This window comes from Microcebus murinus, chromosome 2, assembly GCF_040939455.1.
Source record: "Microcebus murinus isolate Inina chromosome 2, M.murinus_Inina_mat1.0, whole genome shotgun sequence".
NCBI classification, from domain to species: Eukaryota; Metazoa; Chordata; class Mammalia; order Primates; family Cheirogaleidae; genus Microcebus; species Microcebus murinus.
Window position 1 is genome coordinate 72396835 of NC_134105.1, and position 72089 is coordinate 72468923.

A 72089-nucleotide genomic window follows, 5' to 3' on the forward strand; every position below is an offset into this window, starting at 1 on the left:
GCCATGACACAGATTTGAAGAGAGCAGAACTCTTGCTGGGCTGGTGGTAAGAGTCCACAGAGAAGGAGTTTTCGGGGCCACGACCAATGCCCACCTGTTACAGTAACCATAGGCTTTTGTTTCACTCTCTACATAGTTGTAACTTGTTGGAGATATACAGAAACACAAGAATTAATACCCTAATGATTCATATTATGATGTGGTGCTAATATATGTGAAGTTAGTCCTGTCTTCAGACAGTTCACATTTCAGTTTTCTGGACAGAACAGATAGATTCCATCAAGTTTCTTCTTAGTTGTTAAGGACTTCATAAATTCCTCTCGTAATTGACTTGCTTTCAGACAATAATTGTTAACTGATAAATAGGAGAATTGTCAGGTGTGGAATCAGTGGTGAGAGAAAGATAGTTTCTCTGTTGCACTTACAAAGAATTGCCGATGAGACCTCTGATCCCATTAAGGATATAAACTCCTCAGATGGAGTTGATGACAGCCCTATGGGCTGCCGCAGCCCTCCCCAGCTTGGCTGTTCTCAGTGCATGTTCAGCCAAAGGGGGATGAAATCAATGCAAGAATTTCATGGCCTCCAAGAAAATTACTGTTGAGAGATGACCTAGTTCTTTGATTGGTGTCACCAGAATACAGGCCTCCTTGAGATATGAATGTAATGACATCCACCAGCTGCTTAAATTCTTTCTATTATATGCATTTACTTTCAAATGGCTTTCGCATTTTAGCATAAACTACCACTTGCTTTCCTCCCAGGTGTGGGCTATGGGCATTTTTAAAGCAGCAGGCAGAGGCAGTCCTGGCACAGCAATATGTATATACTCTGCATCTCCCAGGCTGGCTGAAAGCAGTTTTGCTTGGATCCCTTACTGATTAAGGTGAGAAAAATGGCGTGAGTAGATTAATGATTCCCAGTGAAATTCCTCCCTCTCCTTTGTTGCATTCTCATTCACAAAGATCTCAGTGGTGTGAGATTAAATCCTGGGGCCCTGAGCACTATATTGCCACATTCTCTTCCGTGACCCACGCTGGTTCTTGCATTGATATGCTCTGGTTTTATACATTCTCATGTCTGCACTGACTTCTGAAAACTCCTGAAAGGTTCTCATTTTGTTCTTATTAAAGATCTAGATGTATATGAACAGAGAAAGTGAGCTATGGGAGCTGAAAAAGTAAAATAAAGACTATAGCAGAGGCTACAGCAATCTTCACAAATGAACCAAACTCCTGGGTTCTGTTGCTCTACCACCACTGTGGCCTCCTCCCATTTGTTCACCAGTATCTTTCCCCCTTTCCCCTCCCCTACCACTGGCCAGAGAAAGATGGTGCATGAGGTGTTGCAAAGATCTAGTAACAATAACAATAAGAACAACGGCAGTCTTTTATACTGAACTTGTTACTGAGTACTTGCCATGTACCAGGCACTGTGCTAATTATTTTCATATATTAACTCATTAAATCTTCACAACCCTATGTGTACATGCTATGATTCTTCCATTTTGGGTGAGGGGCCGAGGCACAGAGGGCTAAAGTAACTTGCTTAAGGTTATATAATTGGGTCCCTTTCTTAGTTACCTCTCTCCTCTGCTTGTGGTAACTTTAAAGGATCAAATAAGGAATCTATATAAAAAGTTAATGCCTATTATTTCTATGCCTATTATTTCTTTGCCAAATGTAAAAGTAGGTAGGGGGAAGTGTTGAAGGGAGGATATTCTATGTCCCTTCCAAAGCAAAAGAATTGAGAACTTCAGTCTTTCTAGCCCAATAATGTCCTTTTGGAAAGTGTGAGCCATCCCCAAAGAGTCCCATGTTCAGGACAGGTCACACTAAATACTTTGCCATCCCAACCTGAATGCATGGCTACATCAATACTTAAACAGCATCTTTAAGACAGTTGGGGACTGTAAGCTCCCAACACACACCTGCTTCCCAGGACGCCCATGGCCACACCCATCCACATGTACAATGTGTCACTCGCAGGAAGGTCAGATAAGGCATAATTTCTAACCAGTCACGAGCTTTCATTCCAAACCAAGGCATTTGGGACAGAGTAAATTTGTGGAATAGGTGGCTTCCAGCATGTCTTTTGCTCAGAGGAAAACTTTGTTAATCTAGCTACACTAGGACTTTATCGTCCCACATTCGCACCTGGAGATGTGCTCTTTATGGGAGCCTGCGAAATCTGGAAGAGCTTCCTAGAAGGAGCTCCTGGGCCTCTATCTAAATTCTTGATACGCACCCCTACAGACTGGTGTGCGAGTGTGAGCAGAGACAGAAGATTTCCTTTCCTTAGTCTGACTCTGACCACGGGTACAGGATGGGTTTGCCGAATGGCTTACTTGTTGTATAGTGGACAACGGGTGAGTGTAATATGGTATACCATTCGGTGACCTATCTCAGAGGCACCCAACAGCTAGTCCCCTCAAGTTCCACTGGGGAGCTCCACAGAGGGAGTGACCAAGCTTAGCTGGTTTGCACTGGGTGCTTGACAACGAGGATTGGGCCAAGGTGCCCACCTGCTGACCAGCGGCATGAAGAGGGAAAGGTGTGAGTCCATGTTCTGGGCCTGTGCGCCTCACGTGTGTGCTTCATGCATTTGGGAAGAGGCAGCTCCACGCTATAAAACCTCCCTGAAAGCCACTGAGGTACGTCTCTAAAAACTATAATGGACTGTACTGAAAGCCTAGCTTTGACTGATGTGAGGTCTGGGACTCTACCCAGGTAAGAATCCAGGCAGCAAGGAGACGGGAGAAGGCAGATGACCCAGAGTAGGGCCAAACTGTTTACCAGCAGGTGTGTTTTTGAAAATCTTCCTTAACTGGTCATGGCAGCGGAAAATACCCTGCTGTTAAACACATCTACAATCCGCTGCTCTCCCAGTCCACCTACAAAAATTTTGACCTTTAAAGAAATGATGGAGAAGCTGGTGATTTTTCCGATGGCATTGAAGCTCAGTCTATTTTAGGCTCTAAGGCAATTGCAGCCCTCTTTGCTCCTTATTTCGCATCACTTTTAAGTCTTGTTCTGGCCACTATGAACCCTTCAGCACTTTTCCCTCTGCAATCACTCGAGTTAAGATCTGTGATCTGTGATTTGCAGATGACATGCACATTTGTTGGCTGATGGTTGCTGAAGCAGTTTGCAAACCTAAGGCAGTTATGGGGGGAGGGGGTGGAAAAGCAGATTACAATTGAAATACTGTAATGCCATCCTAAATTTCTATTTTCATGCAAATGTATAACTGCTTTCTCATTATTTTGATTGAAGGGACAGTAGCTCAGTATTCCTGTTGGTGTGAATTACCATATTCATCTTTTGATGACCAAACAATTGGCTGATTTCTATTGTTTGTCACTCCTATGAAAGTGCAGTACTTTAGAAACCCAGGTGGGGGGAAGGTGTTATTAAAAATACTCCTTCCCTCCCCAAAATGTCCAAACACAAAGAGGAAATCTTAGGATCCTCTCATTATGACAATCTGTTACAAGGATGCATCACAAAAACACTCAGCTTTCTGAGCTTTACAACAATTGATGGGTGCATTTTAGACCATCTTTCATTTGAATATCTACAAAATATGCAAATTACCAAATCTTTGAGAAAAGTTCTTTCATTGTCATTTATTGAAATATTCATTTATTTAAAAAAGATCATCTTAATGAAAAGCTAGCCTTATTTGATTTTTAAGCAGACGTAATACGTGTATAAATGTAATGTGATCTGAAAGACACATTAATGAGATTGCTGTCAGAAGGATTACGAAGATTCTGTGTTCAGACACCGAGAGAAGCCAAATGGGTGTATCAAGCACCCATTTCTAATCTTCAAAAGCAAATTTATTGAAGGGTCTCAATTTTGCCACACACCCTAACATCTGCATATGGGCCCAGATTCCTAATCCTGTCACACTGTGATGCTGCAGATTAAGAGAATGTATAATCAATGCCTCTGTCGCTACACATAAATATAGACTGCTAAATCAAGTGTGAGCTTTATAACAGAGACCTCCTCTTAAGGAGATTTTGCATTAAACATTGCTGAAATCTGGAAAAAAAATGTTAATAAAACACTGATTATTAACAATAATATAGTGACTGACAGCCCCTGGTCTTTTCTCCATTTATGTAATTTAAAGGAATTTGTCTGCAAGGGAAAGCTACAGTAGAGATGTTTCAATAGCAAACATGAAGCAAAGAAAAAGTAATTAAGACATAAAGAACATCCCCCCATGTGTCAGACACTGTGTTAAATGCTTCATATACATTATTCTATTTAATAATAAATCAATATGAATAAGTATTCATTGAGCTTTCTCAACCTGTGTTCTATGCTGAAGTTATACTTCAAAAACATCTATGTATTTGTACACTTCGCCTTTTGACTATTGTCTTTAATGAGGTTGCTAACACTATATTAAATATAAGAATGTTTGTGAAGGAATCTCTGAGAATTTTGTAAATCCCCAAATCCATAAAACTCCCATAAGGAAACAGTAGAGAATAAAGTCGTGGTATCTAGTTAAACAACTTACTCCTGCCTCCCAGTGCAGGCAATGGAGATTCGTGCCTCAGCAAAATTACAAATTACTATGTGTTATGGACTTCCAGGGTCATTTAAGAATATTCAGAATGATGAATGTTAAACCCCAAATTGCCAAGGGCTTATTGTACTATGCATGCCAGCATGGTACTCAATTGTTACTTTCAGTGACAATCAAAATAGCTTCCATTTGAATTATCTGCCATAAGCCTTTATAAGATTTCAAATTTCTGACTAATATATATTTTATTTTGCCTTTTGAGTTCCATTTGCTAGGTAAAGCCTAGATATTATCATAACCCCTCAGAGAAATTGGAGAAAAATCATTAGAGAAAACAATATTCACAAAGCACTGGAAAAGGTTGGGGTATGTCCCCTTGAAACTTTCCCAAATAAGGAAAAAGTATAACTATGAGAAATATGATTAGATTTTCAAAGTGTGTAAAGTCAGCCATTTAAATTGTGAAATGTAAGTCACAGTTCTGTTGATTTTGTTACTGAATGAAAAATCACAAACTTTCTATCAATACAGAGAATAAAAACAAAGGAAATTATGATCACTTTGGGATGCCTTTGGTGACATCGATGTTCTGTTTACCTGACTTACTTCATGTTTGCTTTCGTGTAAGAACTAGTGTGGTCCTATCATTATTTGTTGAGTTTAGAATTGCTCGCAACGTACATTTTAAAAATTCTAATTCAATTCTCTCAGTCTATGATTGATTGAATTCCATTTTCAGTAACAGCAATAATTCAAAAGTATGTCAAAATAAAAAGCCTTTCTTTTTCTATCCTTGGAGATTAATCTCTCAGAGATTTTTCTCCTCAATAGCCTTGCCTATATTTTCTCCTCTGTCTGCTTTCTCTCTTTTCCCTCACCATCACTTTTTGCTTCATGTGGTTCTGAATTCCTAGGGGAGGTCTAAAAGGAGTCCTAAGTATTTCAGAGCTAGGAAAACCAACCAAGTTTTATGCTTCAGGACCAACGGCAGCGCCTCATAGACCCTCACGAAAGCCCAATATTTCTCTTGCTACATCTATGCCTAGTATCTTTTATTCCAAGACTTAACCTATACCCAGAGTACATGGCAAAAAGAGCACACACTTCCTGGTTTTAAGGCCCAGTGTGATGAGTCTCTCATATACTAGCCCCAGTTGCTTCATCTGCTACTGGGACGGTCATCCTCTGCCTTCCGTGTTTAGTGGGATAGTGGTTCAGATGATCTGGAATGGTAGGATTAGCAGGTGGAATTGTCCCACGGCAGAAATGCCTGTGGGACAGAGACACCAGCACTAGCACAGAGCACAAATCTGATCCTAGTAAGATCTCTTGGGTGGAAGTTATACCAATACAGCAATTTACTTGTTGTCTATAAGAGTTAACATAAACTGCTTCCAGTGGTGTTCAAAGTGCTCAACAGAGTGGCTTGGGCTTTGGGGAATTGGAGAGTTCTCCTCTTCATGTGTTTTTACATATGTATCATTTGCTATAAAAGTCAGAGATCAATAAGGTCACTATTATATAAGTTAGTTCATGTACCTAATTCCTAAATCCCACACAGTCTTCTTCTTCTTCTCGCCTCCCCACCCCCACAAGAGAGTATACAGAAGCTCAGAGAAATAAAGGACCTAACCCTGAGTGCAAGAGAGTTGTAAGACTGCAAGTTTCATGTACACTGGTTTCCTAGGCCAGAGAAATAAGCATAGTCTTGGAGACAGTATATCTTTAGTCTTGGGTGAAATGTTCCTAGCAGGCAAACATGTAATATCCTCCTCTGTGTAAATCAGTATCTACCTTGTGTTCCAGTCATGGGCATTTTGATCTGTTGGTATCAAAACCTGTGTTAAAAGAATGTATTTCACAAAAATTTCCATCAAGTCTAGAAAATGGACTTTTAAGCAAGGAGGACTAATTAATTGCTATCTGGATGTATCTTCGGTTGCCTTTCTAAGTTCCTTTGAACATCAAGCTTGTGAGAAGGGACTCATTTGCATGACCGACTTATCTGGTTTTAAGGTCTACCTTTACAGAAAATTAGTTCAGAAGTGTTCCTGGCTTCAAGTTCCATTTTCCTCTGAAAATAACGAATCACTGAAGAGTTTACACAAGTCAAATAAATGTAACCAAATACACTCGTACTTCTTGAAACTGTGAATTATCTGGTGATACTGAGGAAGCAATTACAATCTTAATTGGCATCAAATGATAGGAAATTAGTTTCATGGTAAATATTCATTCTCTCTGTTATCAAATCTATTATTTGCATTAGAGATGTGACATTTAGCCTGCTAGAAGAAACCCAATTTCATTTGTTTTTATAAAGCATTTTAATTGAGGATTAAAGACCAATCATTTGTGAAGACTGCAGAAGAATTTTTCTGTTTTGTTCAGATACCACCAAAACAAATGCCAAGCATCACCTATCTTTAATGTTAAAGTCTCCTGAGTAAGAATTAGTTTTAGTTGTTCAAATGCCATTTGCATGAGATCAAGAAAACAACAAGCATATAAGCTCAGTGAAAAATCCAATAGAGTCTAATAAAGGGAGTGTTTGGTTATCCATTGCTGCATTACTAACCCCCCAAATGTAGTCACTTGAAATTACTATTTATTATTATTATTTCTCATGGGTCTGTGGGTTGACTGGGCTCAGCTGGGTGGTTTTAACTTGGAATTTCTCACAGGTTTCTAGATGAGGGTGGAGTCATTTGAAGAACTGACTGAGCTGGACATCTAAGATGGATTCTTCACTCTCATGAGTGATGCCTCAGCTGGGTTGGCTAGAACAGCTAGGGGCTGGTGAGCCGTCTCATTCCCCACATGGCTAGCTTGGGTTTCCCCACACCATGGAGCTTTCAAGACAATGTGATTTTTACAAAGGGATTGGTCTCTCCCTGAGCAAACATTCCAAGAGAGCCAAGCAGAAGTTATAAGACAGCTTATGATCCAAGCTTGGAGTCCATGCAGCATCACTTCTGCTGTATTCTACCAGTCAGAGCAGTCATGGGCTAGCCCAGATTCAACAGGGTGAAGGAGCAAACTTCACCTCTGATGGAGGAAACGTGTGTATACATGGGGAGAGCAGGAATTGACAGCAGTCATCTTGAAGACAAACTATCACTGGGAGAATAAACAATATTCATATTTATAATGTGTCTATCAGATTACTTTGGAAGATATTCCCACTTAGATTTTTCATATAAAACATATGGATATAAAAACATACATATATATCAGTCAGTGCCAAGTGTTAGGGGAAACTTGTAGTCTGTAATTTCCCACAGGGAGGATGGCATTTCCACTCCTCTTTAATGAGGGAAAAATAGGGGAGAAAAGCTTCCAACCTCTCACCATAAACTCATCCAATCCTCCCCTTGGGAAGAGAAATGACTTATGTGAGGAGTATGTTTGGAAGAAGTAGTTGAGCTGGTAATATTCAGCCTCTGTTGGTTTCTCTACTTTGGAGTGAACTCTCTTCAGCTATGGTCCCCAACCCCCAGGCTGTGGCCTGTTAGGGACTGAGTCACAAAGTTCCACTGCATCCCCCATCTGTGAAAAAATAGTCTTCCATGAAACTTAGGAACCGGGCCACACAGCAGAAGGTGAGTGCTGGCAAGCAAGTGAAGCTTCATTTGTATTTACAGCTGCTCCCCATCACTTGCATCACTGCCTGACTTCTGCCTCCACCCCTCCACCCTACAGTCCATGGAAAAACTGTCTTCCATGAAACTGGTCGCTGGTGCCAAAATGGTTGGAGACTGCTGCACAGGATGCACAAGTTCATGTCTTTCTTTAGAGGAGGTCTGCAGTCCAGATCAGCCAAGGACTGGAGTGGAAGTCTGCCTAATTCAGGACCGGGGTGTTGGGAAGTCTATTTGGGCTCCACATCTATGACATGTTCTTCAGTCCAGAGACAGGCTGACTTTAATTTCTGATTTCTCAATTATAGCACATCTTCGGGGGATATGTGTAATCCACAATTCCAACAGTAACACTCCCAAACACTCAGTCCTTCCTAACCAATTTCTAAAAATAAAATTCTGGTTGAAGAACACGCTTTTCTTCCTACTGCCATTTATTGAGTGTTTATTCTGTATCAGGTACTGTCAATGTTTTACATTTCTTAGCAGGCTCAATCCTCACAGTAACTGTGTATGACAGATATTGTTTCCTCATTTTGCAGGTTAGAAATCTGAGGCCCAGTGTCCTACAGTGGCCATATGGTGACACTAGGTTGTAAGCACAGGTGGTTGACCTCCAAAACCTGTATTCTTAACCATTATGCTACTCTGCATTGTAAGCCAGCCCCGAGCATACTTTCATTCATGTATACTTTTTAACTGATCATGGTCTGGTGCGATTTTGTTTTGGAAAGGCATTAACAGCAAATAAGGATATGATAATAATAATTAACATGTATTAATAATTTAGTATGTGTCAGGTCCTGCTCTACAGCTTTCCATGAATGAACCATTTAATCTTCAAAACAGTCCTACGAAGTAGGTATTATTATTATTATTCTGTTTTCACAAGTAAGAAAACAGCAAATTCCTGGTCATGCTATAGGTTGTTGTATAGAATAGTTTCTGGAACACTGGGCAAGTTCTTTTATACCTCAGTGTCTTCTCTACTTGTTCATTGATATCTGATATTCCTGCATTAGTAAACACAGCATAGAGAGAAAGCTTAATATTTATAGATACACGCTGAGAAGTAGGACATTGACTTAACGAATCATTATAGGCATTAGGAATGCAGTCTCAAAAACAAGTTATGGGCCGGGCGCGGTGGCTCATGCCTGTAATCCTAGCTCTCTGGGAGGCCGAGGCGGGTGGATTGCTCGAGGTCGGGAGTTTGAAACCAGCCTGAGCAAGAGCGAGACCCCGTCTCTACTATAAATAGAAAGAAACTAATTGGCCAACTAATATATATAGAAAAAAATTAGCCGGGCATGGTGGCTCATGCCTGTAGTCCCAGCTACTTGGGAGGCTGAGACAGAAGGATCGCTTGAGCCCAGGAGTTTGAGGTTGCTGTGAGCTAGGCTGACGCCACAGCACTCACTCTAGCCTAGGCAACAAAGTGAGACTCTGTCTCAAAAAAAAAAAAAACAAAAAAAAACAAGTTATGATGGGGTGAATAGCAAGGTACTCTGGGGGAGAGAACACCCCAAGAAAGGTAGCATCCCAAAGGAAAGGAGAAAGAAAGACATAAATTTCTTTCCATTGCAAATTTTCCCAGGGCTGGCCCCTTTCCTATGACTCTTACTCAGTAATTCATACTTTCCCTAGAGTTCTTGAAGCAGAAACTATTGAGAAAGTAGCCCATCTGAAAGTATATTTCCTGCTGTTTATCTGCTTCCAGAATTGGCTGAAGTTTACTTTTTGGTACTCCAGAGACCTAGCTTCTTCTTGCCTTCTTCCAATGTGGTCTATTTAATCTCCTGTCGTGTGGGAAATTATGTTCAAAATCTCCGTGATCCTCTGTCCATAGTAAGTTATGCATGTAGTGACAAGTACATGCCACAAGGTCTTGAGATTATATCTGCAATGTGTTGCTGCCGGCTGTTGATCAAGATAGGCTGGAAGAAAAACATTATTTTCAGGTGTGAAAAACCGTCACCTTTATCAAATAATTTTTCTTGCATTTTTCCCAAGACGTTGTAGCCTATTTAAACTTGGAAGGTTAAGTTTGTAGCATTCATTATGACTGAAAATTTAGTTCACACAATCATGATGCTCTCTTTATTAGGTGTTACTGTTAAACAATATTAAAATAAACACAATGTGGCTGGCCTTTTGTAGGCTACATGGCATGCTTACTTTGTCTGGTTTCTTAATTGCATTTATTCATCTTTCCAAATACCGATGTCCCTGTCACCCACAATATTTGCTATTATTGAGTATGTGGTTTATATTTTGTTTTGTCCAATGACGGCATTTGCTGGGGGGCATCTTATTTGAGTGGTTTGTGGTATGTTGTAGTATGGACTCTTGGCTAGTGGTTTCCCACAGTCCCAGCTCCTGCCTCTGCATTCTACCTTTGCAAATAGAGGATAATGGCTCTAAATAAAAAAAAAATAAATACATCAAACCCACCTAAGAATCCCATGACAGTAGAGAAGAAGGACCATGGAAATACCAGGGCATACTACTCAGCTTTTGTAAATCATGCAGAGGATCATGAGAATTATAGAAAGCAACATATTTAAAACAAAGAAGCCAACTATGTGATTAAAGACTTATGTCTGGCCGTTAAAAAAAAAACAATAAAAAGGATAACCTTACTTTTCATCTTGATAAAAAAAACTAGAGCAAATTGAATCATTTAGACCCAGTTTCAGGAGAAATGCCAAATACTGAGAGAGTACCTTTAAGAGATCCAGTACCCTGAAGATATTTTTTGTGGTGGTGGTGGGGAGGGGGGTATATAAAAAAGCAGTATTCAGGACAAATTTGAATGCAGAAAAAATACACACAAACCATTACTCCAGCACTTATTTTCACGTATTTGTCATCTTTGTCTCTATATAGATGTATGTTTCCTTTCATAGTTGCAATCAGAGAATATATTTTATTGTCTAAGCTTTTATTCTTTAGCGTTGGGGAATGTTGGTCTGTGTTTCTACATAGCTGTTTGTATCAAAATTTGTTTAATAAGTTCTATATTGTTTTCATAGGAAGAAACATACATATGTACACTATTTTTTTTTCTGTTGAATACTAATACTTTTAGAAGGAATTTTCAAAAATGAGGTTATTGGTTCCAAAAAGTACGAACATTTTGGTGGTCTTTAATAACTTCTGTGTTATTTTCCAAAAAAGTGATAGAGAAATTATACAAGCCACTCCAAGAATGTAAGAGTAGTAATTTAATTTCAGTCTAACAGAGGGTGCTACCATCGTTATTATATTTTCTCTTATAATGAAAACCTTTAAAGATTTAAGCCAAACTAGATTGTCTTTTAGGAGCTGCTGCTAAATCAACACCTTGATATCTTTGTTCTCGGAGAGAAATGAGCTAAGGAGGAAGACTAGCTAAAAAGACCACTAGACAATTTGTGCTCACTGGAGTGGTCTCCACCGGGTGAGAGGTTTCGCACAGTGGCTCATGGCATTTTCTGGCAAGGGGCAAGCCATACAAGCGCTACTTCAGGCCAGGAAGACAGGTACAGCCTTGTCGGTGTCAAGGAAGAACATGGGTAACAGGAGAGCTAAGAGTGAATGAAAATTGAATTATCTTTATTTCTAGGACTTGTCTATTGAGAAACAGCAGTGCTGGCAACCATTTACTACCAACAAGAGGCAGTTCCAAGAGAAGAATATAAAATATGCTCTGCTCAACCCCACGAAACTCAGAGTGTCTCACAACGGCCAATTTATTATTTTTACCCTGTCCAGTGACATGGAAGGGTGCATCAGGGAGCTGCTAGCCTCTACGATGAATAACTTAAGTCAGGCTGCAACATGTGAAATAATTCAGCTGACCAGGATTTATAACACTAGCTGGATTTTTTGCTTTCTTTTGGGTTCATGAGCATGGTGCTGTGAGATACCACTGGAGTCCCGTGATAAAGTTACATATCTATTTCTCTTCCTTATTTTTATTTTTTGGTATTTTCATATTATTTTATTGCCTAGTCCAAATGTCTTTCTCTAAGCAGGGTCCAGTCTCCTAGGGGATGCGTCTCTTCTGACTTTGAAAATTAGAACCACAGACAGATCAGACTCCTAAATACTCGGCTTTTATATTCCCCTCTTCATATACCTAGTCCCAGCTGATTTTGACTGCCTGGTGCTGTGTGGACCGTGTTGGACTGCAATTTATTTTGCTCAATTATTTATGTGCAGTTGCTCAAATAAGAGGGGTGGCAATGCAGCAATGCAGTGGCATCCTTACAGTCCAGCCCATCTCATTCCCAGATTCACATGTCTGTTTGCAGGATGGCTGGCTTGATTTGCAAGCTGGGAGGGGGCAGGTTTGCATCTGCTGTTGTTGGAAAACACATCTTTCAGGAGCTACCTGTGGCAGGGCTCTTCTCTTTCCCGCTGAGGTCCCGGCACAATTCCACGGCTCTGAGTGGAGTCGGGATCTTTGTTCTCCAGGTGACTCACAGTACCGGGACAAGGGGCAATCACAAATCCTAATCTTTGTACACTACGTAGATCTTAGAGGGGAAAGGGACCTCAAAAGATAATATGGTCAAATTCCCCACCTTCTTAGAATCCTCATTTTTCAGAGAGCCAGTGATTTGCAATGTCCTTGTTTCATGTTGCTATTTGGAAACTGTGTTAAAAACCATCCTTTCTCAAGTTACTCTGTGGCCCTTCCAATTCCTATTTTAACTGGGAAATTTTAATGAGATTCTTCAAGCAATTAAAAAAGGAAAAGAAAAAACACCCTCAGAAGCAGGATTTGGAGGGTAGCTATGGTTTTTCTCTGTTGACAAACCCCCTTTTGACTTCTTGGCATCACTGAATCAAGTCCTAGTGTCTTGAAAGGTTACTGCCTGACTACAGGTTAAATATTTTAATATTCACTGATTGGGGGAAAGTACCATGAGCAAATCTAATGCAAGGTCCTGGAATGCTGAGGGCATTCTGGCTCCATAAAATGTAAATGCATTCTTAATTATCTCAAGTCACTGCACGCCCAAGTAGCTCCTTTACAAGAAAAACACAGCTTACTGATAATGAGCACGAAAATTACTAAGAGATTGGTGGGGTAAATCTCTTAAACCTCTTTTTCTTTTTTTCCTTCTTCAAATTTTGATGTGACTTTGCTAATTTGAGTGTGTGTCCTTTCTACATTCTACAGATAACCCTAGATACCACTGAGGGATTTGGGGGGTTGAAATGACAGCAATTTCTACGTTGGGGGCTACCGCTAAAGATTACTGTTCTCATCATGACTTATTTTATTGGATCCATGAAGCTTATGAGGTCTTAAGAAACTCAGGTTATACCCATTAGTTGCAGAGCGATTTTATTTTTAAAGGTATGATTTATCTGTTACCTCATTTTCCGGCCACAATGTCCCTATTGTTCAGTGGGAAAACAGAAACACAGCTGGACAAATGGTTTATCTTTGGTCATCCAACCTGTAAGTGGGAATTGAGGGCTGGACCCCAGGTCCTCCGATCTTCAGCCCCGTGCGCTCTCTCGGCTAAGCCTCCCCGGTTTCTTTCAGCCCAGTAAGGGAAGCGATTTGAAAGCTGCATCCCCCAGAGGTTTCTTCACCACTCTTATTCTTTCATGTCACCTGACACCGAAGACCTCATTATGGGAAACACTGAATGTGGATTTGACTAGTCTGCTGACAACCATCAGAAAATTACCCAGGCTGATCCCTCTGATAAGAAGCACTTGGATAGTGGCAGGTGGGGCCTTAATGGAGGTTCCTTCTCCCCCTGCCCGCCCCTTACCCCATTCTCTGAGGTCTGGCTGCCCAATGGTCCTCATTGACATTTGGGGATTGAGTATAGAATTAAAAGCATACACTGTGAATGCTGAGACCTGGACACGATGCACTAAGGCAGAAGTGTGGTGCTTTGGTGCCAGGGACAATGCAGCCACTGCCTTCATGCTGACCCCACGTGGCTGCAATCTCAGCAGGAGCTGAGTAGTAGTCACCTACCTCCATCTTGACCATCTTCAGCAGGGTTGTCTGCTGGGCTTCTTAATGCAGCTGTTTATTCTGAGAGAAAGAGACAAAAGAACAAGGTTGCATGTAACCTGCTACCCAGACTTTGCCCAGGTTTCAAAGCAGAGTTAACATCTTTGAAGGCTCCAAAATCTAGAGCAGTCCTTACCATGACTGAGATCTGGAGAGGAGACCTGGGCAGAGTAGCAGTTTTGTGTTGTGGCCCTAGATGACCCTCCTTTCTTCCTCATGACACTTTGTGCTGTGCCTGGGCCCTTGTTATGTCCTCTTGGTGTTGTCTCCAGCTGTGACTGGCCCAACATGTGCTCCCTGCCTGCTTTCAGCCTGGAAGCTCCAACTCCTGAGTCCATAAGTGGCAGACCAGCCTCATAATGGGAAGGCGATACCTGGGCTGGCTTCAACTGTGACCTGTGCAGTTGCAGAGAGCCCTGCGCTCAGAAGTGTTCTGCTCTTGCTTTAATGCTCTGCTGTTGCCATCTTGAAATTCTTAATTTTTGAAATCCTTAATTTTTGAACATCTTCATTTTGCACTAGACCCCACAAATTATGTAGTTTGTCCTGCCAACACCATTGGCATCGCTGAGTATGAGAACTCAGAGGAAATTTGGAGGCCATTGTCTGGTTCAATCCTTGCAGTTTATAAGAAGAACATAGAGGGCAGTCATTGGGTGACCAGCCTGAGGTTACTCAGGAAGTTAGAGGTAGATCTGCAGTCAGGGCCACCTCTCTTCACTGCTAGCTGTGTGCTCTTTCTACTCACCTTCATCTTTTGACACCTCCCAACCAGAGAAACAAGGTCTACCTTATAGGTGAGTATAGCGGCTGCAGTATCTTTCTCAGTCACTTTTGTTCTGCCTTTGATTTGGCCATAGAGACAGGAAGGCACCTCTTGCCCTACTAGTGCTCCTGAATTGCATACATAAGGCACCTCTCAAAAACTTGGCAACAGCCGGGCGCGGTGGCTCACGTCTGTAATCCTAGCACTTTGGGAGGCCGAGGCGGGCAGATAGCTCAAGGTCAGGAGTTTGAAACCAGCCTGAGCGAGACCCCGTCTCTACCAAAAATAGAAAGAAATTAACTGGCCAACTAAAAATATATATACAAAAAATTGGCCGGGCATGGTGGCGCATGCCTGTAGTCCCAGCTACTCGGGAGGCTGAGGCAGGAGGATCGCTTGAGCCCAGGAGATTGAGGTTGCTGTGAGCGAGGCTGACGCCATGGCACTCACTCTAGCCTGGGCAACAAAGTGAGACTCTGTCTCAAAAAAAAAAAAAACAAAAAAAACCAAAACTTGGCAACAACAGCAGACAATGGTGACCTTTGCCCTATGACCAATGTTTTAATCATGGTGTCCAAACAATATTTTGTCTTGATAAAGGAATGGTATGTCCCAAGTGGATTATTACTAATAATCAAATTAGTGATGCTTGTGAATGATTGGTTACTTATATTTGCACAACTGTGTGTGCAGGTATGATTAACCTTATGAGGACATCATTCTCAGTAAGACAGTGATGTGCTTTCTTGTGCAGGAACTGTACACAGTATTGAGTGTACCCTTGGCAGGGTGTCCCGCATGTCATGCCGTCTGTCATGTGAAGAAGAGTGGTTGAGAACTGAGGATATATTAAACATTTACTCCTCCAGATTTTCCAAGATTTATGTTAAGCCAGATCAGAAGAAAGCCATCTATTTGGATTGCATCACTCTAACCCCTTAAATTGAATTGTCTAAACAGAATTGTAATTTCACAGTATGTCCAGATTACTTACTGAGAACTGATTTGAGACACCTACAGGACTAGTAAAACATCTTTGCACTTTGGGTAGCATTGCTATCAAAGACCTGATACATTATGTCATTCAAGGACTTCGATGTTAAGATTCTTATGGTAAATTCTTTCCAAAGTTGAGCCCTATGCCAATGTTGCTTTCCTGGTGAAATGGTAGGCATTGGGAACTGTTTAACCCACTGCATTTCTTTCATTGATTGTTTTGGCTGCTAGGAAGTGTAGATGCTCGAGAATTAATTTTTCTTTTTCTTTTTTGAGATAGAGTCTCATTTTGTCGCCTGGGCTAGTACAATGGAATCGTCGTACACTACATCACTCACTACAATCTCAAACTCCTGGGCTTGAGTGATCCTCTTGCCCTCCAAATAGCTGTGACTACAGGCATGTGCCATCATGCCTGGCTAATTTTTCTACTTTTTGTAGAGATAGGGTCTCGCTCTTGCTCAGGCTGGTCTTGAACTCTTGGCCTCAAGCCATCGTCTTGCCTCAGACTCCCATAATGCTAGGATCACAAACGTGAAATACTGCACCAGGCCAGTATTAGGTTTTCTTGTTTTCAGCTGCTCACTCTTTCATTTGTATTTTAATGAATGTTTCGCTTTACTTTTCTGGTTTTACTTTTAAGAAATTTAAAAGATATAGAAACATATAAAGAAGAATATAACAAGCACTTATATTCCCAACTCCCACAATTAACATCAGTTAATATTTTATTGTATTGGTTTTCAGTAATTACTTTTTAAGAAATAAAGCACGATCGCTTAACTAACGTCCTATCCCCACCCACCCCAGTCCTGCTCTCCTTCTGTGTCCCCAGGGTCAATTGCTAAATGAATTTGCTGTATATTTTGGAGTCCATTTTCTCTACTTTTGCACATAAATATGTACATTTATATAAAAGCATTTTTGTGCTGAGAAGGTAGAGTAAGCCCTTCAGAATTGTTGATGTTCAGATTCTAGCTGGCAAAATTCTTACACACATGGCACTAAATATTTTCAATATTAAATATTCAGTTTTCACAAGTTTAGTAATTCTGTAATATATATCCTGAGTCTGCCTTGAGGGATTCTTACAATTTTGGTATAAACTCTTACTCACTCTTTTTAGAGAATAAACCTTACACCTATCTAATGATCAGCCCAGTTACAAGGGTGTGCTCTGTGAAAATGCATTCATTCATTCATACATTCTTGCACTCAACAAATATTCATTGGACACCTACACATTTCATGCCAGGGAGGTGGCCCGTGTTCTCCCTGCACAACAGGAGAAAGGGTGGTGGCACTGGCAGGACAGCGTATGGAAAGGAGGAGCTGACTTTGACAGGGAAATGAACAATATTACTCTGGATTTATTAACTTTGAGGTGACATCTGATAAAAATGCCATATTCAAACGATGTCACAAATTCTCAAAGTACCAAAGTTGAATAAAAATTGAGTGTCTCAAATAGGTAATAATATAGAAAGTCCTGAGGCTCGCATATGGAGTCAAATGAGGTGTATCCAAAGGAAAGGATCTCAGTATATTGAAGAGGCATCTGCACCCCCGCATGTTTATTGTAGAACTATTCTCAATAGCCAAGCTATGGAATCAGTCTAAGTGTCCATCAGCGAATGAATAGATAAAGAAAATGTGATGTATATGCACACTGGAGTACTATTCAGTCATGAAAAAGAATGGAATCCTATCATTTGCTGCAACGTGGATAAGCCTGAAGGACATCATCTTTAGTGAAATAGACACAGAAAGACAAATACCCCATGATCTCACTCATATGTGGGAGCCGGAAAAAGTTAAGCTTATAGAAGTAAGGAGTGAGTAGAATTGTGAATATTACAGGCTGGGATGAGTAGGGGCGAGGGAAGGAGAGGGAGAGGTTGGTTAATGGATGCAAAACTACAGCTAGATAGGAGGAATGAGTTCTAGCATTCTATATATAACACTGCAGGGTGAATATAGTTAACAATAATTTATTATATATTTTCAAAAAATTTTTATTATATATATTATATTATATCTATATTTTCAAAAAAACCTAAAAGAAAGGATTTTGAATGTTCACAGCACAAAGAAATATACATGTATGAGGGATTGATATGTTAATTACCCTGATTTGATCATTACACATTTTATACATGTATAAAATACCACCCTGTAGTCCATAAATATGTACTACAATTATTATGTGTCAACTAAAAATAAAATGAAAAAAAGAGTAAGATTGGAAAGAAAAGATTGGTAGCAATTTATAAATGAGTCTTGATTTGAAAAAAAAAATAGATGGGAGTAAAAGCTTTATGTCTGTGCAAGAATAACCCCCTGAAAGAAAAATAAAATAAAATTTAAAAAAAGAAAGAAAGAAAAAGCTTTATGTCTGAGTGTGAAAGAGAACGTTTTAACTTTTATAATTTTGTGAGTAGAGCCCATTGAATTTCCTAGTTGAAAAGAATAACAAGGACAGGACAGTATAGTGTGAGCAAATAGCTGGAGTGACAAAAATGGTCAGCTCTGTGACTCCAGCACCAGATTGTTCTTTCACTAAGAGTCAAAACTCAGAGTCAGATGCTCACTGCAGTAGTACCAACATCTTCAACACTGCCACCACCATGTGTCTGTAAACCCTCACAACCACGGCAGGAATTCACACCATGAATGCCTAGCTAATGTTCCTTAGAGACGTCGCAGAATGGCAAGGTAGATGAAGGAGTGTCCAAAATAAGCACGGATAAAGTCACATTGCAAGTTGTTTTCATCAAGTTGAAAAGTCTAAGAGAAGAAACAAGGCAGCTGTTCCCAAAGCTTTGTGACTTCAAATACATCCCAGGATCCCCACTGCCATGTTAATGCTTTACCCAAGTTCTTTTTCCTGAACATAGCCGAGTTTCTAAGCCATTTTTGAAAGTGACTGTAGCTATATAAAACCATAGTTATAGGAAAATGCAATCTGTTGATCTCTTCATGGTGAAGTCTATATATCATTTACACTTCACTTCTCTGTGGGTGGAAAAGCTTTTTTCATGGTTTATTTAGTGGGAAGTCATTTTGATCAGCAAGATGAGTAATACTTTACAGCTGTTTGCAATTACTGCTTCTGCTCTGCCAGGAGTTTTAACTATTACACAAACTGAAATACCATATGAGTTGATGCAAGATGGGGAGAAGAGAAATACATATTTCATAGGTCCATTCATGTCATCAGAAATTATCCAACATTTTCATCCAATTCTATGTTTCTTTATTTTATTTTTTTTTATTTCAGCATATTACGATAGTACAAATGTTTAGGATACATATATTGCCTTTGCCCCACCCGAGTCAGAGCTTCAAGCCTGTCCATTCCTCAGACAGTGTTTACTGCACACATTAGGTGTGAATATACCCATCCCCATTCTCCACTCCCCAATTCTATGTTTCTAAACTCAAAGTCACATCTCAAGGTAATTTCTAATTACCTGTCCAATTCTGAAGGATTTTATCAATGAATGGAAGTGCAAACCCATAACACTTGGTTTCCTCTGACCACTGGGAGAGCACTATTGCCTAAATTCCACATAGGTATGAAGCCAGTTTGGCTAGGAAAAAGAATACAGGCCTTAATCTGCACATGTGTCTTTTCAAAACACCCATTGTACAAGTACAATGATCAAAATATTTCCATTACCAGGAGAATACAATGAAAACAATTTTTTCCCACCTCATCTAACATAAATTTGATTTAACAAATCTACATCATGGGGAATTTAGGAGCCCTTTGCAAACTGTCAGTTAGACAGGTGAGTAACCAATTTATCAAGAGTAAGAGCTGGGAGCTGGGGAAGGACAGGCCTAGGTTCAAACTCTCTCACTTCCTAGCTTGTGACTTTGGGCAAGCTGCTTATCATGGAAAATGTGGATAATAATAGTGTAATCTACCCCATGTAGTTGTGAGAATTTAATGAGATGGTTTATATAAAAGTGCTTAGCATGCTGCCTAGCACAAATTAAAGTGCTTCATAAATGGTAGCAAAGATCTTTCTAGAAGTAATTCTTCATGATTTTAAGGTAAGGCTCATGCTCCTTATTTGCCTGCCTCTCAAGCCTGCTAACATGGGCCCACATAAATTGTGTCCCGCCCCCACCAACAGGCCTTCACACTGTCACACACACACACACACACACACACACACACACACACACACACACACACTCAGATGAGGAAACAAGCTCAGAGAGAAAAGTCTTGGGATTCATTCTGATTAGTTCTGAGTCACAGGCCCAAAGCTGAACCAGAGGAATGCCGCATGCCAACTGGCAAGTTCTGGGTCATGTGCCCACCTTTGAGGACAGAGGAAGAATCAGCTTGCTTAATTGATCCACATGGGCTGAGCCAGGTAGAACTTCCAGAAAATATGGGTGCTGTTTTCAGAGAAAAAGATGGAATAGAATTGGAATGAACAAAAAGCATCAAATCTCCACTACGGGCATTTCTCTTCCCTGGGCAATTGACCAGAGGGTACATGGGGTAAACTGATCCGGATTACAATGACTTACTGAAAAATGCCACGCCTATTCAAATTGACAACAATTTATAAAACTTGACTATATCCAAAAGCCTGCCTTCCAGTGAAAAGGTAATTCAATGTATTATTAATATACATTAATAATTAATGCCTACTCTTAGGGATACCCTGCTCTTCACTTATCAGAAGATGTCAGATGATAGGTGGGCAATTGATCAAAAGGTCAGAGGATCACAGGCATTCTGGCGATGTAGCAAGCACTGGAGAACAGCTCTGAACACCTCAGGAATTTTCTGTATGTGTCAATGAAGCAAGATTTTCATTCCCAGACACTGACCCAAGTTCTAGTTGGGCAAACTTTGTAGTTTTTATTCACATTTAGCTTCTAGTATTTTCAAATGGAGGTTAATGCAAGGAGAAGACTCAAAGGATAAGGATGGGAAAGATAAATTTTTCACCACACACCTTGATATGCATGTAATACAAACACAGGGGTGAAAAGAATGCTCATAAATGTAAAGTTTTATTCTTTCTTTTTTTTTTTTTTTTTTTTTTTTTTTGAGACAGAGTCTCGCTTTGTTGCCCAGGCTAGAGTGAGTGCCGTGGCGTCAGGCTAGCTCACAGCAACCTCAAACTCCTGGGCTTGAGCGATCCTTCTGCCTCAGCCTCCCGAGTAGCTGGGACTACAGGCATGCGCCACCATGCCCGGCTAATTTTTTATATACATATCAGTTGGCCAATTAATTTCTTTCTATTTATAGTAGAGACGGGGTCTCGCTCTTGCTCAGGCTGGTTTTGAACTCCTGACCTCGAGCAATCCGCCCGCCTCCGCCTCCCAGAGAGCTAGGATTACAGGCGTGAGCCACCACGCCCGGCCGTAAAGTTTTATTAACTTATGAGGCTTAAGGAAGAACATGTAAAGAGATTAGGATCTGATTTCAGATTTAACTTGCTCTTACATAGATATCTAAGGGAATTCAGATAAATTAAGACTCAGACGTGACCCATGAGCATTGGTGGGTATCATGCCAGGCAGTGTGCCTAGTGGCTGTCCCAGTATGGTCACCTTTAGTCCTCATGAGGATTCTGGGAGAGAGATAATATCCCCCCTTCTAAAGATAAGGAAATTGAGGTCAGAAAGATCAAGACCACAAAACTGCTCAGTGCTAGAGTTGGGAAATGGATACAAGTCTTCCACTCCATCTCTCTCCACTGTATTCCTCTCTTTCCAAGACGGAAATGTGCCTTCAATCTAGCTGGATTTTTTCAACTATTATAGATTTTTTTTTTTGGTTAAATTTCTAAACAACACAAACATGGCTTTATTTAACTAGAGCAAAAATTCTGAGAACTAACCTTTCCCCTTCCCAGGAAGCAGACCACAAAGGCACAAAGACTTTAGAATCTCGAAGAGGTCAACTTCTCTAAGAATCAGGGTTAATGACCAATACTTGCCACTCAGAACCCAAGTGTGTTGACTACTGCCCAGTGCTCTGGGAGAATAAATTAGAAGTTAAGCTAGGAGGAACTAGTAAACAACACGGTCTTTGAGTAGTAAGGGCCTAGATTGGCATAAAAAATTATAACTGGAATAAGTTTATGTAAGTTATTCAAACTTATTGAGCTTCATTTGTGGAATGAAAATAATAAAAATAATACCTACCACATAGGCTTATTGTGAGAATTAACTAAGATAATACACACAAAGCACTTAGCACAAGGCCCTGCCACAGTAAGTATGCCACAAATGATAGTAATTTTATTAGTAACACTAATAGTGTTAAGATTATTAAGGTTTCTTAAGATTGACCAGAATTAAATACCTTCTGTTGTAGGAGGAAAATACATTGATTTAGTTCATAGAAACATGATTTGCTAAGTCGGTGAATTTATGGGAGGCAGTGGGTGCACCGGACAAAGCAAGGGGAGGAGACAGAAGTGTGTTTGCATCATTGGGACCCAAAGGTGAGGTGAGCCGAGGGCAGAGCTGATATCCAAAATGAGGCTGCCCCAGACACATGGACTGGTGGTGATGCTGAATCTCCTCATGTTAATGACGTTATAAGGAGAAAAGCCTTTTGTAAATGCAGTAAGTAGAATTTAAGGATGGAGAAACACATGGATTTTGAATGTCCAATTTATGGAAAGGTTAGGTCCAATTAAGGGAGGATGTGGAAAAGAGCTTGGTTTATGTAGTAAATGAAGGATAAAATTATAGGAGTGACAGTCTTGGATTATTTAAATAAAGGAATTTGTTTATTAATTTACTGAGCCTATAACCTCAGGAATTTCTGGGACCATAGTAAAAGCAAACCAGGTATTTGTGGATGCACATGGCTTCACGTGTGTGGCCACTGCTCATGGTCACTCCCTATTCTTATGATTTGAGATGGCACTTATACATCAACCACCTCAACTGCCTTCTTGCTTCCTGTTGATCCCAAGAAGTGCCAAACTCACCTAGAAATCAAGTGGGCACAAGGGGAGCCTCCACCCGTTCCTATCACTGCCTAGACTCCTTGCCAGTTTCGACCCATGCCATAGCAATCTTTTGGAGAAGGAACCCACATCCCTGATGTGTGGGGAAGAAAGATCCCCAGGGTTGGGCAGAAGTTTTGCTGTCTTATCTGAGAATAGAGTCATGTTGCCTTTGGATCATGATATCACAGGGAAATGGGCAATTCCAAGTCCTGAGAAAGAGGAATGGTGCCTGGAACATGGAGAACATATTAAAGGGCATGAAGGAGGAAGAGAGAAAGAGAGAGGGGCCGGGTACGGTGGCTCACACCTGTAATCCTAGCACTCTGGGAGGCCGAAGTGGGTGGATCGCTCAAGCTCAGGAGTTCGAAACCAGCCTGAGCCAGAGTGAGACCCCATCTCTACTAAAAATAGAGAGATTAGCTGGACAACTAAAATTAGCCAGGCATGGTGGCCCATGCCTGTAGTCCCAGCTACTTGGGAGGCTGAGGCAGAAGGATTGCTTGAGCCCAGGAGTTTGAGGTTGCTGTGAGATAGGCTGACACCACAGCACTCTAGCCCAGGCAAGAGAGTGAGACTTCTGTCTCAAAAGAAAAAAGAAAAAAAAAAAACAACTTTCAATTCTCAAATGTTAAAAAAAATATTAAAAAAAAAAGCCGGGCGCGGTGGCTCTCTCCTGTAATCCTAGCACTCTGGGAGGCTGAGGCGGGTGGATTGCTCGAGGTCAGGAGTTCGAAACCAGCCTGAGCAAGAGTGAGACCTCGTCTCAACTATAAACAGAAAGAAATTAATTGGCCAACTAATATATATATAGAAAAACTTAGCCGGGCATGGTGGCGCATGCCTGTAGTCCCAGCTACTTGGGAGGCTCAGGCAGGAGGATTGCTTGAGCCCAGGAGTTTGAGGTTGCTGTGAGCTAGGCTGATGCCACGGCACTCACTCTAGCCTGGGAAAACAAAGCGAGACTCTGTCTCAAAAAAATATATATATATATATTAAAAAAAAAAAAGAAAGAGAGAAGAAGGAAAGAAAGAAACAAAGTTGTTGGGTCTTTGGCCTTAGGCTTGATTATTTCAGCTTTAGAAAGAGCTGATTTCATTGACTACTGGAGGTGGGGGTGGGACATGGCTAGGAGGGGCGCTGGGCCAGGGGAAACCACCAGAAAGAGGACAGTCCCCCAGTGCAGAAGGGCGAAGTAACCTTTTCTTGCTCAGTGTGGGCAAGGTCCTGCTGGAGGCACCTTTGTCACTGAGTCTACCCCTGCCTGTGGGTGCTGAGGAGCTGTGGAGTCGCTCGGGTTTTGCCTTACTGGGCTTCTTGCCCAGCTGCAAACACTCCTTCATAATTCCTTCATGTGATTCCTTTGTAATTATCAGGTCTGGAAGTCAAAAGACTTAGTTTGGATGTGATGTTGCTGTGGCTTTTAGGAAAGTTACTTAACCTCCCTGAGCTTCTGGTTCCTCACTTATAAAAGAAAGATAAGGCAGTTTTTCTTAGAGCCCTTTTTAGGATTCAATGAGAATTTGCATATGACAGCACTTACTATAGTGCTGTACCTGTTCAGATATTACTTCCTTATTAGAAGACAGAGCTTTGGACACGAAAGGGGTTTAGATTTTGGAGTCCATGATGCTTGAGTTTGAATCTTAAATATTCTATCACTAGTTTGTTACTTTGCACAAGTTACCTAAAAAAATCTCTGATCCTGCATTCTATCTTTAAAATGAAAGCAATAATGCCTATTTTTCAGTGTTGCAGTGTAAATAATTGAGATACTCCAAGTAGTAGTTATTGTTATAATTCATTCAACACTTATTTGACTTCTGATATATGCCAGAACATTTGAAGTTCAACATAAAATATAGTTTCTGATATCAAGAAATCCACCGTCTATGGGAAGAGGCAAGATTACATACATATAAATACATGGAATGGGATTTGGAAGTGCCAGTAGAGGTAGGTACAGAGTGTTAGAGAACATAGAAAAGGTTCTATTTCAGCGCCACTTTGGGGGACAAGTGAGAGTCCCCCAGGTACATGACATGGGGAGATTGCTCCAAGCAGAAGGAAGATCAGTGAAACGACACAAAGTGGTGCAGCAACTTGGCAAACTGGAGGGCCAGGATGGGGCCAGAGAAGTGACAAGAAATGGATTTCAGGGCCTGATCACATTCATTTACTAAGAAATTTGAATTTTTATTGCAGTTTTTCTCTTTATATGATCTCTCTGTCTCTGATACACTATGATCAATGGGTTTGCAAAATAAGAACTTTGTGTCACCAGCTGAATTTTCCTAGTGGAAAGATTTTCCAGATTTCTAAAGAATGGAAGTTTTCAGTATAAGGTAACTGATATCCCCTACATTGTCATCAACCCTGACACAGAAATACACAGGGGATAACGGCATCTAGAATTTTCTGTGCAAGCTATTTATAGAACAAAGCCAGAGGGTCACAGATGCCCTGTTAGCCAACCATGATGACATCCCAATTCATTCATTCACTTGTCCTGCAAAGGTTGCCTGGCCTTGCTGGGGCTGCAGGGTGGGGCTGACATACCCTCCACCGCCCCCCCCAGATGTCAGGCTGCTTCATAATCACTAGGCAGTGGCACCTCACACTGTCCCATTAGAGAGGCGTGCGCAGCCCGCTTGTTGGGCATGTTGATGCAGGCTTGGAAAGGAAAACATAATTCACTTTTGCCAGTGACAGAAATGTTAACACTTACTTGAAATAGCTGATAATCTGACACAGGAGAGTTAAAGGATTACTGTATTTCATTTGGCTAATAAGAAAAGCTGTTTAAAAGCTATATTTAAAAGACTTAATGTATGGTGACTGAGCATTGCTTTAATGTATTCTGTGTCATCAACTATTAGAATGATTTCCCCATCTTATTATGTTATCAGAGATTTCTGCCTCTTCTCTCTGGGAAGAAATAATAGAAAGCAAAATCCACTCACAGAGATTTTTCAAAGAAACATTCATCCTATGACTGTTTCTTGAGTACCTACTGTGTGCCAGGCACTCACACTATGCAGTTAAGAATTCAAGGACAAAAGAGACGTGGTCCCTGACTTCTGAACAGCAGCATGCTTTTAAAAAGAATTGACAGGAAGAGAAAGGAGACAAAAGACACAGAAAAAATCGTGTTTGGGACTGATACATGAAATAGTCTTATCCAAATCTCTTACTAGATGAGGAAACTGAGGTCTAGAAAGCTACGACTTGCTGAAGGCACATAGGCTAATTAGTGGGAAACCCTGCCCTGGATCTTTTTTTTTTTTATTTTTTTATTTTTTTTTTTTATTTTGGCATATTATGGGGGTACAGATTTTAAGGTTTCAATAAATGCCCATTTCCCCCCCTCCCCCCAAAAGTCTGAGTCTCCATCATGACCATCCCCCAGATGGTGCACATCTCACTCATTATGTATGTATATACCCACCCCCCTCCCCCCTCCCCCCTCCCACCTGCCCAATACCCTATTACTGTAGTACCTATGTGTCCACTTAGGTGCTACTCAGTTAATACCAGTTTTCTGGAGAATATATCTGGTGCTTGTTTTTCCATTCTTGGGATACTTCACTTAGTAGTATGGGTTCCAGCTCTAACCAGGAAAATATGTGTGGATCTTTGATCTTTTGCTTCTCACTTTGATGCTGGAGCAAGATTTCCTGTAGTTCCGTTTTCCCTGGGGGCAAGAATGAGTGCTCTGCATTTGCAGCCGTCTCCCGTCTCCCGTGATGGCAGGCTCATCCCGCCCTAAGAACTGTGCTTACCTCAATGGGAGAAAGCTTCACAGTGATTTCTAAGGATTGTGACCACAGACCAGACTGGTCTTGGTTAGCCATATTAAGAGAGTTGGTGCATGTGATTGGGCTTTGTAATCATCCAATGCAGTTTAGACTGGAGGGATGGCTACTGAACCTGCTGACCGCATCGGCCTGTGTCCTCCCAGGGGAGCCTCTGAGTTTTGGAAGAATGGCCAGAGCATGGCTCCAGACAACCATTCCCCCTGGTGCTGCTGGATAACCTGCCCCGGCCGGGATCTCTCTGCCGATCTCCACCGTTCGTTGATACCCGCAGGTCTGTGGACCACACTGCAGTCTCTTTGGAAGTCAGCTCTTGGTATCCTTGTGAGACACAACAAATGCTGACACAGACTCTGCTTGCTACAGCTGGGCAGCTCTTTAATGGTTACAACATTGCTGTAACCAGCACACTGCCATTTTTCAGATAGGGACAGAGGAACAGACAAAGATAAAGCACAGATTTAGCCAGAGGTAGAATTGCGATGCAATCCAGGCACCTGGACTCCTCCCCTGCACTTTTTTACTGGGTTCTCATCCGGGATTCGCATAGCCTGTGTGGCTGCAGGTTTACCATGAGTGACGAAATTGCGCTGGCATGTGAGTTGAGACATATTAATAAGAAGGCTTCCTCACTACAATTAGCAGGAAACTAAACTTCACTAATTTAGACCCAAAAGGAAAAATCTCATCTGAATTAGAGAGCACTAAAATATAAAGCATAGATGTATTCAAGTAAGAAAGCTAGTCTATGTGGCGCACTGGGGTAGAGACCATGCTTAGTTTGTTCATTATATGTTCTCTAGCGCATTCTGATGCATAATGAACGCTGAATCCATACTTGCCAAGTGAGTGGAACAACAAATCAGTGAAAAGTCATAAGGCAATTATTTTTACTCTCAAATGTACATAGTCAGAGAGCTGGCTGCTTAAATTATAGGGTTCAGTGCAAAATTAAAATATGGGGCCCCTGTTCAAAAAGTGGGAAAAAAGTGCTGTTCAAGGCACCAAAATGTAAGGCCTTTTTCTTTCATCTGAAGTCATTCTCTCCATTTGCTCCATTTATTTGCTATTTAATGTCATTCTGAGTAAAGAAAAACTTAAAAATTTATATTATTAGCATGAATTTTACCATTCATCATTAAATTGTGCAATGCTTATTTTAAACTCAAATATAAGAGCATGTAACATGTTTGCAGAATCACTGAAATTACACAATTTGTATTTGTTAGTTCGTACATACACATGTATTTTGTTCTTACCAGAACAGTGGAAACCCAGCACTAAATTAACTCAACTGTTTATTTTTCTTCACTTCTTTATATTAGCACATTCTGTTAATGCTTTTATCTTTGGCTCACTGATGAGTAAGGGAGGAATACAAGGGAAAGGAGCTATGGGCTGTGTCCACTTTCCTTTTCCTTCTATGTCATCATTTTCAGCACAAGTGGCTGTCTAATCCAGAGAGGTAAGAAAGCATTTGGCAAACCCTTGTGAGAGAATTCACTTGAAATGGAGAACTTAAGGGAGAAGATAGAACTCTTAAGATAAGAGTCAGAAATATTCACATGAAAGCTCTCATATTTTTCTGTTAAAGAAATTAAACCATAAAAATAAACATTAAATATAGTCAATCAATGACTTTTTCTCCCCAAATCCATAATAATGCATGGGACATTAATTTCCCATTGCCATGTTTAGCTGGATTGAAAGTTTTCAGGATCTCTCTTCCCCATCACTTCAATAGGATGGGTGCCAATTTGTTTTGCTCCAAAGTGAAGGCTAAGAAGCATTTTTAAAGGTAAAGATCAATATTAATTAATGGTAATATTCATGCTAACAGACATTTTTATGTGTCTTACTCATCCTCCTATCAGATGTTCTGTGCCTTTTTGGTTTTCCGGCTGGGAGTCCTCTTCTCTGATGCCACACCTCCAGTCCCTGCCGTGGAGTCACTGCCTGAGATGGAGAAGGCATTGGAGACCCCCAGTCGCACTCTGCTGAGGAAGGATTCTGGGCTCTTCTCTCTCTGTGTGGCCTTGGGGTTAGATTGCTTAGGTCTGCGCATGTCAACATCTCGCCTAGGCACCTGTTCCAGTCTGTCCCTCCTAAACATGTTGCTGCTCCCTCGTCAGAGACAGGTACAGGTACCGTTCTGAGGCTGGAGCGATTTCCCTTCATCTTCCCTATATTTCCCAAGGCTGCAGTGCAGAATCTTCTCATTTTTCCTTGCCATCTGTTTTACTTCCCCTTCCTAGTCCCAAACCCCAATTCTCTCTTTTTAAAATTGCTCCCAACAGAACTGGCTTGCCATTCGTATGTACTGGAAACAAGTTGTCAAAAAAGGTTTATAGAAATAAATTTGTGTACAATTGAATTTTTCTTAAGGGAAATTTGCAATTACTGTATGTTTTTTCTTTCTGTAGAAAGAGCATGGGTTTGGTTTAGATAGATTAAAATTCAAATTTTAGCTCTGTTCCCTTGATAGCGAAATGACTAATCTTAGGAGAATGTACACAACCTCTCTGAGCCTCAAATTTCCCAACTCCTCCAAATGGAAATAATAACATCCACCTTGCAGATACCAGGGCATGTTGTTGAATTCAAGTGGCAGATTTCAAAATGCATCAGTGGTATGATACCCCTTATGTAAACTTGTATATGTGTGGGTGTGTTGGGGGATATATGTGTAAAAGAGAAGAGTGTAAAACAATTTTCAACGAACTATTGATGGTGGCTGGCTTTGGAAGACATTTGCCTTTTCCCTTTTCCCTTTCCACAATGTTTGTCTTTTTGCTAATTACTATATTAACTGAGGAAATGGTAAAAGTGTTTCAATGTTAAATAGAAAAGTTGTTACCTTAAAAAAGAAAAACAAATACACACATACACATATTATCTGATATAAATGGGAATAATTTATAAAATTCCTGCTAAATGCTAGCATTTTGCTATGTTCTTTATACTGTTTAATTTAATCCTCACAACATCTTAAGAGGTTGGAGTTACTCTACCACATCCCATTTGTAGTATGTGCCTAGGAAATACTGGCTACCTTTTCTTCCATGCTACATGATTGCTTGGGTTTTTTCTTATTATAGTCATATCACTAGACACAGAAGCAAGAGCTGATCAATTTTCAGTGTTTGGGGGCACTGAATATTAAATTAAACATTTAAGGGGGCTGATGAAGAGTTCCACGCAAATATTTCATATGTAATTTTTGAGAAAAGGGGCTTCTCTACCTTAATGTACATCTTTAACTCTGATTTCTCTCTAAAGATTTAGTTAGCTTTCTATGTTTCTAGTGACTGCTCTAGCTAGCTTTGTAACAAGGACAAAATAAGAGATTTGCTTAAAACTGATGCTCATTACCAATTGTTGTCTTTGCTATATAAATATTAAATAGATTGTTTTTTCTTTAAAAGAAATTTACAGTGGCAAGTACTTAAAATGTGGCCACATAGCAGACACAGAAATAATCTACTTTCTTCTAAAATGTGTCTTTTGCACCCTTCCCAGCATTAACTGCCCAACTTCTAGACCATGCAGATCAATGATTATTCATGACTGGTATCCATTAGGAGCTAGTAAGTGCTTTGTGCAATTTTCAGGTCACTTTTGTAGTTCGAGATTTTCCGTTCTGTCACATGGAAACCCTTTTCTACAGAGCACAAGCGAACACTTCTCAGCTGTGCTGCATCGTGTATAGGCAGTTCCACGAAGGGCAGAGAGAGATGGAAAAGGGGAGCTTCAGCCTTTACAGATGAGAATGTGTATCTAGTCTTTCAAAAAAGTAAACCTTTGAAAAAACATTTACAAATAAGGAGAGTGTGTACGATGTCTTCCAACAGCTGAGGGCGGGTGAAGACTCTTCCGTGGCCAGGGCAGACGTAATGGGAGGTAAGATTCCCATCTCTGCTGAAGGGCAGAGAGGACCTAAAATGCCAGTGCAACATTTGCATTTCTCTGACATGCCTATTTCCAACAATTTAAGCACAGAATTGCTCTAAACTTAATGTGGCTGACTTTAGAAGACAAAGTGGAGAGCCCATGGGCTGTTGTGGCAATTCTTACTGCTGTTGAATTGCTCTGTATTGATTACGCATAAAAGCTATTTGGTGGCTCTTCTCTTTCCTCGGTGCATACCCACCCTTCAGCCCCTCACATCCTCAGATGACCCAGGGACAAACATGACAGAAACTAGCTAGGCATCTTAATCAAACTTCACTGGAATGTCTCAACCTTCAGTCGGGGCTGCCACTGAAAGCATTCCTGGCAGAGTAGGAAGATGAGCCAACGACCTCTAATGCAAAGGACCCTTCCAACTCTATGGCCTCTGATTTTTTGTTAGTTCAATGTTAAAGATAAAGACCCATCCTTTCATACTATGGTCTAATTGGTAAATTCTGAGAATACACACATTTAGGGAAGGCTTCTTCCAAAGCACAAAAGAAGGTCAGTTTGTGCATCTGCATGCACAGAAAGGAACATATATACACACACACGTACTGCATTTAAGACCTTGCAATTGAATTTTCACTTATGTTTTGTAAATATAAAATCTAATCTACAAATAAATTCTGAATTAGAAGGTTGGCAGTGTTTTTGAATCCAAGAGACTGGATAAACATCTTCTGTGGCAGGGCCCACAGTAAGGTTTTCATCTCAAATTGAGTGTTTTGCATCGGGCTCTTTCTCTGTTGTGTCAGGAGGAGCCCAGCTCAATATCGGGGTGCGGTGGGGTTGAGGAAATGGAGAGAAGTCTGCTGAGTTAGATTATGAACACAAAGTATGATTTTTAAAAATTGTTTTTTATTGAGGTATGACATAAATACAGGGAAGTGCCTAATGTTAAGTATCCATCTTGGTAAACTTTCATGTGTGCATGTGTTCATGACCCCTGCCCAATTCAAGACATGGACTATTTCAAGCACCCCAGAAGGCTCCCTCCTACCCCTTCTCACTCAATACCACTTCCCCAGAGGCAGGCAGTATTCTGACTTTTGTCCCCATAGATTAGTTTGGTTTAGTGTTGAGCTTCATATAAATAAAATCATAAAGTATATACTCTCATTTTTCTGTCTTCTCTCATTGAACATGTCTGTGTTAGTCATCTGTTTTATTGCATATGAGGTGTGATTTAAACAAAAAAAAGACTCCCAGAAATTACATATTCAAATGCATATTTGCTTTTGAAAGGGTCACCTTGGGAGGCTGTAGACTTATCTGGAGGCAGTGGCAATGACCCAGGGTGTCTGGAAACCCACTCGGCTAGTAGCCAAGCAGCCAAGCACACCTGTCAGAGTCTTTTGAAGCCACATTTAATTTTTGACTCCACACTAAACTGGATCATCCTTGCTACAATTTGAATGTCCCTAATTCAACAGTGTTAGGAAGTGTGGTCTTTAGGCTACAGGGTTCTGCCCTCATGCATGGGATTAAGTGCCCCTATAAAAGGGCTTGACAGAGGGAGTTTGCCTCTTTTTGCCCCTGAAGTCCCTTCTGCTGTGTGAGGGCACAGTGATCCTCAACTCTGGAGGATGCAGCAACCGAGCACCATGTTGGAAGCAGAGCCTGGGCTCTCACCAGACACTGAACCTGCCGATACCTTGATGCTGGCCTTCCAGCCTCTAGAACTATGAGAAATAAATTTCTATGGTTTTGAATGACCCAGTTGCTTAGCAGCACAAATGGACTAAGACACTTCTATTTCTTTTTTATCAGACTTGTTTCTAATTAACTTTTGTAGAATAAAATTTGTTCTCAAAAGATAATAACAAGTATGTGCCACACTGCTCTACATGGGCAATCTCTTTTAATCCTCCCAACACACAGATTATTATCCACAATATGAAAACTGAATCTCAAGGAGAATGAAGAACTTGCCCAATATTACAGCCAGGAAATAGTGGGGCTGGGATTTTAACCCAAACTCATTCAGAGTACAGAGCTGGTGCCTTCTGTGGACTCTGAGAACAAATCTCCGGGAATGTTCTGAGTGATGGCAACAATTGGCCAAAATGAAAATAAGTGAATGGAATTCAAAGGGATCACTCATTTTATGTTCTGGCTGCACCCACTAAGAACCCAAACTCCATCATTGTTCTCTGTGTAAGAGTGAGCGTTAGCAGCGGGGCCCACAGTGGTGAGAAGGGCAGGTTGGATGATGTCAGTGTGCAATACAGTATGCTGAGTAGGGCCAGGGATATTTGAACAAGGTGAAAGTACTGGCTCCAACTCATACTAGCTATTGTGATTTGGGGACAAGTATTTTACTTTTCTAAAGACTCTGCCCCTTCATCTGTTAAATGGAAATTAATAATGATACCTATCTCATAGAATTTTGTCAACATTTAATGATTCCTGTAAAGCACCAACACAATGCCTGGTTATAGTTATTATAGTTATTGGTAAATTATTAACTCAGAAACTCTCTCATATTTAATATAAGCAAAGGCTCCCTCTTGAGTAGACCATTTAGAACAGAACTTTATCAACGTAACATAACACCAAGGGAGAGTGTTAAACTGGGCTGGTGGGAGTGCTTATGAAAGTGAGAAAAAGAATTGCCTTGGCAGGCCAATACTGGCCACTCATTTAATCAATTCATTTACTTCTCACAGCCAAAACATGGCCATTAAAAGGGTTTACTTGGATGCTTCCCTCTTTCTATATTGATTCCTTTTCAGTGAAAATATTGATAAATTTGTATAGATCGGGACCTTAAAGTTACTTAATTATTGATTGAAAACAGTTGCTCAGGCTGAGCAGGTGGGGTTTTACTTTGTTTAATAACTAGAAGAAACAAACAGAGTTTCCACCAGATAAAGCTGGCACCAAAGCCCTGCCCGAGTGGGCTGACCCTTGTCAGCTCTAAGCCTCAGCCGTGTGAGCTGCAGCATCTACGTCCCAAGATGTTTGTCCACATGCTTTATGTTTATCAGCAACTGAGAGAAAATTAGACAAAGCAGTACCACCTACTGGGACTGGACTCAACTCTGGGCTGGGCAGAAAATGGATATGGATTTGAAGTCATGTGTTGAGTGTGTTCCATGAGCTGTCACTCACCTGTACCAGTGCAGGGGCCATCCGGCCAATGGCCACCAGCGCCCCAGGCGCCCTGAGGACTGAGGGTCAATGGAATATGCCCACTGATCTCAAGGAGTTGAAAACAGGCGAGCTTTCTAAATAGTCATAGTAAAAATCGAGGTGAGCTTTCTAAATCATCATAGTAAAAATAAAAAGTAGAAAGAGGTTAAAATGCTATAGAAATAAAGTTTTGTGGACATTCAAGAAGGAAAAATTGTATTAAGTCAAGGGGAATCCAAAAAAGTCTTCCTGGAAAAGCTTCATGAGGTCATTTAACATGTGCAAAGCATTGAACTTGATATTATGTTTAGTTTACACAGCTTCCTTTTTGCATGAGGCTTGTAACTCCAGGGTCCTTCCCAAACCCAAACCATTCACATGTGAACGCCACTTGCCTGGTTGTTGTCAGTTTTTGAGTTTTCCAGTGTCTGCTGGAATTCACTTCTTCGAGGTGCCTATTGCCTGCTGTGTAGACAGCGGTAGAAGGGGGAGGAACGAAGATTATAACCCACTTATAATTTGGCTGTAACAGACAGAAACCCCTACATAGTGGCCTAAGTAGGAGGGGCATTTATTTTGTCTTAGGTAAACAAAGCAGGTAAACAGTCCAGACCATGATTTGCCTGTCTTCTTTTTTTTAAATCAAGTTACTGCACCACTTCAACACGTGGCTTTCTTCTCATGGGCTAACAGGTCTGCTTATTCTCCCACCATCACGACTGCATTCGAGAGATGAGGAAGGATGAGGAGAGGAAGGAATAGAGGCCCTCCCTTTTAGGATATTTCATAGCAGTTGCACATCAAACTTCTACTTACACCACATTGGTCAGAACTTGGTCACGCACATCTAGCTAAAAGAAGGCTTGGAAATCTGATCATTATTCTAGTGCCTAAGTACTCGGCTACATGTCAGGGATTTTACCACTAAAGAGGACGCAGGGAAGAGGTATGAGGAGAGAGAGATATAGCAGTCTCTGCCATGGAGGTTGCTGCAGACACATACACACCTCATCGTAGAGCCAGGCAGGTACATTTGTGCTATGGCAGAGGCATGGAGCAAGTGCTGGGAGGACACGGGGAGCTCAGGGGGGCTGGTTCTACAGAGGCAGCAGTTTTGTAGGGGAAAATCGGGAGCAGACCATTCTAGGTACAGGCAATGACCCCAAATAAGCAAAATCAGAGAGACATAAAAGTTTTTTATGGGTTTAAGGAAAGACAAGTGGTCTATTGTTGCTGACTTCAAAATACTTGGAGGTCTAGGCAAGTAGCGGAAGATACGAATGGACATGTGTGTCAGAGCCAGCTCATGTCTTCTTGATTATCAGTTAAGAAGTTTAAGCCTTATTTTGTGGGTAATAGGGAGCCATAGGATGTATAGCAGAAACTTTAGCTGTCTTCTTATATGTGTTCACTCTTCATGCTGTAAACGACTAGATTCTGGCAGACACCCAGCACCCAGCTATCTCTGCTCTGCTCCTCACCCTCAGCCAACCGCTATGACCTCGCGCTGCATTCTTAGTAGCTTCAGCCCGAGCCTCGTTACTCATTCTTATTCCAGAAAGTCACTACCAAGCACCTGAATTTAGAATGAGAGATAAAACCTGGTTTCCACCTGAATTACATGATCTCCTTGGTTCTTTCCTGCTATCAAATGTCAACAATCTATAATTCTCTAACAGCATGTAAAATAAAAGCTGAAAACTCAAACAGAGACTGCAGTAAGTGCCAAGCAAGTAAGTGCTTAGCCTACTAACCAAAGCAAGGGGCTAGACCATGCACACAGCTTGCCAGAAAATAGTTTCACAAACCTTAGCTCGGCACACACCTTTATAGAAGGGCTGAAATGGAAGTGGCTAGGAGAAAAGTGTGTCTGAAGAAAGCATTAGAGGCCATTAAAGAGCTCTTTTTGTGTCCCTGGATTTGGAGACAGAGTGGAGTGCGCTCTGGCAAATCAAGATCCTATGTTTAACCACTTTGGGACCAGCGTTGACTACAGTCGATAGCCACAGATGAACGCACACAGCGACTTTAGATAGCCGTGATATGAAGGCACACAGCCGGCCATCGACTTTAGCCAACAGCTGTGATATGACTTTTCTAATTTTTTATTTATCAAAATAAAATTGTGAACATTTAAAAATAACGTAATAAAAACATATATGTATGTTTTTTATATATGTATATGTTTATATATGTATATGTTACGTATATGTATATGTTTTATATGTATATGTTTTAGGTTATCTAGTGACTAGTGATAGCAATCATATTTTCATGTGCTCATTTGCCAACTGAAAATCTTTAAACAGAAGTTATCTATTCAAAATGTTTGCCAATTTATTTTTTCTTATTGTTAAATTTTTAAGTGTTATTTATATGTTCTGAATACAAAGGTTTTTTTTTTTTTAAAATCAAACATGATTTGCAGATATTTTCTCCGAATTTGTTGGCTTTTTTATGCTCTTAACAGTATCTTTGAAGAGCAAAAGCTTGTAGTTTTAACTTCCTATTAATCAATTTATTCTTTTATGTAGAATGTTTTTGGTATATTCTTTCCTTTGGGAACTTCAATTGCATATATATTAGATTGCTTTAAAAACATATATGTATATGTTACCTATTCTGATTTACAAGTAAAGCTGCCTGTAAAGTATAACAAGCTTTCAGTGTTTTAAAGCTTTCCTCATCACACAAGAGCAAAACAGATTTGTCGTCAATGCACAGCACAAGCTATTGTGCGGACTATGAGTGCCGGCTGTGGGCAAAATTTCGGGCCAGTGAGCGCCGTACCGAAGTGGTTAAAGCAGCTATAAGGATAAAGTGGCTGTTTGCTCTGATCTTACTGATTCGTGCCTATTTAACATAATGCTTCAAATTCTATGTATACTCTTTCATTCTACATTTATTTGTTTTCATTCTCCCTGACCCCAGCATCCAGAGATTTTGTATATTTCATTCAACATACTAAAACATAGTATGTATACAATAAATATTTTTGAATGAATGAAAGAATTCTGAAAGCAATAGTCGTTAAAATGCAATCCAGTTTTGATGATCAAAAAATGTGGGTGATGGCAAATATGGATGGATTGGGGGACATTTGAGTCTTTTTATGTTGACTTCAGTGAAAGAACCCTTTGGGGAGGCAGAGAGCCATGGAGAGTGGAAGCTAGACTAGCAGAACCTTCTTGCCCCCATTTAGAACATGTGCATGAGGACAGGCTGGTTGGAGGTCAAGAATAATCTTGGGTATGGGTGTTGCCCAGTGTGAAATAACTTATTTTAATATCCCATCACAACCTTGGTTATTTTCAGAGCTTGACCTGACTTAAAGACTTGAGGGTCTTTGGGAGCATTACAGCTTCTCTTGAGCTCCCAAGGTAAAGACAGTGTCATATCCCATCATTACACATGTGGCTGGAGGGCCTCCAGGCAGAGGGAGAAAAGAGAGAGTGATCAAAATTAGGGAGTCTTGAAAACTTTTGGGTGTTACAAAGTACACATGCCCACTTTTCAGATAGCAGTGGAATCAAACAGGGGACAAATTATTTCAGCCTCAGTTCTTTATTACAATTTAAAAGAATGTTAAGTCTGAAACACAGCACCATTTGGCATAAGCAACAAAAGCTTTCCCTCCTAATCTTTTGTTTCAGGTCCCAGGGATTATTTATAATGATCACTTTCTCTAATGCATCACTGCTCTCCTCCCACCATTTAATTTTTAGGAGCTTTAATGAGTTATAATTGACATATAATAAATTGCACGTATTTAAAGTGCATAATTTGTTGTTTTGACATGCAAATACACCTTTGAAACCATCACCAGAATAAGATAATGATCATATTCATCACCCCCAAATGTTTCCTGTGCCCGTTTTTGTACTCTCTCACTCCTGCTCCACCTCCACCCACCTCTGGTCCTCAGGCAACCACTGACCTGCTTTCTGTCACTGTAGATTAGTTTGTATTGTCTGGAATTTTATATACATGGGATAATACAGGATGTACTCCTTTTTATTTTTGTCTAGCTTCTTTCACTCAGAATAATAATTTAGAGATTCATACATGTGTGTATCACTAATTCATTCCTTTTTATTGCTGGGTATTCTATTATATGCACATAGTATCTTTGTTTTATCCATTCACTTGTTAATGGACATTTGAGTTATATCCAGTTTTTTGGCTATTGCAAAGCTTCTATCTACGTTTGTGTACATATGGTTTTTTGTGTGGACATATGATTTTATTTCTCTTGGGTACATTTGTAAGAGTGAAATATCTAGATCATTATATGTGTATATGTGCATGTTTTTTGGAAACTGCCAAAGTGTTTTCCAAAGTGGTTGTACTATCTTACATTTCCACTGGCAATGTATTAAGGCTCCAGTTAATCCACATCGCTTGCCAACACTTGGTATGGTCAGGATTTTTATTTTTTATGATTCTAATATGTGTGTAGTAGTATCTCATTGGGGCTTTAATTTTAACAGAGATTCCCAAATAATTCTGCTGTGAGAGGGCCATGGTGAAAATAACGATCTTGATCTGATTAGGTCACAAAGTCTCTACCCTAATGAATGGATTAATGTGGTTATCACAGTGAGTTAGTTATTGTAGGCATGAGATCCTGAGGAAACAATGAGTTTGGCCTCCTTCCTCTTACTCTCTTGTACTCTCTTGTGCTCTCTTGCCCTTCTACTTTTGCCATGGAATGATGCAGCAAGAAGGCCCTCACCAGATACCAGCACCATGATATTAGGCTTCCCAGTCTCCAGAACTGTGAGAAACAAATTTCTTTCTTAATAAATTACCCCATCTGTGGTATTCTGTTATAGCAACATAAAACAGACTAAGATAAGTACCACTATTCTTTATATTTTCCAAAAACTTATTTACTTATGGCCCAGTAATCTATTTACACTATAAAACAACTTAGCAAATCTTTTTCAGAATAGTATAAATGCAAATTTCAATCCAATACGGGCAACATACTCGTGGATTTGGGGTTAGGAATATAGGAAATATTGAAGCTTCCCCGTGTTTATGAATGTTTTAACAAGAAAAAAGAAATCACCAGTTAAAGAAAAATTTAACACCTATGGTCAGTTGTAAACAGTTCCTCTTTATGATATGTCTTTTTCCCTCAAGCATTTCTTTTTGATGTGTAACAAATAATACACAAGTGACAGAATACAAATATGTTAAAGATGTTCAGTTTATATTGACCATTTGATGTATCACTGCAAATAAAATTGTAGTAGAGAAACGTTTCTTGGTTACAGATAGATTGTCTTTCTTTCCACAGCTTGGAATAGTCAATAAATTAATAATTTAGAACTATAAAAATTATTTCATTTACCAAATTTATCTTATCAAGAAACCATTCTGTCTTCTTTTTTTTGTTGTTGAGACAGAGTCTTGCCCTATTGCCTTGCCTAGGCTAGAGTGCCTTGGCATCAGCCTAACTCACAGCAACCTCAAACTCCTGGGCTCAAGCAATCCTCCTGCCTCAGCCTCCTGAGTAACTGGGACTACAGGCATGTGCCACCATGCCTGGCTCATTTTTTCTATATATTTTTAGTTAGCCAATTAATTTCTTTCTATTTTTAGTAGAGATGGAGTCTCTCTCTTGCTCAGGCTGGTCTTGAACTCTTGAGCTCAAATGATCTGCCCAGAGTGCTAGGATTACAGATGTAATCCACCACGTGTAATCCACCATGCCCGGCCCATTCTGTTTTCTGACAGGTCATTTGAGCTTATCAGTGATAGTATAGGTTTGAATTTAATAAATAGATTTCATAAAGAGTTGTAAATTAAATCAATACTATAGATAAAATCTGCCATGAGTTGAAGCAGTGTAAGAACTTCGCCAGATGGGCTACTTGATCTTGGACTTTCCAGTCACCAGAGTTATGGGCCAAATAAATTCCTTTTCTTTATAAATTACCAAGATTCGTGTATTCTGTTATAGCAACACAAAACAAACTAAGACAGAAGGCTAAATAGATAGAGCTCTCATTCAGAATTATGATGACTGCTTCTCTCAGCTGGTGACATCAGGAACTTTTTGGATTTATAACCATGTCTCACAAACATAAGACACAGGCACAGACATCAGTGACAGTGGGCTAAGACACAGCAGGTCCATGTCTAAATCAAGCATGGTTCAAATCAAAACAGGCTACCCATATATCTGGAATATTTGTCATGTTTGTATGGAGAAAAATCTCTATTAACAGTAAAGAGTATTGTTGCAGCTTTCATTACAGAGCCAATAAGTCACTTCCAAAATGCAGTACATTTAAAGGATGGGATAGATAGAATAGAATAGGGGGGAGAGAGAGGAGAGGGAGAGAGGAAGGAAGTGAAGAAAGGAGAGATGGAAAGAGAGAGAGCAAATGCAATGCTTCTTAATTCCAAGAAATGTCTCTATTACTTTTTCCCAGCAACATTCTCTCTTTGAGACACATCTTTCCAGTGGGTTTATTGGATAACACCTTTGTAAATATGTGCTTTTACAAATAATGCTCCTCTATTTTTGAGTGGTTCTCTCTACTTTCTTCGCTTGACAAACTCCTTTTTATCCTTAAGGAATCATCTTTTCCTCTTCAAAGCCCACATTCCCTAGCCTTCCTAGGCAGATTATAGCTCCACTTCTGTTACTATTGATGCTACTGTTTGCTTTCTCTCCTAGTTTGGGTGCCCCTTACTGAAAAGACTTTTTACTTTTCATCTCTAGATTCACAGCACCTAGCAAAGAGCCAAGCACACATGTGTGCAGGCATGTGCATGTGCACACACACACATACTTCAATACATGGTGCTGATGTAAAGATTTATTCTTTTTTTCTATAGAATAAATGATTGACTTAGTGCCAATTATTGAATAGTATATTGAAAAATAGATTTCCACTGATTTGCAATTCCAACTCTTTCCTGTATATATTTTCTATATACATATGGGTCTGTTTGAGTCTCTTTGTTTTGTTCCATTCATCTAGCAGCCTATCTGTGTGGCTGCATGGCAACACTGCTATTACTGTAGCTTAAATAAATCTCCATATGTAGTAAGCCCCTTACTTCATATATGTTAGAATTTTTATTAAAAGTATATATTAAATCTATAAATTAATTAGGGGCAATAGAATTCTTTACATTATTGAGTCTTCCTAATCAGAAATATCGTATATTTCTCCATTCAGTTGTGTTTTTCAATGTGTTTCAATAAAGGTGCATACATTTTTTTCATAAAGCTCTTATACATGTTTTGTAGATTTATTTCTAGGCATCTTCCATTTTTGTTGCTATTATAAGTCACATATAGTTTGGTAGCTTTATTGAAGTGTTCAATTCACTATGTGGTACTAGGAAAATTAGTTACTCTTATGGGGAAAAATAAAAATAAATCTTTACATTATACCCTACATAATCATTACTTCAAGATGGAGCAAGTACTTTAAATGTAACATATAAAATTACAAATTTTAGATGAAAATATAGGAATAGACACTCACATTTATCAATATCTCTATGTGTATGTGTGTATATATGTTTTATATATATATATAGTCCTAGCACCATTTATTGTAATGTGTATATGACATAAAACACACTTCACAGATTTAAAGTATGCAATTTTAACATGTTTTTATACTCACAAAACCATCTTCAAAATCAAGGTAATGAATGTATCTATTACCTTCAAAAGTTTCTCTGTGCTACTTTATAATTTATTTCTATTTATTTCCCATTGCTGTAACAAATTATCATAAGTTTAACAGCTTGAAACAGCACAGATTTATTCTCTGTTTTAGAGGTCAGAAGTCCAAAGTCAGTTGCACTGGTTTAAATCAAGGTGTCAGTAGGATTGGTTCCTTTCAGAGGCTCTCAGTTTCCTTGCTGTTTTCAGCTTCTAGAAACCACCTGCATTTCTTGTTTCATGCCCCCTTCCTTGTATCACTGCAACTTCTTCTGTAGTCACATGTCCTAGTACTAACTCTGATCCTCCTGTCTCCTTCTTAAAGACATAAAGACACCAGTGATTACCTTGGGCCTACACAGGTAATTCAGGATAATCCCCCACAGTCTTGATTACTATAGCTTTTTTTTTTTTTTTTTTTTTTTTTTGAGACAGAGTCTCGCTTTGTTGCCCAGGCTAGAGTGAGTGCCGTGGCGTCAGCCTAGCTCACAGCAACCTCAAACTCCTGGGCTCGAGTGATCCTTCTGCCTCAGCCTCCCGGGTAGCTGGGACTACAGGGATGCGCCACCATGCCCGGCTAATTTTTTTTTTTTTATATATATATCAGTTGGCCAATTAATTTCTTTCTATTTATAGTAGAGACGGGGTCTTGCTCTTGCTCAGGCTGGTTTTGAACTCCTGACCTTGAGCAATCTGCCCGCCTCGGCCTCCCAAGAGCTAGGATTACAGGCGTGAGCCACAGCGCCCGGCCTGTATAGCTTTATACTAAGTTTTGAAGTCAGGGAGTGTTCGTCAGTTTCATTCTTTTTCGAAGTTGTTTTGGCTGTTCTGAGTCTTTTGCATTTCTATATGAATTTTAGATCAGTGTGTCAATTTCTAGAAAAAAAATTCTGCTGGGATTTTGATTGAGTTTACTTGAATTATAGATCCATTTGGAGAAGATTAAAACCTAAACAATATTGATTCTTTTGACCCCAAAATAGGGTATATCTCTTCATTTATTGAGGTCTTTAATTTTTCCCAACAATGTTTTATAGTTTTCAGTGTACAAAATTTTCACATTTATTGTCAGATTTATCTCTAAGTATTTGATAAATAGCAAATGGTATTTTAAATGATATGTTTTACATCTAATTTCTGATTATTAGCTGCTAGTATATGAAAATTAATAGATTTTTCTATATTGATCTTACATTCGGTAATCTTGCTAAATTCACTTGTTAGTTCTAGTACCTTTTTCGTGGAGTCCATCTAATTCAAAACATAGTCAATCATGTTATCTGCGAATAAAGACAGTTTTACTTCTTCCTTTACAATATAGATGCCTTTTCTTTCTTTTACTTGTCATATTGCACTAGCTAGAACCTTCCATACAAAGCACAATCAATGTGGCAAAAACAGATATCTTCATCAGATATCTGATGAAGATATCTATAAACAGATATCTTAGATCTTCATCTAAGATCTTCCTGATCTTAGAAAGAAAGCATCGATCTTACACAGTAAAGTATGATTTAGGTGTAAGTTTTTGTAGATGCCCTTTTTTGGGTTGAGGAAGCTCTCTTCTATTCCTAGTATGCTGAGAGGTTTTGTTTTTTAAAAAATCAGAAATGGACACTTGTAAACCATATATGTTTAAATTGGATTTTTCTGTTTGTTGGTAGTACAGGGAAATAAAATTGATGATTTTATATAGATCTCATACTCAACAACAATGCTAAATTCTTTTGTTAATTCTATTGACTTATATAGTATTTTGAGTTTTCTGTGTGATCGCATTATATTATGTGTGATTTGTTTTTTTCCAATTATTTTACCTTTTATTTGTTTTTCTTCATCTTATTATCTAAGCAAGGACTTCCAGACAATGTTAATACAAGTGGTATTTTAATGCAGCATCCTTATCTTGTTTCTGATTGTAAAGATAATTTTTAAATAGTTTCCTACCAAATGTGATGCTATCTACAGGTTTCTTATAAATATGCTTATTAAGTCTGGAATTTTCTGTTATAGTTTGCTTAGGGTTTATTTTTATGATTAGAAAAATGGCTATTGGTTTCTTTTTGAATTTTTTTCTGCACCTGTTGAGAAGATTGCATGTTTTCCACTTTAATTTTTTAATGTAATAAATTGTGTAAGTTGGGTTTTGAATGTTGAATACAACTTTCATTCCTATATGGAACATGAACAAGATGTATATCTTTGCTTTACGTATTCCTAGATTTAGTTTACTAATGTTTTGTTTGGATTGTTTGCATATATATTCTTGAGTAAGATTGTCATATAACTTTGCTTTCATACACTGTCTGTTTTGTGGTATTAATGTTATATTCCACTCATAAAATGAGTTGGGTGTAGTTTCTTTCTTCCACTCACTAAGTAATTCTTACAAGATTGGAATCATCTATTCCTTGGACATTTATTAATAGTAGAACTCATCTGGATATCTTCTTGAGCTTAAATTTCCTTTTTGATAAAAATGTTTAGCTACTGATGCAATTTTTTACAAGCTCATTTGGGTTTTCTCTTTCTTCTTTAGACAGTTATAATAATTTGCATTTTTCCAGGAATTTGTGCATTTTACCTAAGCTCTACAATGTAGTATTAAATTTGTATAATATTTCATCATTAACTTTTAAATCTCTGCTTCCTCTGTGTTTGTGCTCCATTTCCATTCCTAATATTATCTCATTCGTGACTTTCTTATTTTCTTCAACCTTCTTGTTTATTAAGTTTATTATCTAGTTTATTAAGTTTATTATTCCTGTTAAAGAAACATGTTTCAATTTGATGGATGTTTCTCATTACTGCTTTGTCTTCTATTTCATTAATTCTGCTCTTACTTTTATTTATTAAATACATACATTTGTACATATTTATGGGGTACTATGAGTTGTTTTTTTTTTTTACATGCATTGAATGTGTGATCAAGTCAGGGTATTTAGTGTATCTATTGGCTGAATATTCCTTCAATTCTATCTATTTTTTTTTAATTTCAAAAAACTTATGTCGTACAAGTGTCTTGTTACATGGATGAATTGTATTATGCTGAAGTCAGGGCTTTTGGTGTACCCATCACCAGAATAGTGTACATTGTACCGTATAGAATGCAATACATTGTTAACTGTAGTCACCCCACTCTGCTATCAAACATTAGAACTTATTCCTTCACCTACCTGTATGTTTATACCCATTAACCAATCTCTCTTTAGTACCCCCACCCTCCCACACATCCTCCCCAGTGTCTGGTGTCTACCATTCTACTCCCTACCTCCATGCAATCAATTTTTTTAGATCTCACATATGAATGAGAACATGAGATATTTGTTTTTCTGTGCCTGGCTCATTTCGCTATAAATGATGTGATTTGATTCTTTTTTATGGCCAGATAGTATTCCATTGTGTTTATATACACACACGTTTTCTTTATCCACTCATTAGTTAAAGGACATCTACGTTGATTCCACATCTTTGCTATTGTGAACAGCGCTGTGATAAACATGGGAGCTCGTATGTCCCTTTGATGTATTGATTTCTCTTCCTTTGGATAAATACCCAGCAGTGGGATTGCTGGATCATATGGTAATTCTATTTTTAGTTTTTTGAGAAATCTCTATACTGTTTTCCATAGTGGCTGTACTAATTTACATTCCCATCAGCAGTGTATAGTAGTTCCCTTTTCTTCACATCCTTGCCAACATCTGTTACCTTTTGTCTTTTTAATTATAGCCATTCTAACTGGGGCAAGATGATATTTGTGGTTTCAATTTGCATTTCCCTGATGAGTAGTGATGTTGGGCATTTTTTCCTATACCAGTTGGCCATTTGTATGTCTTCTTTTGAGAAATGTCTATTCATGTACTTTGCTCATTTTAATGGGATTATCTGGGTTTTTTTTTTTTTTTTACTGTTGTTTGAGTTTCTTGTATATTCTGGATGTGTTCCCTGTTGGATGAGTAGTTTGCAAATGTTTTCTCCCATTAAAGAGATTGTCAAATTAGAAAACTGAAACTGTTCTTTTTTTTTTTTTTTTTGAGACAGAGTCTCACTTTGTTGTCCAGGCTAGAGTGAGTGCCGTGGCGTCAGCCTAGCTCACAGCAACCTCAAACTCCTGGGCTCAAGCGATCCTACTGCCTCAGCCTCCCGAGTAGCTGGGACTACAGGCATGCGCCACCACACCCGGCTAATTTTTTTTTATATATATATATCAGTTGGCCAATTAATTTCTTTCTATTTATAGTAGAGACGGGGTCTTGCTCTTGCTCAGGCTGGTTTTGAACTCCTGACCTCGAGCAATCTGCCCGCCTCGGCCTCCCAAGAGCTAGGATTACAGGCGTGAGCCACCGCGCCCGGCCTGAAACTGTTCTTTTGAAGTGTAGCATATCTCCTCATGGGTCACACTTGTACCCCACCTTTAGAGTCTTTTTGAGACTTGAGTCTAGTTATATGTCTAGAATCAAAGAGGGGCCAGAGGTGGGTCTGGAGAAGCAGCATTGTCTTGCTGTGGAAGGCCCCTGCTGTTTCCTCAGGTGGTACCGAGTTAATCCCACAGACATGGGTGGAAAGGCCCATACCCCTGTGGGGGGGGGGGGTGCTGCTGCCTCTGAGGGCGGGGGTGGAGAGGTCACTTCTGGCAAACCTCATGCATTGGAATTTAAAAGCTCAATGGCCCCAGCCACACATTCCCATCCCAATTTGCAGGATTCTGTTCTTTCCCAATCAATGCCCTCACTTTAACAGTAGACACCCTGTGAGGCTAAGAGTTCAACTTTAGTTGTATTTCAGATAATTGTATGATGAGGGCTTGTGCTTTTTTTTTTTTTCCCAGCAATTCAATCCACTGGCTACAGGAGAGGATTCTGACCCAAGGCACACTTAGAAACTCTTAGATCATTTATGCAAAGCTGGGGCCAAGAAATAGAAACCCTGAGCTCAGCCTTTTCTTTCATCACTTCCTCCAACAACACTAGGAACAACCAACCAGCATCATTATATTCCTTGGTTTTCCATAAGTGTTCAAAACTGTATGTGTATCACATATACAGTCATTAAATTCCTTGCCTCTTGTAAGTGGTGAATTAGGAGTATCAAATGGGTATCCGTATAAACAGTGCTCACCATGGACTGTCAGTGCTCCTTGTACTATTAGCATTTTTAGATCTAATCAGATCAGAGGGCTCAAACCTCTTAGAAACCCCAAAACCAATTATGGAAACTTATCTATAAAATTCTGTTCCCCTAGAACCACTCCTAGTACCAACATCTGTATTAGTCAGGTTTTCTGAAGAGATGAAACTGATAGGATATATACATAAATTGATAGATTGATATGTGAGAGGGGATTTATTAGGGGAATTGGCTCTCAAAATTTTGGATGCTGACAAGTCCCATGACAGACTGTCTGCAAACTGGAAACCATGGGATGCTGGTAGCCTGGCTGCGTCCAAGTCCGAAGACCACAGAACCAGGGAAGCTGATGGTGGAGCTCTGAGTCTGAGACGAAGACCTGTTTGTTCTCTCTGGCTGACGGGATGGTGCCCACCCACACTGAGGAGGGCTCCTTCTCACCCAGCCCACTCAGACTCACATGCTAAACTCCTTTGGAAACACCCTAACAGACACACCCAAAGTAATGTTTTACCAGGTTCCTCTAGGTATTCCTTAATCCATTCAAGCTGACACCTAAAATTAACCATCACAAAGAATTTCTCAATCTCAGCACTATTTGACATTTTGGACCAGGTAATTTTTTTTATTACAGTAGACTATCACGTACATTGTAGGATATTTAGCAGCATCTTTGGCCTCCACCCACTAAATGCCTGCTCCCCATGTGTGATAACCAAAATTGTCCTTTAGGAGCAAAATTGTCCATGGTTGAAATTGTCCATGGTTGACTCTGTTAAAGGCAATATTAGGTAGGCGAGTTCAGGTGATATTCTTTACTACTCTTCTCATCTGTGCTTTAAGTTGAGGGTCTGTACATCTTCTCATTTGTAACACAGAGCCAGCACCATCTGCATCAAAGAAATTAAACTCATATTTTATATATATATATGCATGCATATATATGCATATAAACACATGCATATACACATGCACACACAGAGTCATATTTTTAAAGGTTTACCAAAATAAGGTAAATGGGAAGCAAGGGGACCGTATGCAGTGTGCACACACACACACACACACAGTGAGAGAATGGTAGGGATTGTGGAGAATCAAGAGCGTGTGCCCCTCTGAAGAAAGTGTCAGCTGCTCTGCTCCAACTTATTGTTGCCACGTGGGAATTTGGGTTCAGTGTTGCTGAATATTCTAATTTTTTTGGAGGAGCCACAGATCCATGCGTGTATGTGAATGTGTGTACAATGTATATGAAATGTATACTTTTAAATATAAGCTTATGGTTTATTAAAGCTCAGTGAGAGTAGAAGGAAGGAAACCCCATATGTGGGCTGTGGGCCACCGTACTGTAACGTCTGACTTCCGCCAGGCACGTAAGTGTTGCTCACACGTGTTCACGCTCCGGAGCACAAGGTCAGCCTCACAGCTCGGAGCCCAGTAGCTTCCCTAGTTACCCCTGCGTTCCTCAAGGGGCCCAGGTAAGCCAAGCACAGTGTTCCTGGATTCCACCTGCGTTGCCATCGCCTCTTTCTGTGTGAAGAAACAGTTTCTTTACTGAAGCTCAGCCAGTGTTTAATTGATCTTTAGATCACTCAATAAGCATACCCTTTAGGTACTGCCTAAGGAAAGATTAATTTTCAGCCCCAGGAAAGATTTAAAATGGGAAATTCTGGGCCATGCTAATGTGACTAAGGCTTTACCTCAGAAGTAGTAAATCTGGAGAATTAAAAATGAACTCCATTTTGGCAAAAGAAGCACAGGAGTGCTGTTTCTAAATAGTAGAAAATTTTTACACAAAAAGGAAGAAATCCAAGTGTATTATGTAAGACTGAACAATACGAATATTCAGTTAGAGTAGAAAGCAGGGGGGTAATAGTGAAGAGCAATGTGGATAATACAAAAAGGAATCAGGACTCCACGCTGCAAAAGGAAGGCATATAGCTGTGCAGGCTTGATTGAGGTTAAAGAAATGAGGAAGGGAAAGAAAACAAACATCTTATGAGTAAGTGCCTACTGCTGTATGACAGGCACGGTACCAGATGCTTTACCTACCTTAGCTCATAATGCAAGTAGATGTTATTACCCCTGTGTTTCCAAAGGGGGTCACAAACGTTAAGCAATTTGTTTAACACACAGCTAGCAGGTAGCAGAGCTGAGACGGTTAAAGAACACAAGTATTCACATCAGAGCAAAACTTGGCCCTACAATAGGCCTAGGGGGGATTCCCAACGTGGAAACAGTCCCCTATGCTCTTTCCCACAACCCCAAAATTGCAGGCAAAATGTTATATTTGTGAGTTCCATCATTGTTTTGGGAGAGGGTTTGTAGTATCAATCAGATTTTTTTAAAAAAAATTTTTTTAAGAAAAAATAAAAAAAAGACTGAGAACCTTTGCCCCAAAGCTATGTGAAGTTCGAGTCCAAAATACTGTCTCTACAGTTTTCTTCGGGTACAGAAAAATATACTGCAGATTTGCTTGAAAATTCAAAGATAATTGTTGCTCACTGACAAGTACTTTTTAAAGCTAAAGTCATGACAAGTTACTAGAAAATCATTTTCTTTCCTTTATTTAGATACGTGAAGTGAGATGCCACAAAAGCTGTACCCTAACTCAAAGCAAAGTAGCATAGTAGATTTCAGAGTGGTAAGTGCCTTTCCTGAGTATCTGGCCCAACAGCTTCACTTAGCAGAAGGAAAACTGGGACCAAAGTGTTGAGTCACTGCCCAGGGCCACTGAGACCAAAAACCAGGTTTTCTAACCTGTGTGCAATGTTGTTTCCATGACACCAGGCTGTGTTCTATGTTAATGTTGGAAAGATGCTTAAGTAAAATTGATTTCAGCTCCATTCATTCATGCCATCATCCATCAGTCCCCCATTATTTAAGGTGAGTTGAGTTCCTTAGTCCCAAGTAATCCAAAAGAAGTTTAGTGCACATTTACACGATGGCAAAATCCAAACTTCTAGTTGAAATTTAGAACTCAGTTTAGAAACTGAGTTGTTTAAAGTAGGCCACTACACTCCAACTACATTACAAGAGCCTTCTGTTATCATTTACTGAGTACCTACTGAATGGAGAAACAAAGGGATGGGGAGAAAGAGTTACAAAAGAAAACAAAACATGCAAGTCATGGTTCTTGCCCTTATGGGATAGATATAAAATTAGCTACAGAATGTGTGTAGGAAGATATATTGTATAATTATCTAGCCATGATCTAACCAAAAAGGGGACAGGCCAAAGACCATAATAAGTCTTCTTTACAAATGTATTCCAAGTAAGGAATTTCATGAAACTCTGGTTTGTGTTAAAGATCATCCATGAAATCAGATGCTAAGTTTTAAAAATAGTGAACTCTAAGAATAGCCTCTTCGCATGCCCCAGGATGGGATTTAAAGATAATATCTCCTTCCATCCCATTCTCCACCCCAGAATTTTGTAGGTAACTTTGACCCTTTTGCTAGCACAGGATTTAAAAACAAAACCCTATATCTCAGTCAACCCGGAGGCTGCTTAGTTCCAAATATTACCCACACTCAGGCTTTATCTCCTCAGACTGTTCTATCTACTTTATTTGGTCCAGGCCAGTCTCTTTCGCTAGACTATGAACTCCCCTGAGGAGATGGCTCTGTCTTACCCATCTTCGTATCTCCGCATCCTGAATGGTGCCTGGAACATTGGAAAGGCCCTATACCTCTTTGGCAAACTGAGCTGAATTGCACATGCTGAGAGAATAAGCAGAGTTAAGTAAGGGAAAAAAATCCAGAAGACATAAGATTATTTTTCAAGTAGAGAAACTGATGCCTAGAGAGAGAAAATACTAGTGGAAAGTTGCCTCATATCAGAACTGATAAAATGCCCAAGTGTACAAAACTAAGTCTGAAACTTAGACTGCAATGTCTCTGATCTACATAGAAAACCACCCACCTGGTTTTAGGGTGAAAAGTCTTATTTTGAGTTCTTAAATAGAAACTAACTATAAATAAGTCTTAATAAGAAAGAGAATAAGATAACATAATTGATGAAAACAGCATACTAGAATAATAATCAACTATGTGTCAATTTCAGCTCTCCCTATGACAGCCCAATCAATGAATCTGTCTTGGCAGATAATTACTTGCTGTATCTTTAGTCCATAAAGTGATCAATAAAGTCAAATGTGCAGTTTAATATTTTACATTTAATGATTACACAATAACAGGCAGCAGAATATATGTTGAGAGAGATTAATGAAAGGATTAGACATGGTGCCAATACTTTTTTCCTTTTAATTAGTGAAACCCTAATGCAAAATTCAAAATATGCTGAATTGAAGCCTTTCTTTCTTAGCACTCTCCTAAGCAGCTGAAATTATGTTCAGAGATTTGGCTATTGAGCTTCTAATTATCTAGCAATTCAAATTCTTCATGATCTGCGGAGTCTCACCCATCCTTCTGGCTGGAAACTGGCTTGGTGGACCCAAGTGGCTATGCTTTTCCAGTGGGAGACAACATTCATCTCCCCCAAACCCTGGGAGGAAAGGAGACTTGCACAAAACATCCCGCCTGGCTGTGCTGTTGGCCAAATGGTGATGTTCCCAGGGGAACTGCAGGCTGACCCTTCTTGTGGTCAGGTTCCTCTGAGCTTTACTGGCTCTTGCTCACTTGCCATGAACTTGGCTTCACTAAAAATTCACCACAAATCAATTTTGTCAGCTTTCATTATTTCATTGTTCACCAAGGAGTAGCCCAGGCGGGTGGTGAATAATTCATGGTGGCAGTGGTATGGATCCTATTTTCTGGGTAAGAAAATTCTAAAACCCCAGAAGGGTTCAGACTGTGAGTCAGTCCCCCGACACTGGAGTGCCTGCTTAGCGCATGCTACTGAGTGGAGTAGGTTTAAATGCCTGTGCCACTAGGAAATCCACCTTCCTCATGGTCCCTGTGTGAGCCACTTACACGTCAGTATGTGTCAAGGAGGAGAATTGCCAGGTTTTTTTTTTTTTTTTAGATTTTTTTCTTTTTCATTATATTACGGGGGTACAAATGTTGTTAAGGTTACGTATATTGCCCTTGCCACCCCTCCCCCCTTGAGTCAAAGCTTCAAGCGTGTCCAACCCCTAGGTGGTGCCCGTTGCACTCATTATGTAAATATATACCCATCCCCTCCTCCCCCCTGCCTGACACCCAATAAATGTTTTTTTTTTTTTATTTGACATTTTGCTTACATTTTATATCTTTGCCTCTCCCTAGCAAGGGTTAGAGGTATGCCTTTCCCCTCCACAATGCTCACCACATCCCTAAGATGTGGGTCTATCCCCCGCCCCCCAAATCCCTGGTGGACACCACCACCATTTGAACACCATAGTTTTAATCAGTTAGTACCAATTTGATGGCGAGTACATGTGGAGCCCATTTTCCTGATCTTGTGTCGCCTCACTTTGAATAATGGGCTTAACTTTAATCTAGGATAGTATAAGCGGTGCTAGCTCGAAGTCGTTTCTTAGAATTGAGTAATATTCCATTGTGAACATACACCAGATTTTAATTATCCACTCATGAATTGACGAGCACTTGGGTTGTTTCCATGTCCTTGCAATAGTGAATTGTGCTGCTATAAAAATTCGGGTGCAGATGTCTTTGTAATAGAATGTCTCATGCTCTTTTGGGTAGATGCCTAATAATGCTATTGCTGGGTCGAACTTGATGTAGCATATATAGACCCGGAGAGATAAGAATTACGTGGGAAGAGTCTTAATTGGCAAGGTCTGAACAGAATCAGGTTCCGTATCTATGTGTCAGGAATAGGTGGAAACAGGAAAAGATACAGAAATAAGGAAATACCTACATTGGCATGCTTGATATATGCATGTATCTATGTTAAACATAATGTTGGCTGCTAGGCAACCTAGAATAGAAAAGAGTTACAATGGTGGCAAAGAATTCGTAAATCGTGAATAAGCAGGCCATGGACTTTGAGTTCCAATCTTAGAGGCAGGTTTCTCTGCTTTTAAGATAAAGGATGTAGGCTGCAGCGCTCCTTCTAGAGCGCCACCTTCTACAGTGTTGTCTCAGCTGAAGCCAAAGGCCAGAACTGGATGGCAGGGAGCCGGGGGCCGAGCAGCAGGACCCGGGGTGGCGCGTGGGGGAAGGGGCCGCAGTCCGAGGCGGGGCGGGGCGTGCAGCCCTGCACCCTAGATCCCAGGGCACGCGCAGGCGGTGGGCGCAACGGATTGAGCTCTACAAGAGGCTGCTACGTGAACTACCGTGCGGGCATGTTCTCTTACAGCCGACAAATCTGGACCACTCTGGTGTGCAGGCAGATTCTCCTCCCTGTGGGATGCTCAGCTGAGGAGCCGGTGGGAATCAGAATGCTGAGCGGGGCGCGTAGACGGAGAGCAAGGCGGGAGGAATGGATGTGGGGGCGGTCCGCCGAGGCTCTGGAAAAGGAAAAGCCTGATGATGTATCCCAGTTTTAATCAAATACATTCAAGTACATTTTTTCCTCCATCTCTGGACAGCTCTGCATGAACACTAGTAAAGTCTGTGGTCCTCCCACCATTGTTTGCAACCTTTTTTTGTGTGTGTGGTAAAATACACATAACAGAATTTAAACCATCTCTCTTTGTCAGTTGGACTGCTGTAACTAACAAGCTATCATAGACTGGGTGTCTTGTAGAGCACAGAAACTTATTTCTCACAGTTTTGGAGGCTGGAAATCCGAGCTCAGGGTGCCAGTGTGGTCTGGTTCTGGTGAGAGCCTCTTCTGGGTTGCAGCCCGCCAATTCTCATTGTACCCTCAGAGGCGAGAGCCCCCGGGATCCCTTTTATAAGGGCTCTAATCCCATTTCTAAGGGCCCCCCCCCATGATTTAATCACCTCCTATAGACCCCACCTCCTAAGGCCATCATATTGGAGGTTAGAATTTCAACATATGAATTTGTGGGAAGGACACTTAAATTACTTTCACATTTTAGCTAGTGTGAATAATGTTGTTATGAACATGGGTGTGCAAGACCCTGCTTTCAATTCTTTGGCGTGCATAGGCAGAAGTGGAATTGCTGGGTAATATGCTAATTCTATTTTTAATTCCTTGAGAAATCACCATACTGTTTTCCACACCATTTATTAATACATGCCCATCAATAGTGTACAAAGGTTCCCATCTCTCCACATCCTTGCCAATATTTTTTTTATAGTAGGCATCCTAATGGATGTGAAGAAGTATCGCATTGTAGTTTTGATTTGCATTTCCCTAATGATTAGTGATGTTAAGCATCTTTTCATGTACTTATTGGCCATGTTGTACATTTTCTTTGGAAAAATGTCTATTCTAGTCCTTTGCCCATTTTTTAATTAGGTTGCCTGGCTTTTGGTTGTTGAGTTTTAGGAGTTCTCTATATATTCTGAGTACTAATCCCTTGTCAGACATATAATTAGAAAATATATTCTTCCATTCTGTGGGTTGCCTTTTTACTCTGTTGACAGTATCTTTTTGATGCACAAACGTTTAAAGTTTCCATGAAGTCTAATTTGCCTTTTTTCTTTTGTTGCTTATAACCTTTGGTATCATATCTAAGAAATTATTGCCAAATCCAATATTGTCCTCCCTTTTTAAATTGGACATTTTTCTTTAAAACAAATTTTTTTTTACAATTTTCATCTTGGGTGGATTAATTGAATTTTTAAATCTGAGTTGTAGTTTCAGTTGTAGGTTCACATGCAGTTGTAAGAAATAATAGAAAGATCCAATGTTTTCCTGTTGGAAACATCTTGCAAAACACAGTTGGGATGTCAGTATTGACACAGCAAACATGGAGAGGATTTCCATTCCCCTGCTGCCTTTTTATACCCATACCCCAATTCTTCCTACACCTGCCCCTTCTCAAACTCTGGCAACTACTAATCTGCTCTATTTCTATACTTTTGTCCTTTCAAAGATATTATATAAAGTGAATCATACAGTATGTAACTTTCAGGATCAGCTTTTTTCACTCAATGTAATTCTCTGAATATCCATCTCGGTTGTAGCATGTATCATCAATACGTTCCTTTTTATTGCTGAGTAGTATGCCACAGTATGGCTGTGCTAGGGTTGTAACATCTGGGTTACTTCCAGTTTTTGCCTTAGATGAATATGGCTGCTATAAATATTAATGTACAGGTTCGCGCATATTAATGAAGTGAAACGTAAGTTTTCATTTCTCTGGGATAAATTCCAAGGAGTATATTTGCTGAGTCATATGATAGTTGGATGTTTAGCTTTTTAAAAAACAACCAAACTGTTTTCCAAAGGGTAGTACTATTTTACATTTCTGCCAGCAATGAATGAGTAATCCAGTTTCTCCCCATACTTGGCAACATTTGGTTTTGTCACTATTTTTTCTTACAACCATTTAGATAGATGTATAGTGATATCTCGTTGTGGTTTTATTTGCATTTTCCAAATGGCTTTCATTTATCATCTTTCCACGTACTTATTTGCCATCTATATGTCATCCTCAGCGAAATGTCTGTGTATGCCTTTTGTCCATTTTCTATTCGGACTTTTTTTAACTTTTGGTTTTAAGAGTGTTTTATATGCTAGATACTAGTCCTTTGTTGGACATGTGGTTTGCAAATATTTTCTCCTAGTGTGTAGCTTGTCTTTTCATCCTCTCAACAGGGTTTTCCACAGAGCAAAAGTTTTTAATATTGGTGAAGTTAAATTTATTGTTGCCTTTCATGAATCATACTTTTGGTGTTAAGACTAAGAATTCTGCCTAGACCTAGATGTTGAAAATATGCTATTTTTTTCCTAAAAGTTTTATATTTTACATTTAAGTTTGTAGTCCATTTTGAGTCGATTTTTGTATAAAGTGTGAGACTAAGTTTGAAGTTCTTTCTTTTGCACCTTTCTCTAATATCAGAGGACATTTTTGTGGGTGACTTTATTTTAAGTTTTCTATTCCATCCCCTTACTCTGAGTCTGTTTCTCTGCCAAAACTATGAAGTTGATCATTGTAGCTCTATAAGAAGTCTTGGAATCTAGTACAGTGGTTTCTCCCACTTCATTCTTAAAATAGTTTCAGATATTCTAGATGGTTTTTTGCCTTTCAATATAAATTTTAGAAAAATCTTGTCTGTAACTAGAAAAATTCTTGCTGGAATTTTGATGGGAATTCAATTAAACTTTTATATTATTTTGGGAAAATTTGATATTTTTACTATATTGAGTCTTTCAATTTATGAAAACAGTGTATCTTCATTTATTTAGATCTCCTTTGATTTCTTTCATCAGCATTTTGTAGTTTTTAGCATCTGTGCACTTAAGTATTTTAATCTTTTTGAGTAAATACAAATGATATTGCATTTTTAATTTTATTTACATGTTTATTGCTAGTATATAGAAGTGCAATTGATTTTAGTATGCTTATTTTGTATCCTGCAGCTTTGCTGAACTTATTAGTTCTAGGAGTTTTCCTTTCCTTTGTTTTTTGGTAGATTCCCTGGGATTTCCTATGAAGACAATTATGTCATCTGCAAATAGGAACAGTTTTATTTTTTCCTTTCTAATTGTACGCTTATTATTTCTTCTTCTTGACATATTGCACTAGCTATATTTTCTAGCACTATGTTGAATAAAAGCAGTAAGACAGACATCTGTTCCCTGTTCTTGATCTTAGGGGAAAGCATGCCATCTTTTACCATCAAGTATAATGTTAGCTGTAAGTTTTTTGTAGATGTTCTTTGCAAGTCGACGAAGTTCCCCTCTATTCCTACTTTTCTGAGAGTTTTTATCATAAAGGGTGTGGAATTTTGTCAAATGCTTTTTCTATAACATTTGATATCATGAGAAATATTGGTCTGTAGTTTTCCTTTTCTAGACAAAAAGTCTAGTTTCAGTATGAGGGTAATATTAATTCCCTAAAATAATTTGAGAAGTGTTTCTCCTATTTTCTAGAAGGGATTATATAGAATTGCTATTAGTCCTCCTTTAAATATTTTGTAAAATTGTCTAGTGAAACTATCTGGGCTTGGAGATTCTTTTTGAGAGTTTTAAGATTATACATTTAATTTCCTTAATACTTATAGGGCTATTCAAGGATGTATTTTATATTATTTTGTGTTTGTTTTTGAAAGAGTTGGTCCACTTCATCTAAGTTGTTACATTCCAAGAAGTGTTTGCTTCTGGGACTGTGATGACACAAATGTTAGGTCTTTTGTTATTGTTCCCCATGTCCCTGAGATTTTGTTCATTTGTTTTTATTTTCTTTCTGTCGTAGAGACTGGGTAATTTCTATTGTTCTATCTTCCAGTTTACTGATTCTTATCACTTTTTTTCTTATGTTTCTGTATCTTTGTTCCACATATGTCAACATCACTGATTAGGAAAACCTTTGTTTCATATTTAGTTATGATTGGTTAGAGTTTTGGGACCTGTGTTGCCTCTTTACTCCAAAAACACCATCTTCTGCATTTAGCAATTCTTGACTATAACATTTGGATTTTTTAATTTTTCTAGTTCCTAACTCTAATACAGTCTTACTATTCCCAGAAGTTCTGGAATAGCTTACTCTCTTCCTCTGTGTGCCAAATACAGTCTTCTTTCTTAGGATACTCTGTTGTCTCTCCCCTTCTTAAAAAAAATCATTTGCTAAAGAGAAAATTAGGATCAATGATACAGTTCTAGGGTGAAACATCATACTTGTTCCATTTTCCAAGTCTCAGAATATCCATGAGATGCTGGTTGTGAAAAGCTAGAAATAAAGATGAAATGTTTAGGGATGCAATTATCTATCTCAGATATAAATGGAATCACTATACAGTGTTATTGGCAAGGAATGCAATCGCCAGTGCCTCGTATGGAACAGTGCTCTTCCTCTCATGGGTGCTGACAAGGGGAGATTGACTGAGTTGTTTCCAACTCCCTAGCGCTTAGCACATTGCATAGCGCTGTGTTAATAATTGACTGCGGAGAACCACAACCCTAGGAGGGTGGGGTCGGGAGAGCTGTGGAAGTAAAATGTTGGAATATATAACTATTTATATTTATTAATTTCCTATGACTTTATTCACTCATTCTTTTACCAAATATTAATGGAATACCTACTATGCACTAGACACTGTGCTAGGATATGGAGTCTCTTAAGGTGGTTTCCCTGGGAGACAGACTTTGAGAAGGAGACGTGTGTAGGAGATTTGTTGAGAAGGGCTATCAGCAACAACAGCTGTGGGGCAGTGGGAGCAGCAGGGCTGGGCGGAAGGAAGCTAAGCAGCTCTGCAGCTGCAAATGAGGACTCAGCTCACAGCACAGGGATTCGGAGCTGGGATGGCCCTTGAGAGCTACCCTGAATTGAGGCAGCGAGTCTGGTTCTTAGTGTCCTCGCATGGACCAGACGTTGGATGAGGGCTAAAGCTTGCCCTCATCTGAGTGCAATTCTAAAAACGACACTCAGCTGTGAGCTGACAGCAGGCAGCAATCCCAGCAGCTGGCTCATGGGACCCTTGTCTGAGAAGCATCTGAGTGGGACACTATAGCACCCACAACACGAGGCTACAGAGATGGATAGTATAGAATTTCTGCTCTCTGAGAGTTGGCTGTGGAAATGGAAGGCAGACATGTAAACAAACAGTTATGAACAACCATGATAAGCCTGAGGAGAACAGTAAGTTGGAAGTGCCACCGGAACTCACATCAGGGAGCATCAGTCCTCTGGGTGGGTCAGGGAAGACCTGTCTTCAGCATTTACTTTGCTCTTTTGAGTTTTGAAGAGAGAAAATTCCATGCCATCACGTCTCATGGAGTAGGTAATGAATCACAAAGGCTTGAATTTGCTTTGAAATATGGGATCTGTACTTTGCCAGGTAAAGAGAAGTAAATCATGCATTAATGGAGCCGATATTTTCAGCGAGTTAACGCCACAGGCACCCTGTGCGCAGATCCAGCAAGGAGATAGGAAAGGTGAGCATGCGGGTTATGTGTAATGTGGAAAATAACCTTTTAAACTTTTATGCCCCTCTCTAGGGCAAGAATGCTAGTCTTTAAAAGGTTAGTCTACTACCAAAAAAAAAAAAAAAGAGGCTACTTCATGTTTCATTCCAGAATCAATTTTTCTATTAAAAATAAATTGCACTTCAAGTAACCTGTGATATGTTCAGCTGGAGCTAGTGGCTAGATGAAACTTTTATGTCTGCAGTCCTGGTGATTTGGAAGGACTGTCGAACTGCTGAGAACAGAATGTCAATGTCTCTGATCTTCTGAAACTTGGATTGTCCCATCTAACCTTAATCCCAGTGAAATTTCATTGCTATTTCATGGGTCTTAGTACCCCAGTGGGTGCTGTGTGCCCAAGATTGTGTAATCATTAGAAAAATCTGGAGCGCTTCTCCTTTTCATCTCATTGACAGAGATTCACTGCCCTTTAGGAATTCAGAGTTCATGTGGAGAGTCACAAAAACATGAAACAACTGGAGAATGATTCGCAGGCAATATGTAAGAATGTGTGGGTATAATACAGAGAGTCCTTGAGGAGCTTAGAAGAATATGAGCAACAAGGAAGTTTAGGAGTAGGCTAACATGGAGTCAGATTCTGAAGGAGATGGTGGATTGGTAGAGAGAGGATGGTGGGGCATTCAAAGGACGGGTGGCTGAATGCAGTTCCAGAGGAGGAAGTAGCTGAGATGTGTCTAGAAAAGCCAGCTCATACCTCCTTTTGGAAAGTAATTTTCTTTGAGAAACACTCAAACTTGGGAAGCTTGGTACTCAAAATTACTAAGAAACCTACATCTATGACCTTTTATCTGTTTGCTCACTTTCTTTAGAAATTATAAAAAGATTAAATGTGTGTTCTGGCAAGAAGATTCTTGGTCTGTGAGATGGCATAAACTGTCAGAAAGATGCTTTCTGGTTGAAAAGGACCTTAATGGCATCTGGTACAAATGTCCATGGATACTTGAGTCTCCTTAACAAAGAATGACCCAACCATGTATTCATTCAGCTGCTGCTTGCATAACCCCAGTGTTAGATAATACATTATCTCCTTTCATTCCTGAAAGAAAGATAAAAGGCTAAAATCTATCACTTTGTGCCAGATCTCGTGGTGTGCCCGTCAAACAATATCAAATGGGCAGTGTCTTAGTCCGTGTGTATTGCTATAAAGAGATACTTGAGGCTGGGTAATTCATGAAGAAAGGTTTATTTGACTCAGTTGTGCAGGCTGTCAAAGAAGCATGACACTAATATCTGCTTCTGGCGAGGGACTCTGGCCATTTCCACTCACGGTGGAAGGCTAAAGGGAGCCCGCATGGGCAGATCATAGGGCAAGAGAAGAAGGAAGGGAGAGAGGAGGAGACACTAGGCTCTTTTCAACAGTTAGTTTTCATGGTAACTAAGACCGAGAACTCACTCACTCCCAGGAGAATGGCACGAAGCCATTGGTGAGGGTCTTCCCCCATGATCCAAACACCTCCCACCAGGTCCCACCTGCAACATTGGTGGTCAGATTCCAACATGAGATGTGGCAGGGCCAAAACATATCCAAGCCATAGCAGGCAGACTATATTCTAGGTTACAAGCCATGTGTCTACACGGTAGGCAAATTGACATCCATTCTTTTGGGAGAAATATCACAGTGTGAACTAAATTGAGTTTACTTCCAAATAAGAAGTGCATGAGAGTTTTTTGTTTGTTTATTCTTTTTTCGCAGAGCCTGACCCTTATGTGGCTGGCATTTGTATGGACTCAAAGGAAGGACCTTCTACATGTCCCTATTACATTCTATCATGTTAGATTCTATTTATTTTGAAAACCTGTGAGGATTTGTTGATCCACATTCTTTCATTGAATGTGTTTGCCACTTCTGTGGGCTTGATATAATTTGCAGATTTGATGAACAGTTTCCATGATTTAATTGATACAATTGATAATCAGGGTGGGGTCAAGGAAAGGACCTTCAAGGTGGTAGGAAGAGAGAGAGAATGTTATCCTACCTGCTTACCTAATACCAAAGCTGCAGGCGAGCCAAAGGCTAATCCAGTAGACAAACACCAAAGAGGGAGGTGGCCAAAAGGGTTGTGAAAATTATGAAGAGGTGTGTTCTGCCACAGCTTGAACTTCTCAGCAAGGATGATAGCAGAATAGGGTGGCTGCCACTGACGGGGCACTTATACTATTATGTGCCAGGAAAGAAATAAATACGTTGCATACATTATGAGGTTAGTATTATCACCACCATTTTATATGTGAGGAAATGAAGGCCTAGAGCAATTAAATCACCTGTCCAGTGTCACAAGGTGGAAGGGCTAGGGACAAGCTTCAAACTCAAGTTTGTTTGACTCCAAAGCATGCACTCATAATTACTTACTGAATTACTGAAAGTCACAGTCATATGGAGCTGTAACCAGAGAACTCTGGGAGAGGAGGAGGGTTCCCAGAGACTGTGAGGACCCTGGGTCTATCCATTATGAGTATTCTGAGCAGGGTGAATAGAGAAGGATTTCTGTTACATTGTTTTGTCCTCTATTTGGCTTGTGTATTTACTAATTAGCTTCTGTGCTCTTTACTGGAAGTCCTACTTGTGTGATTAGAAATAATTGCAAATCAACTAATTGCGATAATAAAAAGAATCATTTCACAGGAAGGGTCCTAATGGTGACCCAATTAATCTCAAATATCCCAATAAATGACAAAGAAACATGAATCACAGAGAAGTTGCCTCCCTGACCTGGTTTCTGCCCATGTGAAGGGTTTGAAAAGAGCAGAATCACCAGGGACTTATCACGGTCCTCGTCTTCTGACCTGGCCAGGTCCTGTTTATTGTAGGAACTGACCCAGGGTCACTGGGGTTTCTTTCTCAGCTTGGCTTTCTTTTATGGTTCTTATCAAGGTGTTTTCTGATGAGGAGACAAACAGCATCAGTTTTGATTTTGAAGGCTGAGACCAAGCTCCCTGCAGAATTTAAGCTCACGTGCCTTGACTGCCTGTGCAGAGAAAAGCCTTGATCATACATGGGCAACACCTGCAGGACAGTAGCTGCTCAGCACCCTGTCCCCATACAACCCACCCACCTCTAGGCAGGGCGAGCTCCCAATGCCATCCTGCCCTTCTCACTCTTTCATCTCGTTATCTCACCCTGTAATTTCTTACCAGAGACAGACAAATCTAAAAGGCAAGAAGAATTTGGTTTCAATTCTGCTTTTATCATTTACTGGTTGTATGGGACCTTGGACAAACTATTTAATCTCTCTGAGCTTGTTTCCTGATCTGTTAAAACAGGAACAATAATGTCTATCTTTATGAGCTATGTGGAACGACATGAGATTAGGGTAGAACATTATGTAAGTAAAAAGGGCGAAGTGGGATTGTGAAGTCAACTGACTACCCAAAGCAAATAAGGTTAGGAGTGAAGGAAAAATGCTCCTATTTCTGTTGCTAATGATGAAAGTGATGGTGATAATGATGACAGCTCACGTTTACTGAACATATAACTAGGTGCCATGCTCTGGGCCCAGGGCTTTGCATATACTGTTTTATTTAATCTTTACAAGTTACCTAAAACCAGTATTAATTTTATACCCATTATATAGTTGAGGAAATGGGAGTTCTTAAAGACATTCATTAACTTTGACCAAGGTCAAATTGCAAAGCCAGAAACCAATTCGATTCCTGGCTTTTGATTATTTTGAGAAAATTCTTCATCTCCTCCTGAGCCAAAATCATCAGTGAGCCCCAGAAACTTCACCTTAAGAGCCAGTGTTTGTACTATGTCCCCAAACCCTCCTCCTGATCTCTGAGCCCTCTGTCCTGGTGAAAGGTATCTGTGCAATTTATCACAACTCCTGTATTTTATTCTTCTATTCTTGAGAACGTGATTTACATTCCTAAAAATATTCAACACATTGAAAATGTACAACTTACATTCAGGAGACTTGGATCCTATTTCCAACTTCTCCCTCGACTAGGTGTGTGGCCTTAGCCAAGTCAACCTCTTTGAGCCTCAGTTTCTCATTTTCAAAATGACAACCAGAGAGCCTTCTGGGCCCCTTTCCAAGGTACTTTAATTCTTTGATTTTACTCCTGTAGTCATGAACCCTTAGCCGTAGCACCTGAAATGACATAGAGGTTTCTGAACCAAAGTATAGCATCTGAGGACCAAATGTTGTTATTTCCATTATTTACAAACATAAATAACTGTGGTCTTGTCACTATCCTTTGGACATCCTGCTGCCCTGCTTATTGGGTTGAACACATAATTTATTATCCAAACCAGGACACTTGGGGAGTGAAAGCAGAAGCTAACAACTGCACCAGGGCAGCAGGAATAACCAGGGCTGTGGCCTTTGCCCTTGCTTCGTGTGTAGCTACTCTTCCTTCTCTCCTCCCTCTCTCCTCCCCTTCTCCTTCCTTGGGCTTCAACAAGAGTGAAAGGTGCCACAGACAGAGGTGTGAGTTCCCTCAGCCGCTTAATGGAGTGTTAAGTTCAAATCCGAGGTGTGACCATTTAAATGCTAACACTTTAAAGCAAGTTTGTCTGAAACAGAAACACCCTGTTCAAGGCTTGTTTCCCCCCTCTAGTTTCAAAACCATTTTGCATTGTTAATTACCACTCCATTCAATCAGGACCTTACTACTTATTTTCATTACTGCTTCATTTTAAACAATTCTTTGATTTGGTAACTGGGGGAGAACACAGAAGGACTCTAGCCTTGGACTCAAGAAAGGAGCAAAGCCTTCAGTGATTTCCTGGGATCATTTTCCCTTTGTCTGTCCTTCCCAGATGCTTCCTGGATGCTCTGGGAAATGCTAGCAGTCAGTAGATGGGTTTTGTGAAAGTAGTGAGCAATTCAAAGTGAGTCCATGTAGAAAGCGAGCTTATGCAAACATAAGGAGATGAACTGAGCTTAGTGCTGTATACCTGCACTCTACCTGCAGATTGTCAAATGCCGCCCCTGTGCAGGGGCAGCAGAATCCACACGCCTGATTCTTACCCCAAAACTATTTTTAAAAATAGAAGATGGAGCCAGTTACCTTCTTGACCTTTTAAAGAACGCTTTTATTATCAAATATTGTATCCATGTGCCTCATACTAACTATATTATACTTTGTTGAACTAAATTACCTTTAAACCAATTCTATATTAGAACTTGGCCATTTTATTTTAGATGAGAAAAGATCAAAATTTTAGCAAAGGATTAAAAGATATGACTTTTTCTATTAAAATACTTTAGTGAATACAGTGCTTGATGATTCATGTAAAAAGAAATATTAAGGAATAGTTTGCCAAATAAAATGCTCTCATTTAATGACGTTTCCTGCCATTAAAATCTTCTCTACGTGGTGGTCACCATTTTAGAAAAGTATAATGATTTATCATCAGTGTTTGAATAAACTGTACAACAAAGTGCCTTTGAGACAATTGACATTTCTGTAATTGTGAACAGGAGATTATTTTCTCTGGTGTATGTAAGTTTTGGGGCTTTTATTTTAAATAGTTTGCTTCCACACTTGTGGGAAATGTCTACTTTTTAAAATGCAGTTTTACAATCCATCTCCTGGAGACAGAGAGTAGAATGATGGTTACCAGAGGCTGGGAAGGGTAATGGGGACATGGGTATACAGTGGGGATGGTTAATGAGTGCAAAAATGTAGTTAGATAGTTAGACAGAATGAACAATATTTGATAGCACAACAAAGTGACTATAGCCAACAATAAGTTAGAATATACTTCAAAATAACTAAAAGAATGGAATTGGGATGTTCCTAACACAAAGAAATGATAAGTGCTTGAGGTGATGGGTATCCCAATTACCCTGATTTGATTCATTCACATTGTATGCCTATATCAAAACATCACATGTACCGTATAAATATATACAACTATTAGGTACCCATAATAATTGAAAATAACAAATTTATTTAAGAATGCACTTTTAGCCAATTGCCAAATGGCCAGATAGAACATGAGTTGATATAGTCTAAAACTCGATCTGCTTCCTCTTCTGCAGGTAGTTCATACCCACACTCTTGCCCGGTAGCTTGTGGGTGGGGGCCGGGGGAAGGTGAGCCTCATCACCAGGTCTCTGGTCCTCAGTGCCAGGCTGCCCACTCACAGGACTTGCTCCCCCCTCCCCTGCCTGGCAGATGACACCACTTCAGTCTCAGAAGGAAGAGGCATTGGAAAAAATTAACATTTAGAAAGTTATATATTTTTTAAAAACATTGATTAAATGCCCTCATATTTTTTTTTAACTGTGGGACTGATTTAAGAAAGGAAAATGAGGGGAAGGCTTCTCCATAAAAGCAGACATTCATCAAGTGCCCAGGGTGGGAACAATGAAACCAATCTGTAGCACAGGTGCAGAAATAGTGTCACTGCAGGAGGCTGAGGGGCCACTGGGACAGGGTACCTGGCGGCACACTCCAGAAGTTGCTATCCAAATCAGAATGCAAAATGAATAGTTTATATTGAGAATTACAACCCTACTGGTTGATTAGTGATTGTGGGTGGGACAAGCAAGGGAAATGAGGGCTTAATAGCTAAGAGGTTCCAATTCCAGCTCTGTGTATGCCCAGCTGTATGTGTATAGCTGTATGTATATGGTATGTATATATATGTATAGCTCTGTGTGAATGGTAAGGACTTAACAGTCTGTTGACTGAAAGATTTGATTCGATAACAATCATTTTGGAGTTTTATTCAGGACTATGACTTCAGGGAAAAAAAAGATCAATTCATTCTTCTAACCTGGTGCCATTCAATTTGGCCAATACCAATACAATTCACAGCTACCTGAAGGACATAAGGCACTCACAGTGTTAATTTATAAAACCTGAACCCAAGTTTTCTGTCTCTGGCTGCTTCTATCAGTGATAGTGCTTTAATAGACAGAGAGCTAATAGCACTGAGAGCAAATGGGGAATTGCCTGATCCTGAAGTTTCCTTCCAACCTTTTCTAGTTTTTTAGCAGTTATCTGCCCAAATTAGATCCATGTAAGAAAGTCTTGGTTTCTTTTTCATGCTTGATTTCACACATGTTCACAAATCTGCCCCAAGAGTTAGGCTTTTTATTCAGTGGCTACAAGACCTCAGAGCTGGGCTCATTATCATGACATGCAAAGCCTACTATTATCCAGTTGTGACCAGGAGAGTTTGTGTACACGCAGAAGCCAGTGGAATGGGTGTTCATTGTCTGGGACCACTAATCCCTTACACTTTTGCTTATTCAACAAATACTTATTGGATACTTATTGGACATCAGCCTTTGTTCTAGGAGCTGAGAATTTAGCAGTCAACAAGGGCCCTTGCATTCTTGCGGGGGAGACAGACAAGAAAGCAAGAAAGAGAAGAAAAGGGAAAGAGACAAGACAGAAATAAATCAGAGTAAGAGGTACACAGACAATTAAAATAAGGCAATGAGATGTAGAGTAGCTCCATCAGATGAGATGGTAAGGGGAGGCCTCTCTCTAAGGTGATATCTGAACTGAGCTCTGAATCAAGAGAAGGTGGACGTGCAAACAGGAGAGTGGCATTCCAGGCAGAGGATGCCCTAGAGCCAGGGCTCCCAGGTGGGCACCAGATTGGTGTCCCTGAGGTCCAGACCACAGGCCAGCGTGTGGGGAGAGTACAGGAGAGGCTGTAGAATAGGTGGGCAGGGTCAGGCCAATGAGAGCTTGGTTGCCAGAGTAAGGAATTTGGAATGTCTTCTAAATGTGATGGGAGCCCCTGGAGGATTTTAAGCAGAGGAGTGACATGACTGAATTTATGTTTAATGAAGAAGTCCCTCTGAGTGCTATGTGCAGAAGGATTATAGGGAACAAGGGTAGAAGCAAGGGGGCTCCACGAGTATCCCAGGCAGGAGTGCTGGTCGCCTGGAGAAGGTTAGTGAGGTGGTTGGATTTGGGATAAATCTGGAGATAGGACTTGCTGATGGGCTGGATGCAGGGGGTGACAGAAGAGGTAAATTAAGGACAACTCCTATGTTTTTGGCCTGCACAGCCTGTGTGGATATTGCCTTTTTCTGAGATAAAGGAAGACAAGAAGAGGAATGGGGTATGGGAAAAATTTCAAGCACCTGCTCTGGGAGCACTCTTGCAGGCCACAACGTGTCCTGTGGGTTGATGCACTATTGCCACCTCCTCGTGGTGCTCTCTCATACACACACACTCTGTCTCATTCTACTTTGAAGCCAAAATAAAAAAGAAGACACTCCCCAACCTGGAAAACTCTCAACTCTGCTTAGTTGTTAAGTGAAAATAGAAACTGAAAAAAAAAATCACAAAATGAAGTTTTATTTTAAAAAGCCAATTTCCATTTTTAAAGTTGGCTCAGATGCACTTCAAGGCACTATTTGAATACATTAACTCTGCAAATATATGTATATATATGTAAATGCATACATTTAGGAAAGAAAATTATATAAATATATACACACATAGATATACACACATATATATTAACCAATGCCGTGTCACCCATTCCTTTACATTATTATTTACTCTCATTAATATTATCAGTTGACTTCCTTTATCTTTTGATGAATTTAGATAAGCTATTAACAATGGAAGGGACACACGGCAGTAATATTCTTCAGGGATTGGGGGATTGAGAGTGGGTAAACTCACAACTAATGGATGCAGTGAGTGTTGTAGTGGGGGAAAGGCATGCCTCAAATCATGGTTTGGGTGTGGCAAAGTCATAACATCTAATGAAAATGTTTGTACCCCCATAAAATCCTGAAATAAATAAACAAGTAAATAAATAAGCGATGGAAAAGGGAGAATTATATGGGCTGAAACCTTTGCTTCCTTTTCCTGATTAATCTGTAAGTGGTGAGATCATGAGTGATTTTTACTTTATATTATGTTTTTAATATTTTTAATACATTTTTATTAATCACAAAAATATATTAATAGCTATTAATGCCTGCACAAAAGGTATAGATCACTAACCAAAGAATTATAGAATTTAGAACGGAAAAGCTCTTAAAAGCAGAGGACTCTTTCTCTGGTATCCCTGCTGAAATCTTCTAACAAAGGGGTACTCACATCTCCTGAAGTCCATTCCAGAGTTGGGCGGTGCCAATTGTGAGGAAGTTCTTTCTTAATGTTGAACAGAAAGCAGCCATGGGACAACTTTCACCACTGGTCCTTATTGTGCCTTTGGCAAAAACAAAAACAAGTCAACCTCCCTCTCTAAGTGACAATTCTTCAAATATTTGAAGACATGTCTCTTCTCTTTATTTTAAACCAAAGCAGATCCAGTTTTCTCCACACATTTCCTTCTATGATACGATTTCCTGACCATTCACCAGCTTAAAGTATGATCCCTCTCAAGGCTTTGTGTTTAAACAAAGATTTTAAACTTAAAAGTTAAAAAGCCATGGTCCTGTGTAGTTTGCAGAATCCAGTCAGTTGGCGCTGGCCCTGGGAAGTGAGGGGTGGGAAGAGGGAGAATTGCAGTAGGACTTTCTTCGCATCTCCACAATTATTCAACATTACTACAAACCCCGGGTCTCAATTTCACACATGCCCTTGAAGGGAATTTCAGCATCAGAAAATCTCACTGTCAGAAGGGAACATGTTGCCCACCTTCTACTCACTGAAGAATTCTTTAACAGCAGCAGAGGAGTAAGTGGGAAGCACACAGGCTCTGGAGTTGGACTACCTGTATTTGATTTCAAGACTCACTGGGCCTTAGTTCTTCATCTACAAAATGATGATGGCAATGGTACCTCCTTCACAGAGTACAGAGTAAGAACCTTATAAATGTTAGCCACTATTATTATTGTTATTATTATCATTAATACAGTATTTCCTGACCGATGGTCAGCCAGCCTCTTAGTGTCTGGAGGCTCTTTATTTCTCAAGACAATTTTTTCCTAGTGTTCAACAACTCCTGTAATAAAATGTCCTTATTTTAATTGAATTGAAATCCATATCCTGGTAACTGCCACTTACAGAACCCAATTATGTCCCATACATATCAGTTTAGTCTCTTTTTTATGAGATAGTCCTTTATATATTTGAGGATAATTATCATATATCATTATATCATCTACCAAGCACCTATTAGATACACTAATAGATTCTAAGTTTCATAATATCAAATGTCCTATGGGTTTGCTCATCACTGCAAAGCTAGTGTATAGAGCATATCTGCTAGTTTAGTAGTTGAGTAGTAACTCAATAGTTGAGTAGTAGATGTTAAAATTGAATAAGTGAGAAATGAATGACTTCTTTGCCAGCTGAGAATTAGGACACTAGTAAAAATTGCATCAAAGTTAAGGCTGTGTTTTGGTGTTGAATGAGATTAGTGACAAGTTAGGATTAAAGCAATGATTCAGCTCAATTCAAACATTTACTAAGGGTCCCTATATGTCAGATGCTCTGCTAGGTATGAGAGGTACAAAGAAGAATGGGTTATGGTTATCTATGAGTGATCTATTAATCCAGTTCACAAACAGGCCATTCCAAGGAGATCTGCTCCAGGGATGTCTGTCCAAGGAAATGCTATATCACGAAGGAGAAAGCTGAATCAAGGTCTGGAGTAAGAGCACAGAAGCCTGCTCGTCGTGGGGAAGAGCAGGGAAAAGCAACAGATTTATAGCGGGGGTTATAAAGCAGAGAGTCAGAGATAGAAGAAGAGATGGAGACATTGAAAGCTGGTTCAGCAACCAAGTCAAGAAACCTAGAGTATCTGCTAGGTTGTTCCTTGTGTATTTTGCTTGGCAGTCTTTGATGGGACAGGGGCTGTGTCAGTTAGATTACCTTAGCTTCACCAGAATGCATAATGCAGATTCGTAATTATTAAGATATAGTGTAATCTCACCAGCCTGAAAATTCAAATGAGGACACATAACATTGTTGATGAACTTCATTGATTTGTCAGTGTCCATCTGCATCATGGCAGCATTTCACCATTCCAGGTAGTGTTGCACTCTAAGAAGAGACCACGTTTGCTCACGGTCCTCTGTCCTGTCCTCTTTGCAGGCCTTTTGAGAAGCAGCTCTCCACCTTAGTGGCCAGGGTCCTCTAGGAGAACCTTCCTTCCCTGACTCCCTTCTGGACATAGCAGGCACCGCTGCCACATGTCGCTGCTCCACAGTGCTCTCTCAGACGGGGTGAAAGTCTAACTCCAAGTAACCCTCTATGATATGGGCCCGGAAGCAACACTTTTGTGTCCCAAGTTTCACAAAAGGGTCCCTCAGAATTCCCCACTCGCTCTCTCTCTCTCTCTCTCTCGCTCTCTCTCTCTCTCTCTCTCTGAAGTCAAATCTGATTCTTTGGCCTGACTGACAGTAGACATCATAATGCTCTTTCTGAAACAAGCAAAACGCACACACATACAATGTATGTGCACCTTTCTATCTCCCAACAACTGGTGCACCAACACTGCTCCTCCTAGCATACGCCAAAATAACCAAAGGCCTCAGACATATTTAGTAGTGTAATTATTGTAGCCAGCCAGAGGTGGCCTCAATGATTCCTGCCTCCTGCTGTTCACACTCTTGTGTATCCACCTCCCACACTGCACCAGGGTTGGTCTGTGTGACCAAGCACGCAGAGCACTAATGTTAGTATGTTCTGTCAATATTAGGTTGTAAAAGACACTGCTGTTTCTGCCTTGGGCTCTCTCACTCACTTTCTCTTGGATCACTTGTTCTGGGAGAGACTATCTGCCATGTCCTTGGCTTTGTAGAGAGGTCCACATGATGAAGAACTAAGGCTTCCAGCCAATAGCCATGGAAGGACTGAGGACTCTCATCCATAGCTGCATGAGTAAGCCTTCTTCCAGCTCCAAATTTTCAGGTGATGCAGCCTCATAAGAGACCTTGAGCCTGAACCACCCAGGTAAGCCATCCTCAGATTCGTTGACACTCTGGAATTGTGAGATAATGAATTCTTATTATTTTAAGCTGCTAAATTTGGGGGAAATTTGTTACACAGAAATAGATAACTGATACAAAACTAGAGGAGAGGCAGTGGGGGACAAATATAGACCCCGTACACCTATTCTTCTGTGGGCTTAGCCAGGACCAGCCTGCTACAGTGGTATAAAGCATTCATGATTGCTTATTTCCTGGAAGACTGGCAATGCACTGGAGAAAAGGTGGGCCAAATGGCTGGAATGCATTGCTTTCAATAAGACTGTTCTCGTACGTACTATCATGGCAATAACAAATCACTCATCAGAACCTCCTAATGCCCTGTTGTAGGATGGGGAAACTAATGCACACTTCCCACCCTTTCTGAAGGTTAACAGAAAAACTCAGAGTAGAACATGGATAGTTGCTTCGAAAGGTGCTGTATGAATCGAGTGTGCTATTACTTTCCATTTTTAATGTGAATTGACAGCCACTTTAGTCTGTTAGCACTTCCTTTCTGAGGAAGAACCCTGACATCTTGTAGTGCCCTCAGCAGCAAATAACTTATGCCAGCGCCTATTCTTCTTCTTTAGACGGAAACCCAACTGACACCTGTTATGTTGTCTATTAGATGAAGATGATTTTATAGAATGTGGGTGAAATGGGAGCTTTGCCAACCGGAAAGCATCCAGGTTCTAGCCCTTCCTCTTGGCAGTGAAAGAAAAAGTCCTAGTGGTTAGGAAGTCAGTTTTGAATGCCTGTTTTCTCTTAGAGAAAGGTGTCTGTGCCAACTGAAATGCCAGCTTATTCTTCCTTAGTTTCAGCCCTGCAGATACGACTGAGGCCATTTTATGAAGCCTTTCTATACTTGCAGGTTGTTATTCTTAGTTACTAATCCTGGTCACACATTAAGGGCTTTGATTAAGCAATTTGCTTTCTTCCTTCTTCTCTTCCATCTCATTGAAAGATTATAGAATTTGAGCATGAGGTTAAAGGATTACTTCTGAATCCAGAGAGTACCGACACTGCTCCAGCTGCCTGTCATTTCCTGGAGTGGTTACTTATCTGTCAATATTTCTTCCCTTTTTTCCCAAGTCCCAGGCCTACTTGATCTTGTCCGTTTGGCTCGGCTGGTGGAGGAATAACAAGGGTCTTCCCATCATGCAACATTCTGGGATACATCATGACAGAGAAATCTCAAAGCCCAGGTCAATTATAACAGAAGATGTGCACCACCTCTTGCCCCTGAATGTCTTCTGGGGCTGCAGTTGTTTAAAACTAAGTCACCTGAAAAATGGAAGGAAATGTGGGTCTGATTCCTGCCTGCCTTTCTGGTTGTTTAGCAGGATACAAATAGCAGAAGACTAACATGCCGGGTTTGTGGTTTGTGGTCAGGAAGATGGAAAAAAATCTGGCAGCTACTTCATTGTGCCGTAATTACTTTTTAATTAGAATTCATTGAATACAGATGGATTCTTCCTGTTCTTTTGCCCACTGATGTAGTTAATATTCCCACATCAGATATTACGAGGCAGTAGCCAGCAGTGAATTATACAAAATAAC